The sequence below is a fragment of the Sceloporus occidentalis genome, unplaced genomic scaffold (genome assembly GCF_023333645.1).
Source record: "Sceloporus occidentalis isolate IW3139 unplaced genomic scaffold, rSceOcc1.0.p SCAF_3, whole genome shotgun sequence".
Classification (NCBI taxonomy): Eukaryota; Metazoa; Chordata; class Lepidosauria; order Squamata; family Phrynosomatidae; genus Sceloporus; species Sceloporus occidentalis.
The window spans coordinates 41,537,455-41,608,621 of NW_028316983.1; the positions used below are offsets into that span (position 1 = coordinate 41,537,455).

A 71,167-nucleotide genomic window follows, 5' to 3' on the forward strand; every position below is an offset into this window, starting at 1 on the left:
GAACCTTCAAAATTCTGGCAGGCATAACTGTTTTTGCTCACAGTAAAGGCTGGATGGAAGAGAAAGTAGAGGGAGCTCAGTGCTTCCATGACAGATTGCACGCTTGCCTTTCACCGGGGAATGGTTCCCTTTTTTATAAGAGTTAAAGTATAGTATTTACATCAACCTGTGACCTAGGTTTTTGGGGTCACTTTTCTGACTAAAATTTCTAGACTTATACATGAGTATATACAGTATCCCAGACATTTTGCCTGCAGCTGTGGCTGGTGTCTTCAGAGAATGCCAGCCACAGATGCAGGCGAAACGTGAAGAAGAAACTCTTTTAGAACATGGCTGCATAGCCCGAAAAACCCAGAAAAATCTATGGATGCCGGCCATGGAAGCCTTCGACTTCACAATAATGATAATGATAATAAAATGCAGAGGGATCTTGTGGCATCTCTGAGACTCACTGAACGAAAGAAGTTGGCAGCATGGGCTTTACTAGACCTAAATCTACTTCCTCAGATGCATTTGATCCAAATGCACCTGAGGAAATAGATTGAAGTCCAGGAAAGCTCATGCTGCCAACTTCTTTCTTCCAGTGAGTCTCAAAGGTGCCACAAGACCTCTCTTTCTCTATTATTGTTATTGTTATTATTATAGTCTAGGGAAGCTCATGCTGCCAGTGGGTCTCACAGGTGCTACAAGACTCTGAATTCTATCATCACCATTGGGCAAGCAGGCAGGCAGGCAGAGGCCCACTGCCAAAAAACTACATTTCCCATCAGCCTCCGGGGCGGACAGTGCTGGCGCGTGCTCCCGCCCCTCCCTCCCTCTCCCTCTCTCTCTCTCTCTCTCTCTCTCCCTCCCTCCCTCTCAGCCAATGAGGAGGCGCCCCTGCTCCGGCGTATGAGCGTCCGGGCCTGTAGGTGGCGCTGTGGCGCTGTCGGGGCGGCCTTGCTACAAAGCGGCGGAGCTTCCTGTTTGCGTCTGTTTGCCAGAGTCAGGAGCGGCAATGGCGGCGTTTGGAGGCGGCGGCGGCGGCGGCGGAGGGAAGGGGGCGACCCCGGCCCTGGCGATGGGGCTTGCTTCCCCTCCTCTCGCTCCCGGTCCGGGCCGGTGCGAGGCTCCTCGGGGAGGGACGCTGAACATCTTGACGCAGCTCCGGAGGGCGCAGCTGAGCGGCCGAGGCCTGACTCGAGGGCCGCAGGTAGCTCAGCTCCCAGAGCGTCCTCCATTTTGGGCACAACTAAAAAGCCTATTGATATCGGCGCTTTCGAGCCTTTGCTTTCTGCCCAGGAGGGATCCCAGGGCGCCCTCCATTTTGAGCAGGGCTAAGAAGCATGGGTTTCTACTTATGCGGCTCTCTTTGGGTTTTCTGCCCAGGAGGAATCCCCAAACACTCAAAGAAGCGTCTTTTTAGTTGTGCTCAAAATGGAGGGCGCTTTGGAACTCCTCCTGGACAGAAAACAAAAGCTCCAAACACTCATATCAGGATAAACTCATTCTGCTTAGCCCTGGCCCAGCGATTCTTAAACATTGGTCTTCAGGTGTTTTTGACTTCAGCTCCCAGAATCCCTGGCTGTTAGCCAAGCTGGATGGGGATTCTGGGAGCTGAAGTCCACAACAGTTTGGGAACTGCTGCTCCGGCTCACAGTGAGAGTGTCCCTCCTCTTGCACCCAGATTTTGTGCCTCTGTTTGCAAGTGGATGGATGGAGCCCTGAGCGCCATTTCTCTCCCCACAGCCCCAGAGGAGGCTTGATGCCCCTGGTCTTGATGCTTTCTCGGCTCCTGGGATGGCTTCTGGGGCCCTTTTTGTTTTCTGCTTGTGATTTGACAGCTTTTCCGTAACCAGGCAGTGCCTCAGTAGTTACTGAAGCTCCTCCACTCCTCCTCCTCTCTAGTAGTCAGGTATCGTGTACTTAGTTGGAAAGATGACTTCTTTCAGTGTCATCCCATAAACAAAGTATCCGTGGCAGGTCATATGTGATATCCGTGGCTCAGGATGTGACTTCATGCCCCTGGTCTTGCAATAGCAACAGCAAGTACGTTTATATACCACCTATCTGTGCGCTTAAGCACTCCCTGAGCCAGTGGTGGCAAACATTTTAGAGAACAAGGGCCCAAACTGCAACTCAAAACCCACTTATTTATCGCAAAGTGCCATATCTCTCTGGCTTTCTAGTAACAAACTTTGGCGAACTCTGTACTGGGACGATGGGGTGTGTGCCCACAGAAAGTAGTTAGGTATCATGTACTTACTTGGAAGGATGACTTCTCTCAGTGTCATCCCACAAACAAAGTATCCATGGCAGGTCATATGTGACATCCATGGCTCAGGATGTGACTGACATCTACAGTGGAATCCTGTTTTAAATCATGAGTTAACAGTTAACAGAGGTAACTTTTGTAAGCAGTCCTGATAAATGTGTGTGCAGTAATTACTTTGAGAGTTGTTGTTTGTACAATATCCTTGGTGTGTTCGATGTTTCATTATGTATGTTTATTAAGTTTTACTATGCACCTTAAAACTGTTGGCCTGTGACTAAAGTATGTAAGATGTTAACTATTATTCATTACTAATAATAGGTCCTTATAATTCCCATGTTCTTGTTACAGTTTCTGTCTAGTGCTTGAATGCTCTTTAAATGTTGAAATGATCCAATGCTAGTATTAATGTGGAGTAGGTTTTTCATGTTTTTTTAAGAATATGCCAGTCTACAGCTTTCTCTAAGGTAAATTTAAATTCTAGAAGTCTTAGATTTTGTTCTGAAATTCTGGCTTCATTATCAGAATAGTTTTAATTCCCATTCTTTTTTTTTATCATTGAGGGGAAAAGTACAGTATACAACAGTGTGCCATTTTTGTAATTTCTTATAAACACCAAAATAGTTTGACTGAAAGTGATGGTCCATAAATCAGTACTGATCCATGGTGAGTTTCCAGAGAAGAAGGAAAGCAAGCTGTGGCCAGTGGCCCCAAGTACGGTACCCTGGGTGCAGGGAAATTGCTGGTCTCACACATGAGAGGGAGAGGATCTCTGATATGATGCCTTGTCTGCTTCTTCTTCATACTGACCACAGCAGAAAAGGCAGTGTTCTTAAATTGTAATCAGGTTTCTTGAAATTGTAGTCGACTTTCTTGAACGGGTGTTGAAACTTACTCCATATGTATTTCGCCTGTATTCTTCTATTCTTTTTGGCACGATGGCTGGCAGCAGGTACGCCTGGAAACCTTTGCCGGTGCATGTGCAGACTTTTTTCTGTAAGCGGTGGAGCCACCATCTTGGTGTTACACCATCGAGATGTAACACCATCAAGATGTTACTTGAGGCCAGGGTGAGTGGATGATCATATGTGGTGTGTGCACAAATTCCATCCACAATGGGTTGAATTAAGACAGTTGCTTCCTGGCACACTATATATAACACTGGGTGCTCTTAAGCTGTTTAATGTATCTCCTTTCTGGTTCCCAGCCTGCATACACCACATTCGTCCGTCCAAGACCGTAGTTAAAACTGAATCTACCCACATGTTTTGCATTTCCATGGGTATTAAACAGTCTGTTAAGGTCCTTCCTGGGCATGAGTTCACTCCATGCATCTGAGGAAATAGACTGAATTGAGGCAAACTAATGTTACAACTTCTGGTGCTGCAAGATCCCTTTGCGTACTTATATTCCAGACTAGCACAGCTATGTCTCTCTATTCTTTATAGAGATCATTCTACTCATACTGCAGAGAGATGCCCACTGTAAATATGCCTGAATATAAACAATTAAACCAGTCAGGTATATTGTTGCCTGTCTTCTCTCTTTACTTTTATTTTAGTTGTATTTGTGAGTAGCTAGCTGTCATATCTGTAACCAGGTTTTAGGTTGCTGTAAAAGCAGATTCAATTTCCAGCTTGGCCATGAAACCCATTGGGTGACCTTGAGTAAGTCATTACCTCTAAACTTCAGAGGAAGGCAATGGAAAACCTCCTCTGAATAAATCTTGACAAGAAAACCCCATGCTTTAGGGTCAGGGTGTGTTGGAAATGACTTGCAGGCTCACAACAACAACAAAGTCATCCAAGTCTAATATAGAAATAGTCCCTGGTTCCCATAATCCTTCATTACTGGCTGTGCTATCTGGGCTGGTGAAAATTGGTTCTTTAGTCTCTGCTAGGATTCAGTTTTATTGTCTTTTTTTTTAATTGAAAAGCAAGTGAGAAAATGAGGGGTTTTATTTTGACTGCTCTTGATAATAGCTACACTGTTAGTCAGTTGAGGGAAATAGCTCAAAATGAGGGTTAGGGAAATATTTTCAATTTGTCTTACAGTTACCCTGTTCAGGAGTCTAGAACATTCAGTTATCAAAGGATTTACTTCAGTTGATCAAGATCACAGCAATTATTTTTTAACAGTTATTTCCAAAATGGAGTACTGGAATATACAATTATGAAGCATTATGGAGAATTTGAGCATAAGAAGGGAGAAAGGATGGATTTAGCAGCACCTTTGAGACTGATACATTTCAGCATCCCTCTTTTGTGTCCATTTCATCATTCCATGAAAACCTGTGCTGAAATGTCTCAGTCCTGTTTTCCTCCTGATGCTGAAACAGCTTAGCAAGATGTCTCCATGATGAGGTTGTCCAAGAGTTCTAGGGAATCTGAAGGTGACACATGCTAAGGATGGCTGCATCTAGTATAGCATGTGAAGTTAGCTGGAACCCCAGCCATTGCCCAGCTGATTCTCTGGGGAGAAAAAAATCTTGATCCATTTGTGCTGTTATCTGTAATAGGACAGCAGTCTACTGGGGATCATTGTGGGTTGGGAGAAGCTTTTGCCTCTCCCAAACCTCAGTGGTCCAGCTTTTGAGATTGCTGCTCAGTGGTCCAGCTTTTGAGATTGCTGTTTATTTGTGACTAATAGTCCTAGCAAAACAACACTCAGTGGTGATACCTGTGGAATGGGAAAGGCTTTTACCTCCATCATCCCTCTGCATTTCAGTGGATGAGGAGAGGAGGTTTAATACCCTCCCATTCCTGGTTACTGAGGGGAGCAGTCTTGTGTGTGCATGTATGACCCCTGCCATCACTACATGAAGATTGTGGGGCCAGAAAGGTTGCCCACCCCTGTGCTGTTTAAAGTATACCTATGTTTATGAGGTGAAGGCATAGAATAAGATCTAGCTTTGTTCTTTTTAAGCTGAACTGGAGGTAAGCTTTAATTCTGTTTTTAGAAGCTGGAAAAAAATATGTGACATAATTATATGTGTACAATCTGGCAACTTGGGATAGTAAATAAAGTATTGGTTGTATTGTATATGTGCCACAGCACAGGCTTGGCATGATAATTCTACAAGGCTTTAAATATCTGCTTTGGCATGAATAAGAACATTTGGTGCTCACAATGTTAATTACTTATAAATAAAAGTGAAAGTACTCTCATCACTAACAGCAAGCATACCTAAAGAAATACAGGCAAAAGTTATAATTGTCAACGCAGTAAAGACACTCTTTTCTTGTTAAGAGACTGAATAAATATCAGTGCCCCTCTTCTGTAAACCATTACAATCTGCTTGGCACTGAAGACCTGTTGTAATTAAGGTCACATGGTGTAGTCTGTCTCAGCATACAGAACCTTCTTTGTATTCAGATTTTCATAGGAATGACAACTACATTTTCAAATCTTGTTTTCTGTGAGAAATTTTCCATTCTTGTCAGTGCATTGTTAGTACCCTATCAAGTATATTTGTTATTCATAGACATCACTGATGTGGGGGGAACCCTTAAAAAGTATTAAAATATTTTGGGTTTTTTATTACATTGGTAATTCCAGACACCATTATTCAATGTCAGGTGATTCTACTAGTGGATGAGGCAACTGCCATTCTGATATTGAACTTTCCAGCTTGGATTAGAGAGAAGACAAAGTTTGGTATGAATGCAAAGAGTCAGAAGGCACAGCTGAAGCCATGGATGCTTTTTCCCTTGACTCTCCTGTACCTTTTTCCCTTTTCCCTCATCCTCCCAAAGTGTCTGCTACACCTTACCCTTTAACTTAGTCCCATACCATCATGGATGAGGGGAGCTGCTGGTACTGACATTAGTCAAACAAATGTCTGCATAAGCCATGCAATAGTACAGGCAAATGAAGACACTGGGTGCAGATGGCTCTGAGCGCCACAGTATGAAAAGTACTGCTAAAATGGGAATGTCTTAAAAGTACCTCAAAGATCTTTCTTAACCTACAACTAAGATAGTTTGAGAGGTTACGCATGGGAATATTAAAACCTGTAATGGATAAACGTGTCTCCTTCCAGCATAGTTCCTTTATGCCTTTTCCCAGCCCCACTCTTAACAAAAACAGAGACAGGCAGACAAAATTGTCCATGACTGATCAGGAAGGAAAGACGCTAATAGTTTCGAGACAAACTAGGGCTAAACTGTTTTCATATAGGAAACCGAAAATCCTCCATTTGGCAAATAGGAATGTAAGTATTTACATTTGAGAGTTAATCAGACTGGTTCTTCATTTGCATAGAAAACCTTCTTTGACTCAATATATTTGGAAAAGATTCATTCATGTTAGAACAGAGATGGGGATCTATGGCTCATGAACTACATAAAATTGGAGAACCTTTTGATACAGAATGGATTAAATAGAATATGAGCCATAGCTTTATCTGAAAAATTAGCACATAAAGTAATATTAAAGAGATGAGAAATAAAAGAAAATTTATTCAAGGCCATATGGAAACCATTTGTAAGTTACATGTGTCAGAGTAATAAATTTAAACCACTGTTAGATCAGGTGAGATTTTGGATAAATAACTAGTGGAAGATTAACATTAATGAAAACAGATAAATAAGTAGAGGTACTTTTCAAAGTAAGAGAATTGACAGAGGAGTGTTTTGTACAATTGTATAATGGATGGGAGGGAGGGTGGATGAGTTTAAAGGAAGCTTAGATTATGATTTGTTGTTGGGTTCTTAAACTGTGTGTATTGTAATTTTAGTTAATAAAAGTGTTTTGGGGGGGCCATTTCACAATCCTTTTAGAGAGAGTCCTGTAAGATCCCTGGGATATCTCTGGGGTACTCTCCCCAACTCCTCTCAAAAATTTCCAGACTAAAAAAAAACATTTTTGTTGTTCTTGTTAACCACCCTTGAGTCAATATCAACCCATGATGACCCTGTGGATGAGACATCTCCAAGACTCCCTGTCCTCCACTGCTCTGCTTCCCATAGTTCCTTCAAACTCATACACATGACCTTCCTAATAAAGCCCATCCGTCTAGCATGCAGCCTTCCTCTCTTTCTGCTTCCTTCCACCTTTCCTAGCATTATTGTTTTTTCCAATGAATCATGACTTCCCATGACATGTCCGAAGTACAACAGCCTCAGTTTTGTCATCTTGTCTTTCAGGGAAATATCTGGCCTGATCTCCTGTAGGATCCATTTGTTTGTCTTTTTGGCTGTCCATGGGATCCTCAGCACTCTTCTCCAACATCTCAGTTTAATTGATGTTTTTCCTATTTCTTTCTTAACTGTTCAGCTCTCACATCCATACATGGTAATAGGGAAGACAATGGCTTATCAAAAATTACACAAAAAAACCATCCTACTTGTTTGGGTCAAATTAGGCCATTCTAAGATGTTGGTGATGAAAAGCCCACTCTGAAATGGCTTTACTTTCTCCTAAACTATATTTACAGTGGGCCCTTGTTATCTGCTCTGGTTTAGTTCCACTCACCCACCCCCCACGTGGATAACAAAATCCATGGATGCTCAAGTCCCATTAAATATAATGGCACAACAAAATGGTGTCCCTTATATAAAATAGAAAATCAAGGTTTGTTATTTGGAACATATACTTTTTAAAAAAATATTTTCAAGCCGTGAATGCTCGATTCCATGGATAAAAAAATCTGTGAATAAGGAAGGCCGACTGTATGTATTTAATTTCTTTCCTGCCTTTCTCCCAGCACAGTCCATAATTTCTGGTCCACAAAAATGGCTCTTGCAACAGAGGTCTGTGCACCCTGCCTCCACCCCCCCCCCCTCCCAAAGAAGAGCTAGAAAAGTAATTGAAAACTGAAATAGTTTTCTAATGTACCAGGGATTGGTACCACATTTGTGATCATTGGTTGCACACCTTTCTTTTCAGTACATCCCAATAATTGAATTCCAATAGCTGATAATGGCTCAGGGACTGACAGTGGTTTGTTAACTATCACTCTGAATAGCACTGCTCTAAGCCAGTCTTATATTTAGAATAGAAACAGAAATATGACTTCAGTTTGTTTTTTTAAAATGTCTCTGTTTTAAAAATTATCACTGTTTTTGTCAACTCTCATTTTCAAGAACATCTTAAGAATATTAGAATGGTTATAAAAAAGAGAAACAACCTGGCATGTTCAGGGACAGCTGATGGATCCATTGCTGTAGGGGCAGCAAATTACCATCTCAGTTTTATGGCTCCCTCTCTTACAATTGTCCCAGGTTGTACAGGACTATATTTCTCCCACAAGATTGGCATTGAAGGGCCTTCCATACAGCCTGGAGCAGCTGTGGGAGGAATAGCCATAAACCGTGATTGAACTTCTTTCCCCCATGGCAACACATCCGCCAGCCATCCCTGAGCATGCTGTATCTCATGCTTAATATTTAATGACAATAATTTTGGTTAAAAATTGAAATATATATTTGTATTTTCCATATTAATATAATAATATATACATACCATCAGATAAAAAAGCTCTGTTTAAGAATATATTGACCAACTTAAAACCATTGTCAAGCATGGACAAGATGCAAATTCTTAGTTTTGAAAATGTATGTGTCCTCCCATGTTGTAGATTACAGAAGCTTTGTTAAAGGAAAGAGATAAACAAGCAAAATGGAATGGCATTCCGTTGCTCCTACAAAAGCTGTATGAAAATAGCCATCCCAACAGTGATTTTTCCCAGTGCCAAAGCATCTTAAAGGTAAGGTTTCTGATTGACAGGCAGAATGTTGTGTGAAGAAGGATGTGTTGTGTTCTATTTATTTTCATTTTCCTCAAATATTTTAAACCTGGGCCCTTAAGAATTGCACAAATTCACTGATTCTGAGGTGAGTGAAATATCCAGTTTGCTGTTCTCCCCCATGCTTTGCACAATTTTATTAGAGTACAGTGGGCCCTCCTGTCAGTGGGAATTCAGGTCCAGAGCGACACAGAGGCTAAAAAGCCACATATTATTGCATGGTGCTGATGTGAACATGCACGCTTCAGCATGTTAACTCAGGTCTCTGCTATTGAATAATATGGGGGTGGAAACCCACGGGAGGTCAGAATCACATATTGGAAGCCCGCCAATGGAGAGGGCTCACTATAAGAGAAAGTCCAAGCTAGTTCAGAAAAAAAGACACTAGGGAACATTTTGCAAACATCCCTTGGGAAATTAACTTGTGTACAGCAAAGCCATTGATTGTATAGATCTTGAGAAATTATGATTTGCTAGAAATGGGAATGTCACGACATGTGATTGTCCTGATATGTACATGACCTCTACATCTGTTTAATTTGTATGCAAAACATATACAGAAAGCAGGATTAGACTCAGAGAAAGGAGGTATTAATATTGGGAAAAGGAAAACCAGCAATTTAAGATATTCAGTATATAGAATATATATATATATAGTGTGTGTGTGTGTGTAAATAGCAGTATATTGAAAAGACTTTGAATGACAACTGATGAAAGTTGAGGAAGACTATGAAAAAACAGGGTTATAGATGAATATTAAGAAGACAGAATAATGACTACACATGATTTACATAACTTTAAAGTAGTTAACAAAGTGTTTGCAATAGTCAAAGGTTTCCTATACCTTCACTCAATTATTAATCAAAATGGAGACTGCGGTCAAGAAATCAGGAGACAACTAAGACTTAGGAAGGCCGCCATAAAGGAACTAGATGAGGTCCTCAAGTGTAAAGACATATTATTACCAAGTTGATAGGTAGAAAATCAACTCCTCTGAAATGTGCTGGAGAAGAATTCTACAGATAGGGTCATTCATACGGTGACCATTGTTGCAAATAACAATTTAATTTGTTTTCTAGGCCCCAAAGCTTTAGCCATTCTTTATAAGGAAGGTTCCCTTGGTCATTTTTGGTTTCCAATTTTTGTAGTAGAAATTACTGTAGAGTCAAAATTGGATATTGGCACAGAGACTGCTTATCTGACATTTCCCCCATAATCTTGCATATTTGGAAGCTTCACAAGTCTAGCTTGACTGGCAGCATATGTGGTTGAGACAAGACTCGATCATGCCTAAAGTAGACTGACTAAAATCAATGGCTGAATGTACATTTGTTGTTATGAAATCGTTTGTTGATACTAGTAGGTGTATGCTCCCAGTGTGACTTAGGTGGGGGGGAAAACACTGCAGAAATAATCCAATTTGAGGCCACTTTAACTGCCCTGGCTCAATGCTAGAGAATCCTGGAAATAGTAGTTTATTGTGGCACCAAGCTCTTTGACAGAGAAGGCTAAATAAATGTCTCACAAAACTACAGTTCCCAAAATTCCCTAGCATTGAGCCAGGGCAGTTAAAGCAGTCTGGAACCGGATTATTTCAGCAGTATATTTTGGACCTAAGTTGTGATCCAGTCTATTATGTAAACTTTTATTTCTGTTACCTTTACCTGATGCAGTTATTTAGTCTGCATTTGTTGATGAAATAGAGTATCTGATTATGTAAATTAGTGTTCTGAAAATGCCTTAAGTAACATTCACTCAGTAACATTTGCTTGTAACTTGACTTATTTTTTCTGATATGAAATGTAGCTGGGTGCTTGTAACTGTATTTTTATTTCCTGACAGGAGATTTCTCCCCTCCTTTCAATGGAAGCCATGGCATTTGTTACAGAAGAAAGAAAAACTGCTCAAGAATCCACTTTTCCAAATACATACACATTTGACTTGTTTGGAGGAGTTGATGTAAGTGATATATGGGTTCTGTTTTGCTCTTACCTCAGAAAGAATCAATGTGTGGCTTTTGCTCAAGTTTGAACTAATCTCTTTATTGGCTGTTAAGATGGTAGTTCCCAAAGATAGTTCAACCGTTGGGGAAGGAGAAGCTTGTTTCTCTCACACAGAGACTGCTTGGCAACCTATGAGCCCTAGTTGTCTTGTAAGAAGATGAAAGCCATGCATACCAACACAAGACCAAATCTTTAAACTTCACTAGAAAATTCCATCTTATCTGTCCACTGCATTTTAAGTGTGTCTTCTTCATTGGGGTACTCGGCATTATATTATGTATGGTAAAGTATTTGAAAAAAAGAATATAGAACACAGCTCCTCTAAAGTATTCACTCAAAATGTATTAGGGGAAAGAAACTACACATTTCTATTTCACAGTAAAACAGGAGTGGTGGATCTGTGGTTTCCCATGTGCAAATAACCCACTACTCTCATCATCCTTTACTATTGGCCATGCCAGCTAAAGCTAATGGAAATGGGGAACAACATCTGGAGAGCCACAGGCCCCCCTCTTCTACCTTACAGGTGTCCTCTAAATATTTGCGACCAACTGGTTTGGTTCCAGTTGGCCATCTGGTACGTAGTAACACAGAGATGGCACTTTACACTATTTTGGTCTCAGTTAATTCCATTGGGCCAATTGCAGTATGCAAATTCTGTTTCTAAGCTGGCCAGCCAGATCTTTCTTGAACTTCTGAAACATCTCCAAGACATCCTTTTTCTTAATGCTCAGAAGTGGCTCAGATCAGAAGTGGCATGGGATTCTTTGTAATGTCATACTTTGCAGGATCTAGCAGTGTATGTAATTTATAACTAGTCTCAGTCTGTACTGCAGTTCACTTTGTCCAAATACTGTTAAGTCTTGCACCTGCAAGATGCTATCAAATCTTAAATATTGCTTCATTTTAATGGAATGTTATGTCTCTGGCAGCTCATATGTATGTGTGTAAATATAGGATGCAATAAGATAAGATCTTAATAAATGTATCATGGGTAGACCCAAATAAAAATCATTTATAAATGAAATACAAGGTCAGAATTCCAGTTTTAAAAATAGCATGCATAACTTTTTAAAAGATCCAGTTAAAATGGCATCTTCATTTATTATCAGGAAATCTTCATAACTTTTGCTTAAATAGAGCTATCTATTACATCAAAATCTTATCCTTTTTCATTTTTACTCGAGAGTTATAATTTACCTGATTTGTGCGTAGACTGCGTGGGAAAATGCAACTTGTGCTCTGATTGTTTTCAGGCAAGCATTCTCTGAAGATGCCAGCCACAGATGCTGACGAAACATCAGGAAGAAACTCTTCTAGAACATGGCCACATAGCCTGAAAACCCCACAAAAAATTATGGATGCCGGCCATGAAAGCCTTTGACTCCACTGTGGGCTGATTGTGCCCACAGCCAGCCCCATTTTTGCAATCCCAAAGCCCCCTGAACTGTCCCAGTTTTTTTTTTAAAAAATTGGTGCACTTCTGAGTCAATTTTTGACTGAAAACAATGCCAAAACCCACCAAAATGCATAAAACCATTCTAAAAAATGTATAACACCACCTTCACGTGCCTTGAATCCTCCACTCCCAACAACACTTGTGTTATCGAACATATACTTTCCAAAATGGTAGTGGTAGTAATGTCACATCACTTTCAGTAGCCTTTTGGACTGTACAAAAGAAAAAGCAGATATTTTCACACATTATCAGGAGGTTGTAGCCTGCATGGAATTAGAGAAAATTCACCCCTGTCATTATGCAGTTGTTTACGCTGTGCTATAATATAATGAACACTAACCATAGTAGTAATCAGGACATAACAGGCAAATAAATATTTCTCCTGTGTCCATTCCCCGGGAGTATACAAGCCCAAGAGTTGTGTACAGAACACTAAGCTGTGGGTAAGCATTATTTTTGAACACATCCATTGTGTGTACCCACTCTTGAAATAGGGCTGCTATTATTTAGAGAAATTGGATTTTTGTGTGCTATGAAAAAGAGGTGTAGTGTCTTATTATTACTTAATACTTTTATTAAAACTGAAACAAACAGTTACTTTTAAAGTAATGGCTATACCACTTTTATGTAAATATATCTAATGTAATTGTATATTTCATTCATAGCTACTGGTAGAGATACTTATGAGGCCAACTCTTATTACACAGAAGAAAAAACAGAAAAGTAAGTAAATACATTTCTTTCATAAAGTGTTGTTTTGGTGCTTTGTTTTCCCCTTGTATCTTCAAAGAAGAATTAGCCACTTGTGCAGGCTTGGATGTACTTAACTGTGTACAAAAACATCAGTGTTAGGTTAGAATTAATATGATGGCTTCAGGGTGGTAAATTTTAGATTAAAGACATATTTTTCTGAAGCAATGAAGGTTAAATCCAAACTGTGCCAGCCTCACAATTTCTTACTTGACTGGCAATTTAATACATTTTTTTTTAAACCATTAGTTTCAAAATGAGAGTATGGCAAGATGACTGCATTCTGTGTCAGCTGTGGATAGATTTGACTTACAACACGAAAACCTTTAATGATATACCTCATACTAACTTGGTGATTTTGATCTGTAGGAATTGCCTACCTGCCATAATTGTTGGCTTCTCATCATTAGTGACATCTCTTCAGCTGTGATCGGATTTGTTTTTACTTATGTTTTTAAGTGTGGCCTTGTTTTTACTTACCGTATTTTCCGGCGTATAAGACGACCCCCAGCTTTTCCAAATAAAATATAGAGTTTGGGATATACTCGCCGTATAAGACTACCTCTCTTCCAATGCAAACCAAATAAAAATTTAAAAAATCAGATTTGATTTCAATGTGGTAATTTTAATTCAAATGCTTATGACATGCAGGTACTTGGCAGGAAAACTTGTTGTATGCAAAGCCTGCTTGAATTGGTCAGCTCTCCCTGCCTGCCCAGCCCTCCCTGTCTCCAAGATTTTATTCTACCGTACTTGTACAGCGCCTCCCTTCCTGCTTTCATATGGTCGCCACATATGGAGGGGATGCAGCCATGGCCATTTTGAGCTCGCCCCACCGTATGCAGCAACCACAGATTCTCCAGTCCAGCTCAGAAGTTTCAGCACCCATCCTATAAGACGATACCCGGCGTATAAGATGACCCCCGACATTTGAGAAGATTTTCCTGGGTTAAAAAGTAGTCCTATACGCCAGAAAATACAGTATTAAATTTTTTTAAAAAAATCTTTACAAGTGTTTCATTTAGATAATTTCATGGTGGTGCTTACAGAATTGAAAACAAACAAACAAAAACTTGGTTATAGTTTTGTTTTGCTTTTAAAATAAAACATTAGATGACAACAGCACAAAATGATAACCAAAATTAAGACAGCGCACTATAAAACTGCTCTAGGAAAGCGGTGTATAAAGCTCATAGGAGGAAGGACCAAGAATATAGTTCCACAGTTGGGGAGTGAGAGGGAGTACAAACCTGTATTGCCACATGCCTGCCTACATGTGCCTTACCCTTATTGGTCCATTAACTCTAAACCTGTTGAATTTTACCAGCTGATATGCTTGCTGTTTATATAATTCCTGTAGCTGTTGGGTGTGCACATGTTCTTGCATGAAAAACATGTCTATGAGAAAAATCTATTTTATGAAATTATACATATAAGTGTATGTTTCAGATTGGTAGTTCAGGAAGCATTAACTGGTGTTTTATCTCTTGCAGTAAGTGATGACCTCATCAAGGATTGTTTAAGCATATTGTACAACACTTGCATATGTGTAAGTCATAGACTATGAACTAAAGAGCACTTTTGCTTTATGATGTAGCCAGCCATAAAAGATTCTTGACATTACTGGATTAATCTGATGCACAGCAGTAATCCTGATACAAACTTTTTAGTAGTACAGTCATCCCTCCATATTTGTGGCTTTGATATTTGCGGAGTTGATTATTCACAGATTTCATTAATAGGTTCTCTCTGGGTCCTCCAGTGCAACTCTGTGGTCAACTTTAACTAAAAGTTACACTGAAAGACCATTTGTAGCAACTCCAGTGCCATTCTATGGTCAGTGTATGTTGGATATTGACCACAGAGTTGCCCTGGAGGACCTAGAGATTCCTAGAGAGGTGTCCTCTCAGGTAAAAACAGTGTTTTTGTTATTTGCGGTTTTTTCATATTCACAGGGGTCTTGTTCCCCTAACCCTAGTGAATATGGAGGGAAAACTGTATTTCATTTGTTGTAGTATAGTAGTAAAATTGTTACTACTACTTTTGTCCAGATTTCTGTAATGATTTCTTTGATGTTAATTGCTGAAATAAATACTGAGCGATACAGTGGGTGTCTGTGGGAATTTGATAGCTTTCACCAGGGATACAAAGATAAGGCATGCCTTACCTTGGCAATGTGAAAGTTTGATCATGTATGTCCCTTTTCTTATTTGTGTAGACTGAAGGAGTCACTAAACGATTGGCAGAAAGGAATGATTTTGTGTTGTTTTTGTTTACATTAATGACAAACAAAAAGACATTTCTGCAAACAGCCACTCTTATTGAAGACATCCTGGGAGTGAAAAAGGTTTGTCAATAATCCTTTATTATGTAATTAATCTTGAAAACATTTTGACTGTTAGAAAGTATGTCTAAAAAATTGAAGATATTTATCAGATATATGTTAGATATTTTTACCACAGCATTAATTGATAAACCTGCAGTGCCTACACATATGTAGTTTAAGACTGAAAACATTAATAAGAAAAAGAACTAGTTTTCTGTTTTCCTAGGGGAGAATTAGGGTTGCCACATTGTCAGCTGTATATTTCAGTTACTGGTCGAAGCTGAATGGAATAGATGTTTAATCAATTGAGGTTTGGAGGCCATACACAGCATTTTTAAAATGGAGGAAGAGGGCAACATGAACATGAACTTTCAGGGAGGGAAAGCAGAATGATGATTGGGGTCAACTCCATATAAGCAGAATTTCTGTACTGTTGGTATGACAATATACATAAATACATACAAAACATTATCAGTTTTTAAGCACCTCCATTATGGATTATAAATTGCACAGCAAAGAAAACTGTAAGTAAAATGTTCATTATAAATTTTGTATTCTCTTCTGGAGTATAGACTGTGATCTATCTGAATGTACAAGATTTTTAATAAGATTCATTAACAAACAATATGGCACTTGTCTCCTTTTAGGAAATGATTCAACTGGAGGATATTCCAAATCTCTCCAGTCTGGTTTCTAGCTTTGATCAACAGCAACTTGCAAATTTCTGCAGGATCCTTGCAGTTACAATTTCAGAGCTTGACACAGGCAGTGATGATAAACATACACTACTAGCAAAAAATGCTCAACAGAAGAAAAGCTTGGGTCCTTCTCGGGCTGAAATTAATCAAGGTAAAATGTCCCACATTGTGTGTTTCAAGTAAAGATGGATGGAGTAGGGAGGGACTGTATGCTTCCCTTAAGTCTACAGGGTAAGAATGTTAAAACATTTTATCCTCTGGAAATAAACAAATGACTCCAAAGGAAACAAAAATCTCTAACTATAGTCATTAATTAATTAAAATGCCTAGAATGTTTTGGAAAAGTTCCTAATTCCTGCAACAGGAGTAAACATTTAAAATATGCTCAATCATTTTCAGGATCCAAGTCTGTACTGGGCTTTTTAATTGATAAATCTAAGCACTTTAAAAACTTTGCTTCAGTATGCAAAGTAATGATAAACTGAAAAATCCTGAGACGGAAGTAAACTTTCTAACAGTTTAATATTTTAAAACAATACTGTTTGCTTCTTGTGATAGCTACACTTCTAAATATACCAGGCTTCATTGAACGATTGTGTAAACTAGCAACCAGAAAAGTTTCAGAAACAACAGGAACTTCCAGTTTTCTTCAAGAATTAGAAGAGTGGTACACCTGGCTAGATAATGCACTTGTCCTCGATGCACTAATGCGTGTGGCAGATGAAGAGACAGAGCAAAGCAGCACAGGTATCTACTTTGAATAACTCCTTAGCTTTATCACCTCCATCTGTGCACTATGTCTTGAGAAGAGGGTCAACTATATGTTTTTTTTAAATCTTTTATTAAGTGTTCATAAATCATATTGAGACAAAAGATAAAGGAGTTTAATAGCTTTTTGCCATTCAATAGTTATGTTTTATGACAATTTTTTTGGCAAATTAAAGTATGTTTTGGCAAATTAATACTGTCTTAAGTCTCTCACTATGTTTGCTTATCTCTCACTATGGTTGCATATTTCCCCCTGCAGAAATGAGCAACCACACTCCCTTGCATGTTTACAGTTTGCCCTGTCATGAGAGTCAAATCTGAGGTCTTGATCTCATTTGACCATGTCTACTGGTTCAAATATTTAAAGAATTATTGTGGGTCTTGCACACTAGAAATACTTTTAAGTATGTTTGATATACAAGTGTCTATCTCCCATCTTGAGGGAGAGAGAGGCAGGCTAGCTCCAACAGGCTTGCCTGGAAGAAAACAAGCCCTCCCTTCATCCACCATCTTGAGGAAGAGAGAGGCAGGCTAGCTCCACCAGGCCTGCCTGGAAGAAGAAAAGCCCTCCCTTCAGCCTCCATCTTGAGGGAGAGAGAGGCTGGCTAGCTCCATGAGGCCTGCCTGGAAGACGAGAAGCCCTCCTTTCATCCACCATCTTGAGGGGGAGAGAGGCAGGCTAGCTCCACCAGGTCTGCCTGGAAGAAGAAAAGCCCTCCGTTCATCCACTATCTTGAGGGAGAGAGAGGCAGGCTAGCTCCACCAGGCCTGCCTGGAAGAAGAAAAGCCCTCCCTTCAGCCTCCATCTTGAGGGAGAGAGAGGCTGGCTATCTCCACCAGGCCTGCCTGGAAGAAAACAAGCCCTCCCTTCATCCACCATCTTGAGGAAGAGAGACGCAGGCTAGCTCCATGAGGCCTGCCTGGAAGACGAGAAGCCCTCCTTTCATCCACCATCTTGAGGGGGAGAGAGGCAGGCTAGCTCCACCAGGTCTGCCTGGAAGAAGAAAAGCCCTCCGTTCATCCACTATCTTGAGGGAGAGAGAGGCAGGCTAGCTCCACCAGGCCTGCCTGGAAGAAGAAAAGCCCTCCCTTCAACCTCCATCTTGAGGGAGAGAGAGGCTGGCTATCTCCACCAGGCCTGCCTGGAAGAAAACAAGCCCTCCCTTCATCCACCATCTTGAGGAAGAGAGACGCAGGCTAGCTCCATGAGGCCTGCCTGGAAGACGAGAAGCCCTCCTTTCATCCACCATCTTGAGGGGGAGAGAGGCAGGCTAGCTCCACCAGGTCTGCCTGGAAGAAGAAAAGCCCTCCGTTCATCCACTATCTTGAGGGAGAGAGAGGCAGGCTAGCTCCACCAGGCCTGCCTGGAAGAAGAAAAGCCCTCCCTTCAGCCTCCATCTTGAGGGAGAGAGAGGTTGGCTATCTCCACCAGGCCTGCCTGGAAGAAAACAAGCCCTCCCTTCATCCACCATCTTGAGGAAGAGAGACGCAGGCTAGCTCCATGAGGCCTGCCTGGAAGACGAGAAGCCCTCCTTTCATCCACCATCTTGAGGGGGAGAGAGGCAGGCTAGCTCCACCAGGTCTGCCTGGAAGAAGAAAAGCCCTCCGTTCATCCACTATCTTGAGGGGGAGAGAGGCAGGCTAGCTCCACCAGGCCTGCCTGGAAGAAGAAAAGCCCTCCCTTCAGCCTCCATCTTGAGGGAGAGAGAGGCTGGCTATCTCCACCAGGCCTGCCTGGAAGAAAACAAGCCCTCCCTTCATCCACCATCTTGAGGAAGAGAGACGCAGGCTAGCTCCATGAGGCCTGCCTGGAAGACGAGAAGCCCTCCTTTCATCCACCATCTTGAGGGGGAGAGAGGCAGGCTAGCTCCACCAGGTCTGCCTGGAAGAAGAAAAGCCCTCCGTTCATCCACTATCTTGAGGGAGAGAGAGGCAGGCTAGCTCCAACAGGCCTGCCTGGAAGAAGACAAGCCCTCTCTTCATCCACCATCTTGAGGGAGAGAGAGGCAGGCTAGCTCCAACAGGCCTGCCTGGATGAAGATTAACCATCCATTAAGAAGCCAAGTCCTCCCTCCAGTCCATCTCCCTTGGTCCAGACCTCAGAGGTAGAGAAGAACTGCTGGACCTGATCCCCTTGCCCACCACCATTCCCTTCTCTTTTTGTGTCGTGTCTTTTTAGATTGTAAGCCTGAGGGCAGGGAACCGTCTAATTAAAAATATTGTATGTACAGTGCTGTGTAAATTTACAGTGCTTTCTAAAGGTTAATAATAATAATAATAATAATAATAATAATAATAAGTGTGTACCCATATGATTTGCTGTTCTAAACAGGAGAAATTAGACACCTCTGATATGGGGTTTTTCTGTATTCATGTGTTTTAATACTGGGATGGGGCATACACTTAACATGTGCAAGCAAACTCTCTAGGTACTATGATCCATTTCTACTTCATCAAATAAAACAACTTGTTTCTGTGTTCTACATTTTTAATGCATTGATAACTATTGCTTTTTGTAAATGCTGCCAAGCTGAACATTTCTGTGCCCTTTAGAATCTTCAGATGAGAGTGGATTTGCCAACCCCTCTACAAGGAATCAGCTTCCGCAATCTATGAAGATCATGCACGAGATCATGTATAAGCTGGAAGTTTTGTATGTTCTCTGTGTACTTTTAATGGGCAGACAAAGGAATCAGGTGAGAATCCATCCTTAAATATTCAAATACATGAAATGAAATGAAATGCATAATTTACCCAAAGCCAAATGGAAGTCTGACTATTCCAATGAGGCTTGAATATTGGCGTTTTTCATTTTTGTGTGTGTGGGGGGGTTCGGAACGAATCCCCTACAAAAACAGAGGGGTGACTGTATTTTAAGCAGACAATTATTTTCATATTTTATATTTATTCATGGTGGTGTGTCCAAGATAGATTATTTTGTGGAAAGGTGAAGGGAAGAGGTGTAAAGAACAATTTACTTTGAACATCTTCAAAGAGTTTACCTGCTGGTGAACCTTGATATCTTTCTTGTAAATGGGATCTATAAATGTATTGAAGTGCTTGATTTGATTTGAAGTTATTTTAATAAAACTATTAGATATTATATATATATATATGCGCGCAGGATTGTTTACTGTGTACTGATAGAAGATGCAGAGATGAGACATTGACTGAACATTCCTTCTGCCTAGGTTCACAAAATGATTGCGGAGTTCAGATTGATCCCTGGCCTTAACAATTTGTTTGATAAATTGATCTGGCGGAAACATTCAGCATCAGCTCTTGTTCTACATGGGCATAATCAAAACTGTGATTGTAGTCCAGTGAGTATTGGGCAAAGATCTATAACCTTTCTATACCTATGGCTACACTTTGAAATTTCAAGGGCATGCGGTAAACAGACTAAATAGGTCTTAATTTGATTCAGCACAGTGGTCCTCTGTTGCCCTCAATAGAAACAATGTATGTTTGGTATGGGAGGGTTGCATACTTCTGCCCTTCCACCCCATGTTGCTTTGCTTGAGCCTTATTAAACAGGTGCAGGGGAGCCATTTGGTTCTTACCCTCTGCAGGCAGTCATTTGACAGTCCTCAGAATGCATTGCCCAGATAGCAAGAGCCTTCAAAGCATCTCACTGGAAATACCAAGTATAAAGTAGCGTATATACTAATGTATAAGTTGACCTCATGTATAAGTCGAGGGCAGTTTTTGAGGCCAAAATCATGGATTTTGATATGACCCGTGGATAAGTTGAGGGCATGTTACAAAAGATCTAAAGGGGGAAACAAAGCACCTCTTCCCTCTCTACATCTCCCTCTTTGAACCTCTCTCAAAGGTCACAGTATCAGCATGGGGAAACAAGTCTGGGTGCATACACACACACACACACACACACACACCTCTTTGCATCAGCATTTCCAGACTCATGGCTTGCAAAAAAAGGGGCACCAGCCTTGCTTTCTCCCTGCCTTTAATCCCAGCATTTCCAGATCCATGACTTGCAAAAATGGGGGGGGGGGGGGCACCAGCCTTGCTTTCTCCCTGCCTTTGACCCTAGCATTTCCAGACGCATGGCTTGCAAAAAAAAAAGAGGACACCAGTCTTGCTTTCTCCCTGCCTTTAGCCCCAGCATTTCCAGGCTCATGGCTTGCAAAACGAGGCCCAAGCCTGGGTATGCTCCCTCTCTCTGCGTCCCTTCCCTCGGCAGCTGCTTGTTAGCTCCAGCTGTGAGGGAAGGCTGAAGGATCTCATGCGCGCGCACACACACACACACACACACACACACTCGTGGAGAGAGGAGAGGCTGCCGGCGCCGGGACTCAAACGGCGAGCTGTTTACCTGGCTACAGAGGAAGGTGGGCACTTTTTTATGAACTTTATCAGCAGTAGTAACCTATTGCCCTGTACATAAGTCGATCCTTGATTTTGGAGTCAATTTTGAGGCATAAATTTCTCGACTTATAGTCGAGTATATACGGTATGCCTTTGGAGATGGGCATTAACAGCTCAATTGTACAGTGCTATTATGATATATATAAAATATTGTTTTCTCCAATGGCTAAAGACAATTTCATTAGTCCCTGAATTCCATTCATATTTTCAAAAGATTGCTTTAAAGTGATTTGAGTTTATCACCAGGCCCGTAGTAATGATATTCTATAATAGTAGTTGTAAAAGAAATTGTCAACCTTTTTCTTTTTTAGGATATTACCCTGAAGATCCAGTTTTTGAGATTGCTTCAGAGTTTTAGTGATCATCATGAGTGAGTATAGAGGATGTTCACTAAACATTTTGATGTCCCTTCATATCTGAATTGTGTGAACATCAAACTTAATTTGGATATTCAGAACCGCCTTAAAGATATATAGATAAAAATAGTTGCTCATTGTTTCCCTGTTACACTTCAAGGAGTAAGTGCAAAGAAACTGAGCTATCTGGATTAATGTAGCATGTTTTTGGAGATTGTCTTGAGACAAAGGGACATGTGAAACCTAATACCTAGTAATAGCTGGATAACTAGTGTGTCTCAAATGTCAGTAGAGACCTGCAGTTACATCAAGATATGTGGGGAACCCCTTTTTGAGCACTGAATGCTTCTAGGGAGTAATTTCAAAAATGATCTACCGTTAACCATCTATCCTTTCTGTCTACATCTACTTACTCTCCCCCACCCCACCCCCACATGTCTTCTACTTCTAACAAAATGACCAAAGGGCCATGTTCAGAAATATCTGAAATGGTATGTACCAAGTATCTGTTTGGAGTACCATTGGTACTGCTGGGATTTTAAAGGGCATTAAGCCTGCTGAGCTCCCTCAATGAACCAATGTGGAGTTAGAATTAATTTCTTTCTACATTGACCTAATTTATTGAATTTTGCTTTAATACAAAAGCATACTTTAGTAGCCCTGTATTCTGTTCAGCACTTGGGTCAAACTTAGGGGTGAGCAAACAGTATATGGGTGTCAGCATGGGTGTGAGGAAGGAACCAAATAATTTGTCTGTTGGTTGAGGCCCTCCCTAAAAGCCAGCTGCTATTGGAAGCCACCATGTGCATAAAGCACTTTAACAGTTTGTCCCATGTTCAAAATCTAGGAACTTCTGTCATGGTGATAGTGTTGCCACCAGTGTGTTTCTCCTATGAAACTGATCAGCGATTTAAGACCAGGGGGAAATCTGATATTATTGTAGGTTATGTCAAAATAACAACAACAGCAACATAAAAAATTGAAAGTAAATGATGCATTAGTGATGAAAATAGATGTGCTCAGTCTGCCTGTTCTGATTTTTGTATTAGGAACAAATACTTGCTTTTAAACAGCCAAGAGCTAAATGAACTGAGTGCGATCTCTCTCAAAGCCAACATTCCTGAAGTAGAGGCAGTTGTGAACACAGACAGGTAAAAAGAATGGAATGTATGTTTGTGTACCAATTTATTGTTTCTGAAATTGTAATTGCCTATATTCCATTTTACCAGACCTGCCGTAGAGTTCTGTGATCTCTTACTAACTTAAATAGTATGCTGAACTCTTAAGACCCCATACCAGAACAAGCAGCTGCATCTGTCAGAGGTGTATATTGAATAAACAGATTGCTGTTTAAACCATTGGGTTGTTTATAATCCTCTATAATTTGTCCCTTGCTCCCATCACTGAAGTTTACCCTGATCCCTTATGTGGTAAAAGCTATAGAGTTATGAGGCATTCTAACCAAGGATTATAGTACACTGAAATACAAGAACTGTTTTTTGCTCTAGCTTTGCAAGAACGGACACAGTATATTTGATTTCTGTGCAAAACTGGGCACTGTGTTTAGATTAGAGTGAAACTGCTAGACATTTTCTTTGTAGCTTCCCAATACAATCAGTTGTGGTTTCCTTACTGTTACTTCTCTCTATATTTTAGAAGTTTAGTTTGTGATGGAAAAAGAGGCTTGCTAACCAGACTGCTTCAGGTAATGAAGAAGGAACCAGCAGAATCTTCATTTAGGTGAGTTTCCTTCCTGCTGCCGCCTTAAGGTAGAAGTTTTTAAAAGAGACCTCCAGAGATAAGATATTCCTGTTTTATGGAAAGAAGGGGTATTTTGTTGTCTTAATATATAGTTAACAAAATGACCTATTCCCAACAATAGCTTCTTTTATTTTCTGCTTTCCAGGTTTTGGCAAGCAAGGGCAGTTGAAAGCTTCTTACGAGGTGCTACTTCCTATGCCGACCAGATGTTCCTGCTAAAGAGAGGGCTCCTAGAGGTAATGTAATCCAATCAAGCCCTGGCCTCTTTATACAGTATGTACTTTATAATTTAGTGTGGGGTGGGAAAAAATTGGCAATCCAGATGTGTGACTATGGCATCCATCATCCCTGGTCATTGGCTTCATAGGCTGGGATTAATGGGAAGTTTTTGGGAGGGGGGAGAGGGGAGAAAAGCATATTATGAAATGTGAATTGTGTAATTTGAATTATGTACTGTGTAATAAAAATGAATTGGTTTTTAAAAAAAGAATGTTTGATTGCCAGCCTGTGAAAAAGCAAAATGTAAATTTTACATTTCAAATCATGAATTCATCTTGGTTCTTTGTCACATTTTTCTCTTTATCAGCATATTCTCTACTGCATTGTTGACAGCGAGTGCAAGTCACGAGATGTGCTTCAGAGTTACTTTGACCTACTGGGCGAACTGATGAAATTTAACATAGATGCTTTTAAGAGGTTCAATAAATACATTAATACAGATGAAAAGGTAAAATTAAAATTCCAGAATCCCACTTGTGAAATCTCAGCTTTGTATTAACTTTACATTCTGGACAGAGTCTAATGGACTCTTTTACTTTAGTTTCAGATATTTTTGAATCAGATCAACAGTTCACTGGTGGATTCCAACATGCTAGTTCGCTGTATTACTTTATCCCTAGATCGATTTGAGAGCCAATCAGATATTAAAGGTAATGGCATAATCATTTTTGAAGTGAAGAAAGATTTTTAAAAGTGTGAGCAAGTATGTTGTTAAAAGATTTCTTTGCACAGCCATGGAACTTATAACGAACATTGGAAAGCAACATTGGAAAGCCGAACCCCAAGGCTATGTATTTAGAGTCTTCCTGATATGTCATGCAGTACCTTCTGTCTGCCTTCTGTTTAACCTCTCCTGATGCAGAACTCTGATGTAAGGGAAGAATGCTGTGTACTGCAGTGCAAGAGTATTATCAGCAGTTTCCACGTGGCCAAGGGATGTGTGAAGTTTAATTATTAACATAATCATTTAGCATTTTTAGCGGTGTGGAAGCTTTTCTTCAAACTTCACAGCTGCAAAGTGTGTCTAGCATGTAATAGTAATTTAGGGAAGTACTCAAACTAATAATTGCATTGTCAGTGGAAACAAGACTGACAACCCCTTTACTTTGACACATGATAATCTGATTTTTATTTTATTTTATTTTTGGTTCAGCTCTTTAAAACCTAATTAATTATTTATTTCCTGCAGTTGCAGAAGTCTTGTCCGAGTGCCGCCTGTTATCATATATGTCACAGATGTCCATGAGGATGTCCTTCCTTTTTCGGCTCATTAATATTATTCATGTACAGACACTCACACAGGTAAAGACGGGGCACTAAGGTCCCATGGATACATATGAATAGATTTCTAGTATGCTATTTTCCATTAAGTTAATATCCTATAGAGTCTTGAGTCAAAATCCCAGACGTTCCTGTTAATGCAGCCTTTTATCTGTTCTTTCAAGGTTTAACTTTACTTTTATTCTTATTTTATTTTTAATTTAGGAAAATGTAAGTTGTCTGAACACAAGTCTAGTTATCTTAATGCTGGCCCGAAGGAAAGACAAGTTGCCATTCTATCTGCGTACGCTCCAAGAGATGGAATACACAAAGAAATATCCTGGCTTCATCCTGAATAATTTTCACAGTCTTCTGCGATTCTGGCAACAGCATTACCTCAATAAGGACAAGGATAGCACCTGCTTAGAAAATGTATGTCTGAAATCCAATTGCTTTGTCATAATCTCTCTTTGTTTTGTGATTGTGACCCAGTAGAAGAGAAAATGTTTTTGAGGCCAGTGCAGTTTGGCAGCACATTAGTTTGTCAGGCTGTATCGTACAATGGGATAAGTAAGAATTTTAAATGGTTGTGTTTCAGCTCTCAGAAACATAGAAGCATTGTGTAGCATTTAATTTTTTCCCTTCAGAGTCAGCACAGACACTGTACTGCACAGAAACATTAGTGCTTTGTCCAGCCTGAAAATTTGTACTGGTGTAGACTACTTTCAGTTATAATCTGCTGCATTGACCAGGTGGGAAGTTTGTATTAAATGTAGGTAGGTCTAAATGAACTCAAAGTACCTATGTGATTAATTCATGCTTTTTAGAGCAACACCCTGTTGTTTTATTAAGTGGCAAATACTTTATCATGCAATAGCTTTCAAAATACCCTTTGATTAGCATGGAAGATGCCTTATGCTGCATGACAAATTGTGGCATAACACTTTTCCATGAAAATTTATTTAAAGAACATTTAAGTTAACTTTGAGAGCACACAGCTACCACAAGACAGCTTACAAACCCATAAGATAAATAAAAATACAATTATAGGGTGGTTTTGTAATTTCTTTTGGTGGAGGAAAATATAGAAGGCATTATCATTGTGGGCTTCATAGTTTCAAGGATTGGATGATTGAATTATTGGATAAAGAATCTGTGGATATCGAAGTCATCTGTTCTAAATGGACATTCTGGTATCTTATGAGTATTCTTGTGAACAGTAAACATAGTGATACTGAATTTCTGCACCTGAGAAGCTTTGCTTTCATTTCAAAATAGAAAGCTGGTTAGGCTTAAATAGTATGTTTGAGCAGTCTTTGAAATCCCTAAAGGGAGAAAAATTCTCTTGTATTTTCAATGGACAGAGAAATGAGCCTGCTTAAGCAGGAGAAATTAGATGAAATTTACTGTATACAGGGAGCAAATCAGCTTTTTTTGGTACTCAAATTATTATTTTTCTGTTGTATGTATATTATGCTAACCAGTATGTTAGCCTAGAATGTGTTATGCTGCTGTATAACAAAAAAAAGTCTAGATACATGTCTTTGAAACATTACCTGAGTTGACATGAAACCACGCTGAACCTAATTCTGTGACGGAAGGAGCAGACATACAGTATGTGGGATAAAGCTTCCAAGTTGCTCAGAGTTGTGTTAAACATTGCTGTTCTCTTCTTTCCTGCCAGTACACTTGTCACAGTTATTTCAGTCCTACATTTCTGTATTAGAACCAGTTCTCAAACAGTTCCTGTGCTAGTGTGCAACATGCTTACAAAAGCAGAATTAGATAGGATATGCATGCAGGTACTCTGATCTTAACTCAGTGGAACATTTAGGTTTGTCAGTACTTGATTAAAGGTGGGGATAGGATTTGGTGTCTGTTCAGAGATCTTGGTGTTATTTTTCTATGGCTCTTTATGTTTTACTATAGCCTAAACTTTGTCCTTTCCTTCCACAGAGTTCATGTATTAGTTTTTCCTACTGGAAAGAGACTGTATCTATACTGCTTAGCCCAGACCGGACATCACCTTGTGCCATAGTTAGCTACATTGATGAGGCATACATGGACATTGACAGAGACTTCACTGAGGAGTGATTCTTCAGTTTCTGACTTCCAGTGGACTGTGCTTCAGAGGGAATCTTGCAGACAATGGATTTTCAGGGATATGCTATGTGCACAAGCTTAGACATATGGGGTGTCACCATGTTAAAAGTTTTTTCTCCACTCCATCCCCCACCCCAGCTCTGTTTGGAAGAGCAGGACTTCACAAACTTCCAGGGCAACATATTCAGGGACACTCATGTGCTGTGAGAAATTGTCTGCAAAAAAAAAAAAAAAAGTCCAGCTTTTTTTCCTGCTCGTAATGGCTAGAACTCCGTGAGCCTGATAGATGGGATCCATCAGATGTGCAGTGATTAGCTGTGGCTTTCCTGCCTGATTACCAGAATAAGATGTTAAAAGTACAAACAGTTTTCTGGACAATTCAGACAAGCCAGTTTTGTGGTATGATACATACCAAGTGCACACCAGCTGTATTTAAGCCATCTTGAAAGTTTTTTTCCATTCTTCTTCCTTTGCATTGGATTTTGAGCTGCTTGTTTATGGGTTTTGTTTTAAACTTCATGATGGAAGTGGCTGTCTGAGCCTCAGCATACTACTTTGGAATTGTTTCTTTCCTACAAAACTGTACCCAAACAGCCTTTTTTACTGTACTATGGTACTGCATACAGAAGTACCTCTCTCTCTCCAATGGAATTTTTTTTGTTTCCAGTTGAGTTTACAGTAGAGTGGGCATACATTATGGTGATAGTTTTAATCTAAAAGCCTAGCTTTGACTAGGTACTAACAAACTGAAACTTAACTTTTTCTAAATGCTGCAGCCTGACCATTTTGTCAATAAAGAATCTATAGAAATGTAAACCTTCCTACCAAATTCCTGCTTTAATGGAACATAAAATCTGCTCTTGAACAGTCATGCTAATCTTCAGTCTGGGGACCTAGTAACACAGCCTACAATTATTAAATTAACACCTTTATTCTGATGAATGTATTTTATGTTCCTGAAGCATAATAGTTACTGGAACTTTCCATACTTCTCCTATTGATACCTGTATTAGATACTGCATGTTGTACTTTATATGGGATGAGGTATTCAGCAAAACCTGAGCTGATTTTTGAAGTCAGAAACTTTCTGGAATGAACATTTCATTGCAATACTGTGCTAAAACACTTTATAGGGTTTATGAAACATTATTAATTCTGTCTTCCCCTGTTTTGAATTATTCTGATCATCCCTTAATCTGTACATAATGTGTAGTTCTGGAACATATTATATACTGCAGAATATATCCCTGTAAAGCCTTGTGTTAGAATGGTAAGTCCTTGTGGTATTTTTCTTCTGACACAAAGCATTTCTCTAAATTAAAATTAAGTGGCAGAATCACTTCTTAGTTACATCAGCAATTTCCAGGCATCCACATGAAGCTAGCAGTGTCTGGGACTGAAGATTACTTGACTTGCTATTTTGCCTCGTCTTGCATTCTTTCCGACATCTTATTTAGGGTATAGCTTTTGGTGGAGAAACATGGTTGTTCAGCCACAGATATTGTCTTCATTACTGGAGTATTTACTGGGGGTGGGGGGAACAAAGGCTCTCACTTCCAATATAAATTATATAGTAGTATTCCCTATCACACAGGTCTAGTTGCTCTTTCATTTAAAGAGTACAACTAGCTATGCATTTATTAGTAGAACAAGACTGCACTTTATTAAGACTAAGTCCATATCTTTTTTTTTTTCCTTTTTGAAAATTAAAGTGGAATCCTGGGAGCAAATCATGTATCTGCTGTATAGTAGTAGACAGCTGCATGCTTGAAAAAATCTCAATGATACATTGATGTTTTCTTCTTCAGAGGCGCTTTGTTTTTATTATACTGCCTTTTCAATTCCACATGCTCTTGTAGATGTTACTCAAGAGTCAAAATGTTGGAACAACTAAATACATGTGTCTCCCTCTTGTGCTGATTCTGTGACAGCAATACCCATGCACTTCAAAGTAAATTGTGCATTAAAAAAGAAATTAATTTGGACTTTTTTATTAATAGCAATTATTACAGCTAAATAGCACTGCCACAAATTTGCAGTCTACATCAGTATGTCTTTCTTTGCCATTGAATGGTCAGGCTGCTTTTTTCCTTTATAAATCTGGCTTGAGTGAGACTGATCTCACTAGTGAAAATTCTTCAGCAGCTCCTGGGACAGCTTGGGGGTTTCAGCCATCATGGTCTTTGTTTCCGAATTACTGGTGTAGGCAATTCTGAGGGGTTGAGTTGAATTTTTGACTCTGTCTACATTCTTTGCCTTCAGGTTCCTGTGAGGGAATCAGTTCACCTAAGCTTTCCTGCTACAGCAGAAACTTCTCTACAGATGTTTAGAGACTGCGGGGAGGGGCTTGTACAAAACACCTATTGGTTCAGGATTTGTACCAATGATTTATACTTGCCTGTAGCTTAAAAAATTGAAGAGGTCACTAGTGGCTGTGTGTTGGAGTTGGCTTGGATTTGTAATCACTAAAGCAATGGGACTATGTGTGACAAAAGGTGGAGCATACCAGGCCAGCAAATGTTCCTGGAATTTTTAAGTATTTTAGATGAATTAATGTTCATGCTGCCCAGATTAATGCTGATTTACTAACAGCACATAAATGTATTAAATGGAACCTATTAAAAGAATTTTATTTTAAAAGAATATGCCTGGAAACATGTTTTCTTTACTCCTGACAACAATGCAGATAGCAGGTGAGCTCTTGTACTTCATGTGGAGAATGTAAGTTGGTTTTAAGTATTAGTGGTATAAAATTAATCAAGTGAACTTGTCAGGGCTTCTTGCTGATATATGTTGATGTAACCTGTAGTGACATGGGTATAGTTACTTGGGGTTTGGAACCCAAAGTATCAAATAATCTCTTCAGCAATGGACTCATTCAGATCTGCTGTAGCAGCTAGTGGACTCTTCACTGAAGCTTCGACTTCACCCACTCCAGTCATGGATCAGCAGTGGAGGTACACCTAGAACATTCATCCAGGAAATAAGCAGCATCCTTACACAGAGGTGGCTCTTTCATCAGGTGTGCAAAGGTACTGGACAACGCTTAAACATACCCCTGGAACCAATTACTGGCCAGGAGGATAAAGCTGCACTGGTGAGACAATCTCTTCAGAGGAAAAGGAGAAGTATTGGCAGTAGAGGAGGACTCTTGTATGATGGGCAACTCCAGCTATGCTGGTGGAGAGCTGTACTCTGCCAGTTGGATCTTAACTATGGAATGCAGCCCACTTCAGCTACTTCAGAAAAAGTGGATTGCTTATCCGTGAAAGGTTGTGCCAAATAAAATTGACTAGTCTTTAAAGTGCCATAGAACTGTTTTTTGTGCTGCAACAGATGAACATAGCTATTCCAGGCAACCTGATTGCAATTTTTTTCCTTTAACGGAGCAAGACATGCAAGTTCACCCTGGTTGGGGATGATACTTCCTTTTTTTATGGGCTCTTTTCTCCTTAGTGTCTTAGCCATCAATTCCACTTTTCCTTGGTAGTTTTATATATGCATACACCATTACTGCTTATACTTCCATTTTTAACTGGAACCAGTTTCCACTGCTCTAGAACTTGAGAAAGCAAGGCTTTGGCTGTTGTGTGCCTTCAAGGCATTTCTGACTTCTGGCAACCCTAAGGGGAACATATCATGGGGGGTTCTTAGCAAGATTTGTTCAGAAGAGGTTTGCCATTGCCTTCACCTAAGACTGAGCCCATGTGACTTGCTCACCTATGAAAGTGACCCTTGTACATGTGTATAGGAGCAGATACCTCTGTCCTAGAAAAACATAGGACTTTAAATAGAAAGCTGGGGTTTTAAAAATCCATTAAAAAAGGTTTTCAGTATGAAAGAAGTATTACAATTTTCTGAAGTACTTAAAAATGAATCTGAGCCTTCCCATCATGAACACTAAGCTTTATTTACTACAAAAACTGCAATGGCTGTTGCAGCCATTTACATCTATACAAGTGCAGACATGACAGTCATAGAGCGGTTGAGCTGTAGCGTCTTACTCTTCATGCTGTAAATGAGGAAGAAAAGGTTTTTTTTCCAAAGTGGATCCTAGAATCCCGTTTCCCCTGTGAAACTCCTTCCACAATGTGTTGTCTCAGATGGAGAGGGGTGGGCCTGCCATCAGTATGCAGCCCCCAACAATTATCCCTGGGGGAATTCAACCCACAGAGTCGCTGCCCCTACCCTAGAGCAGCTCTTACCTTCAGAGTCACAACTTCTCTAGTGCGAGCTCGCAGCTTGTTGACTTGTGTCTCTGCAATATCAGCCCTCTCTTCAGCATCATCAAGCTCATGCTGTACCTTACGGTATTTCACCAGGTTAGAGTTGGCTTGTTGCTCCTAAGCATGGATAGATGGAATTTTATGTAGGTGGGAGAGAGAGTTAATAGTGCTCCTTGTTTGCTGTCATAGTTGGATGTACCAATCATGGTTTGTTAATCAGGTGAAAGATTTGTTGTTGGGAAATGGTGAAAATCTTTGTGCCCCAGACTGGGAATGGATTATGCAGCAGCCGTGGAGGCTGACTTGCTTAAAAGAAATTACCTGAATACTGTAGAAGTAGCATGCTAACCTGTTTGGATTACCAAAGAGTCATATTGGATTATGGTTCTTGGTTGGAATTATTGTGATGGCAGAGTGGTTAAACAGAAATATATAGTGTATTAATGGTTCCCCTAGGTCGGATATGGGGCAATGGATGAAGACATCTAGTTTCTGCTGCCTTTGCAGGGATGCCTTTACTTACAGCCTCCTCAAACTGGCGCTTGTAGCTCTTGACTTTGCTCTGCAGTTTGTCAATCAGCTCCTGCATCCGTGCTAGGTTCTTCCTGTCTTCTTCAGTCTGGAAAGCAATGGTCAGACATGAGCTGGCTCGGCTTCTGCCAGTGTATGTCTCCCATACTGTGGTTTAGATTTTCCTTTTTCTAGCACCTCCATCTTCTGTAGTGTACACTTGCTCATTGCTGGTCTCCAGCAGCTCTCTAAATCTCTACTGGTTTGTAAACCCAAAGTTTCTATTTCCCTTTTCTTCTCTTTCCCTGGTCTATGTAGATACTTGTTCAATGTGGTCCGCGTTAATCATTCCCAAACTGGTCTTCCAGGAGTTTTGAACTTCAGCTCCCAGAAGCCTCAACCATCTTGGCTAATGGTCTGGGAGCTGAAGTCCAAAACACCTGGAAGATCAGAGTTCGGAAATCACTGCCTTAGAGAAAGGTTGCCTCTTATAGCTATGTCTCCCAGTACTACCCCACCCACCCACCTTTTAAGTGATGCAGTCACCACAGCACAACCATTTCTATGTTGTTGGAGAGCAGAGGGATCAGCAGAGATGCAGCTATTTTTCCATACCTGGATGTGCTGTAAGGATGGCATCTGCAAGGTCCTCCAAAAGACCCCTGGAGGCATCCACAGAAGCTGTTGCAATGCATGCAGCTACAAGAAAAAATTTGGATGCATATCCTCTGATTATCTTGCTCTCCAATGACAGGATGGCTGCCATGTGGGAGCTGCCTAGCTTAAAAGGTGGGCTTGGGAGGGTATTTTGGTTGTTGCATAGTCAGTAGAGAACCTTTGTAACAATGGAAAAAGTGAGTTGTGGTGGTGTATGCCTGACTTACTCCATCATAATTCACCATCAGCATTCTAGACATACTATTTATTAGCTCTAAGCTGATGTTTGTGTGCAGTCATCTTCAGTGTGAAAAGGGGAGCTCCAACCTTTTGCCTCCTTTTGCTCCTGTTTACTGCTCTGTCAGCTGCTTTGAGGGTAGCGCTTGCATGTTGTGGTGCAACCAACATGGGATCATATAGCCAGTGTGATGACACCACGCCACCAAACTGCCATTCAAAATTGGGGGGGGGGGGGTGTTGACATTACAAACTCTGTTTGGAGTGAGCACAAATACTTTCTCCTCTGTCTAAATAGTAAATATTTAGAAATACTTTCTATAGAAAGTATTTTACTATAGGCTTGTTAACTTTCAACTATATTAAATATTGTTCTAGTCCCACAGAATCAAGTGAAACGAGGGGTCCAAGCTCACCCACTTCCTGGCCCTGGTCTGACACTATTTCCTCTTACATGTCAGCTTTCAGATACTATAATACTGGAGGCTATGTATCAGATACTGTATAATCCCGAAATCCACAAGGCATCTGTTCCCATTGTAACCATGGATAAGTGATTACCATGGTTAACAGCAATGGCTATACTTTTGGCAGAAAGAGTGATGCTGGAGGACCTTCAGATGCATAGAGAGATTTTTCCCCCAGACTTGGGTAGTAAAACTGTGATTAGCAGTCCCATGGATATGGGAGGGACAAACTGTACTGTTAACTGTCATAGTCTGCAAAATGCTGGTACTATTAATTTTTAATTAATATTAAAATATTAATTTAATATTAATTATTTGCTATCAAAATATACTTTTTTGGCATATCTTCCTCCTATAGGACACATTTTGGTTAAGCTTGATTTTTAAGGGCTATGAGTCTGTATAAATTGGTATGAAGTTTGTACCTGGTAAGTCAGTTCTTTAATCTTGCGCTCATACTTCCGAATACCCTTCTGAGTCTCTGCATTCTTCTTCTGTTCTACATCCAACTCACCCTCCAATTCTCTCACCTGGAAAGAATAAATTGTATTTAAAGTTTTGTTCACATCTGGCTGCTTCCTTTAGAGCCCTAGAATTATTTAATGGTCATATGGAGGAAGACTGGGAATTCCTGTGTACCCCACCACATCACAAACTGTGTAGTCTCCTGTTAGAGTCTTGCAGTGGAGATTTTGTGTGCCCTGAAGCCTGGATACAGTAGTTGCACCTTCCCTCAGAGTAGTGAATTCCACTTTTACTTTTCAGAAACAGAGACTTATTTATGCCATTTATGCCAGTTTTATCTTTAGTCAACTCCTGTTGAGTAAGACCAGGCTCCCTTTTAGGGTTATTGATGAGGACTGTATTATATTAAGTGTCAAGGTAACCCAAATCCTATAACTAGAATGAATTGTGCAAGGTAAGCACATATGGGCAGATTTCATTTTCTATATAGGCTTCTATGCCATTTTCTATTGTTCTCTCTGATGTCTAGGCCTGATAGACACTGCAGAAGGATGGCTGCTGCAAGGGAAGAATATGTTTACGTAGTATTTACCCTAGCCTCCAGTTTCTGGATCTGCTTCTTGCCCCCTTTGAGGGCAATCTGCTCAGCTTCATCTAGTCGCATCTGTAGATCCTTGATAGTTTGTTCCATATTCTTTTTCATCCGTTCCAGGTGGGCGCTAGTATCTTGCTCCTTCTTCAGTTCCTCTGCCATCATGGCTGCCTGGTGAGACAAAGGTCAAATGAATTATGCCACATTGTTTAGGCCCTGCAAAGAGTTGTGTGCCAGTATGACTTGCATTTTCCTAGCTGTGCTTGAGATTCAACTATTTATCCAACCAAAAACCTAGATATTTTTACTCACTAGGAACAATTTTATAGTGGCACCATAATCATTATATTAAGCCCCTACTTCCAAGTCTCTTTGGTTTAGTGTCTCATCAAGTTCTCCACAGTGAAGATGGTACAAGTGAGCTAGCTATCATCTATTCCTAAGATATTAGTCCTTTATGTGGTGTCACTTTATCTAAACTTTATCTGAACTCCTTGCCTGTCTTGTTCTGCCTCAGAGATCCGGGGGTGAGCATTTGAGTAAGCCAGGAATGGGATTATGCAGCCCTCACCTAGATAGCCAATGGTGGGGAATGTTTGCAGTAGATATTGAATAATATCTGGAAGGCTACATAATCCCCACTCAGCCTTACTATTGCCTGTTTTCCTCCTTATGACATCCCTATGATAATTGCTAAACCTTTGCATGAAACTGATGGTATAAGTCTATTCTATCCATCCAAGCAGCAAATTATGATGATGCTCTGGCAGCCACCAATAACAAAGAGGCAGTGCCAACCCTGTCCAGTTGTTAGAAAAATGGGAGTGGGGGTAATCCAGTGAACATGTAACAGTGAAACTTCAAGCTCTCTCCTGGTAAATCTGATATATTTCAAGAATATTTAGTTAATCCCCAGATCTGAAACTTATTTTTATAGGAGGATGTTGTCACCACTCAAATTTTCTATTCAACTTATGCAATTTATTGTCGATACCAGAAATAGAACCTAAACTCCTTTTTCTATGTTTCCTCCTTAATGCAGTCTATGAAATGCTGTTTTAAGTCAGAAATTGTTAGTCCATAGCTGCCTCTGGAGGCGAGTTGCGCAATTCTCTAAACCATCCAGCAATCAACCCTTTATAACAGGAGTGGGGAACATTTTAGTACAAAGGAACACCTCAGCCCCCAAACCTGGGAGTCTGTGCTTTGAGAAGTTACTGTAGGGAGTGGCAAGCTACAACTCCCAGAATTTGTCAGCCAGCATGACTAGTACCAGTGTTCACGTTGGCTGCGGGACTTTACCCTTCCCCAAAAATACCCTTTCAAAACTCTCCATACAAATATTCTCCATGCCCCTTACATCAGTAATGGCTTTCTTGGCTTTTTCTTCTGCATTCCGACACTCCTGCACTGCATCCTCTACTTCCGTGCTCAGCTGGGAAATGTCTGCCTCCATCTTCTTCTTCTGGTTGATCAGGCCTGTGTTCTGGGAAGGAAAAGCAACCACTGAAATTTAACTCACCGGGGCATAGGAAAACGATTTGTACACTTAACCAAATATTTTCTACATCAGACTCTTTGTATATCCTGACTGGTAAAAGAAGTTTTCTGACGTCTTAGGCAGAGAAAGATGTTTTGAGTCATTCTGTTCACACAAAGATGTTAGGAGCTGAACCTGTGACCTTCTATATACAAAGAGGTGCCTTATTATTGAGCTAGTATTCAAAGAGAGAATCTATTTTATAAAAAGACATAAAAGAATCCAGTAGGACCTTGGGATTAAATAAAAAGAAGAAATTTTTAGCACAAGCTTTTATGGACACTGCCATTTCTTCAGATGCTAAGCCTGTGTCCATGAAACCTTATGCTCTCAGGGGTACTACTACATTCATTTATATCTTTTTATCGTTGAGCTATTATCCTACCAGAGTAATATATCAGAGGTGGGAAGGGTCATGGTGGTGTGGTGCTTTGATAACTAGAGATAGTGAAAAGTGTCCAGAGAAAGTGAAAAGCAGGTGCAAAAATGGTGTATAAACACACACACACACACACACACACCCCAACCAGTCCTGGGTGCTCTGGTGTGCAATCTATAAAGTTGTTTACATAATTTCAGTGCAACAAAACAAGACAAAATTACTTCGTGTTGCCTGATAGTTACCATTTAGCTCTGCTTGTTTTCTTTCATTGAGATCCAGGATGCATTTAAAAACTATACTGTGATTTGGAGAAATCAAATAAAATTAATAATAACAGCATATAAAAATCACATGCTTTTATTCAAGTTCAGTTATTCTGGGAAAACTTATTTTTGAGGTTTTGCAGACACAACTACATACAGTATATAAACATACAAGTCACTCATGAAAAGAGCTCAGAAATATTACTTTTTGAACTACAGTTCCCGGAATCCCCAACCCAGCATAGTCAAGGTAGGTTATAGTCCAAAATAGTAACATCTCCGATCTTTATTCATGAAGAATAAATTAAAACCAGGGAGGGGGGATTGGCTTCTACAAACTCACACACACGCACATATCCCAAAACAAAGTTTCTTTATACATCTGTGAATTGAACCCTTCTGTCTCACCTGGGAGTGCAACAAATTGACTCTTTCTGTTGCCTCCAAGAGCTCCTGCTCAGCCAGCTTCCTTCCACGCTCAGCCTGTTCCAGGGCTGCACGCAGTTCCTCCACCTCAGCCATCAACAAGTTGTTGCGCCTTTCCAGGGCAGCGGCCTGTTCCTTCAGATCATCATTATAGCGCAAAGTGTCATCCAGCTCTATCTGCAAGTCCTGTCAACCACAACAAAGGAAGAGTGTGAAACAAACAAGTTAGAAGCCTGTTGCTGAATGAAAGAGTGCAGAGAAATTTAAAGGAGAGCTTGGGAACGTTACTTCTTTGGAAAAACAACTCCCAGAACCCCCCACTACAATTAAATAGTAATCCCCTAAAGTAACATTTTGAAGCTCTGCCTTCAAGGATCCTCAGACAGCAGGCTCAAACAAGGGAAGCATCTCACACCATTCACAGATGGTCAAGTATGACCTCTTCTTACAGAGAAAATTGTTTAGTACTGAAGGTGGCAGCCATGGAGAAAGTCAGAAAGCTCGTCTAGCAGATTCAGCAAGAGCATTTACCCAACTGAATAAAAGGCATGGCTGACCTTCATTTGGGCCTGGAGCTGCCGCACCAATTTCTGAGATTCAGCAGCCTGGCGATTTGCATGGCTCAGCTGGATCTCCATCTCATTCAGATCTCCCTCCATCTTCTTTCGTAACCTGACGGCCTCATTTCTGGCTTTGGCTTCTGCATCCAGTGAGGCTTGCATGGAATCCATGGCTCTCTGGTGGTTACGCCTGTAAGCCCAAAAGAGGCAGTTGACTCAAAAATACAGTTAATGTGAGCAATCATCCTGGTGTGAGGGATGCAGTGACTTAGTGGTTAAGACACCAATTCTTAAGGCCCAAGTGCTGCATGATGGGGTGAGCTCCTGTCACTAGTCCCAGCTTCTGCCAACCTAGCAGTTCAAAAGCATGCACATGCAAGTAAATAAATAGGTACCAATTCAGTGGGAAGGTAACAGCATTTGGTGCGGTCACGCTGGCCACCTGACCACCAGGGCAGTTCTCAGAGAATGTTGGCTCTTCTGCTTAGTAACAGAGATGAGTACCATTCCCTATAGTCAGTTATGACTAAACATCATGTCAAGGGACTACCTTAGCTTTTTAATCATCCTGGTATTTTTTTTCTCAACAGTGTCTCAGGGGAAGATTTACTATGTTTGTTATAAAGGCCTCAGGAGGCATAAAGCTGTGACATTCATTACTAGCAAATCCAGAGGCATTTGATATGACCGGCTTTGCAAAACCTGCCAAAATTCCTACCTCAAGTTTTCAAACTCTTCATCCTTCTCAGCCAGTTTCCTATCAACATCTGCTTTGATCTGGGACAATTCCAACTGAATGCGCAGAGTCTTGCTCTCCTCATGCTCCAGGGCTCCCTAAAGGCAGCAAGATAAATAAGATCTTAATGACAGGCATCATTTATTTCAATTGGGTTTCTTTGTGAAATGGCTTCAGTGTTTCTGAGTAGCCAAAAATTCATGACTATTTATCGCACCGGGGTTAAAACGTTCCCCGGTGCGTTCTAACGGGGGCATGCACGGAGCGTGACAGGAATGCGATGGGGCCCAGAATGCCAGTTTACTGCACACCGGAACGCCGCCTCTGCCGCCGGACATTCCCATCGCATTCCCATTGAGTTCCAGGGGACGCCATTTCTGGGAACTGTTTCAAAGCATTCCCAGGAATGGCGTCCCCTGGAACTCAATGGGAATGTGATGGGAACGCCCGGCGGCAAAGGCGGCATTCCAGTGTGCTGTAAACTGGCGTTCTGGGCCCCATCACATTCCCGTCATGCTCCATGTGCGCCCCCACGCGGGCACGTTAGAACGTACCAGGGAATGTTTTAACCCCAGTGTGATTATCTTCTATATCTTGCATTTAGGAAAGGTGCTTCAAGCACAGGCATGAAATCTACTTTTCTGACCACTAGATGTCACCAAGGGTCTGGTTGGATGGCCTTCTTTTACTCTAACTGTTTCACCTGCTAGGCGACAGCCAGAAAAAACAACAGAAACAAGTGATAAAGATGTTGGCAGGTAAAGGTGGAGGGGAAAATGAAAAAAAGCATTGTCAAAGATTTGCATGTTTTCAAAGATGCTGTAGCTAAACAGTTTAGCGTCACCATTCACTGGTCTTCATAATATCTTTCACAAGCATAATGTCAGATACAGTGAGCCCTTGGTATCTGCTAGGGTTTGATTCCAGTATGCCTCGGTGGATACCAAAATCTATGGATGCTCAAGTCCCATTAAATACAATGGCATAGCAAAATGGTGTCCCTTATATAAAATCGGGAAATCAAGGTTTATTATTTGAAACGTGTAAATATATATATATACTGTATTTTCTGGCGTATAAGACTACTTTTTAACCCAGGAAAATCTTCTCAAAAGTCGGGGGTCGTCTTATACACCGGGTGTCATCTTATAGGGCAGGTGCTGAAACTTCCGAGCTGGACTGGACAATCTGCAGTCGCCACATATGTAACTGAAGGGCAGAGCAAGCTGCAGATGTCCGGAATGCCCGGAGTATGGAAAAAAGAGCCGTGTTTGCAATACCACTCTGATAGTCTTGGAGACAGTGAGGGCTGGGCAGGCAGGGAGAGCTGACCAATCCAAGCAGGCTTTGTATACAACAAGTTTTCCTGCTAAGTACCTGCATGTCATAAGCATTTGAATTAAAATTACCATATTGAAATCAAATCTGATGGTTTTTTTAAAATTTTTATTTGGTTTGCATTGGAAGAGGGGTAGTCTTATACAGCGAGTATATCCCAAACTCTGTATTTTAACTGGAAAAGTTGGGGGTCATCTTATACGCCCGATCATCTTATATGCTGGAAAATACAGTGTGTGTGTGTGTGTGTGTGTGTGTGTGTGTGTGTATTTTCAAGCCGTGGATGCTTGAATCCATGTATTAAAAAATCCGTGGATAAAGAGGGCCAACTGTATATACAATGGTGTAATAAAATGGTGTCCTTTATATAAAATGGCAAAATCAAGGTTTGTTGGCGGCGGGGGGGGGGGGGGGGTTATATATTTTAAAAATATTTTCAAACCATGGAAGCTTGAATCCATTGATTTAAAAAAGATAGGGAGAACTGACTGTATATTTTCTCATTCATGCACACATCCAGATAAATCTCTCCACAGGGCTGGCCTGACCATTAGGAAAGAATGAGATGCCATGGGCCACAGATTTAATTTTACATTATTTTATTTGTTATCTTGCAAGGGTAGCACATAGCGTGTTAATTTGCTCTAACCACACTGTTTACTACCAAGTACAGGGACAGACCCTTGTGGGACTTTCTATCTTTATGTCACAATAACTTGCCTGGCTATGGGTGAATGGGGAATGCCATTTGCCACTCTACCTCAAGCCAGTCCTGTCCTTCAAATTATGCCATTCATTTTGCTCCTATCGACTCTCTGTGGCCTCCTCTTTGGTTGGGATGCAATTTGGATTCCCTTCCCATTGAAACAGCCCACACTTTAGATTTCTCCCTCCCCTCCTCACACACTAGGACCTTACCTCAGCCTCCTCCAGGGCAGCCTGGATGTCATTCTTCTCACTCTCCAGGCCTTTCTTCAGCTTCTCCAGCTCATGAATGGTTTTGCCACTCATGCTAATCTGATCAGTCAGGTCAGTAATCTCCTCTGGATAGGAAGAGACAGAGGCAGAATTACAAACTTGTTTGCAGTCTGCATACACATTTGCTTGTTCTACTTAATGGATTCTGTTTCATTTAGTGAAGTGGAGGGCAAAAGGTGTAGTCCAAAGCTCTCCTCTCACTTTGAATATTGAACTTTTTGTCAATTTCTACATTGCTCTACATTCCATATTGTTCCCACCTCTACATTGCTCCAAGATTTGTATGTACCTCTTGCAACCATCAGGTCTAGAAAGTTGCTTTTCAAGAAAGTGAAAGAAAGGACAAAGAAGGGAGGATGAGGAAGAGAAGGAACATCTGTGGAGATACTCCAACTCCTGCAACTGTAGGACACATAGAGCCCAGAGCCTGGAAAATTTACTATTGGAATTTGAAATTTCAAACCATTTGAAATACCATATCTCCCCATATGAACCTGCCAGAAACCCTAAGATCTACAAGGGAAGGTTTTCTCTTTTACAGGCTCACTTGGTGAGGACACGAGAGAGAGTCTTCTCAGTGGCTACTCCACTTTGCTGCGATACCCTCCTGTGAGAGGGCAGGCTGGCCTCCTCCCTGCTCTCCATTCATCAGCAGGCAAAAACTTTTCTCTTCAGGCTTTTGATATGTAACTTTACCCAGAGAGGATTCTTATTGGGGTGTTTGCTTTTGTATGTTTAATTTTTTTATCTTAGTATGTTTTTAATGATTTTATCTTTTAAAATTGTTATATTAATGTGATGTTTTTAATGTGAAGTCGAAGGCTTTCATGGCCGGCATCCATAGTTTTTTGTGGGTTTTTTGGGCTATGTGGCCATGTTCTAGAAGATTATCTTCCTGACGTTTCACCAGCATCTGTGGCTGGCATCTTCAGAGAATGAAGATGCTGGAGAAACATCAGGAAGAAAATGTTCTAGAACATGGCCACATAGCCCAAAAAACCCACAAAAAGCTATGATGTTTTTAAGTCTGTTTTAAAACTTGTTCTATTTTTAAGCCTCTTTTGTGAGCCACCTTTGGTCCAATTTAGGAGCCAATTTAAGCAGCATACTAAATAAATACATAAATAATACATCTCCCAGAATAATGTTGGCTGGGGGCTTCTGGAAATTCAAAAAATAGTGTTTTCCAACCTCTGCCAATAGTCCTGATTATGATACCTTGGAGGTTCTTGTTTTCCCGTTTAAGAGTCTCTAGATTCTCCAACGACTCTTCATAGGCATTCTTGAGCTTGAAGAGCTCTGTGCTTAAGCTACGAGACTCCTTCTGAGAAGACTCCAGCTCTGACTGTGTCTCCTCATATTTCTGCTTCCACTCAGAAATGATCCTGTCAAAATTACGCTGCTTTTTGTCCAAAGCAGCAGCTGCTGAATTGGCTCTCTCCAAGTCAATTGAGAGATCCTCTATCTCTGTCTGCAGACGGTGCTTGGTCTTCTCCAGAGAGGAGCACTTGGCATGTGCGGCTTCCACAGCCTCCTCTGCCTCCTGCAGACGGATGGCCAGCTTCTTCCTACAAATGGTGTGAGTTAATTAGAAAAGTAGCAACTGATATGCACACACAGAATAGGAGGCTTCAGAAACACAAGTAATGCCACCCATCTCCTCAAATACTTTTCACTATTACACTGGAAAAGCAATCTTCAAAGGAAAAATGAAATGACTAGTTGAAAGTGAAACTAGAAGAAACAACCAGAACATTTGATATACTCCCTCTCTTTCCCCATAATGCTATCTTGCAACATACCCCTTTTTTGTTACTCTGCATTACAAATATATCTTGACACCAGTGTAATGTGTCCTGATGCTAAAGAAAGAATTTCACCTGGCTGCATGTTGCTTCCACTTACTTGGCTTCCTCCAGCTCCTCTGTCCTCTGGATGGCATCTGTCTCATATTTGGTCCTCCATTGGGCCACTTCAGCATTGGCCTTGGATAAGGACCGCTGTAGTTCTCCTTTAGCCTCTACCTCTTCTTCATACTGCTCCCGCAGAAGATCACAGTCATGACGGGAAGCTTGCAAAGCATGAGCCAGTGCATTTTTGGACTGGAAGGTTGAAAGTCATATGGATTACAATTAAAATGATCACTTGCTTGAGTTAATGTAATCACAAATGAATACTGATTTCATCCAGTGTCAAATAAAGGCAGGCATCAAATTCATCCTCACAAATACATTGTAGAAAACTTTTTTTACAGGAACAGGGCTATTGCTGACAGTGAAAAGTGTATCCTTCTTTGCAAGGAATATGCACATGCTGCAGATCAAAGGTTGGGGGGGGGGTCGCCTTTTTGGACTATAGTTCCCAAAATCCCCTAGCAAGTGGTTACAGGCATCTGTCCAAGTGGCACTATGGAACTTCAAAATAGATTTCAAACATCCATTTCTCAAAACTTGAGTAAGTTACTTTTTTGTGCTACCACTCCTAGAATCTCCCAGCCAGCAGTACCATGAAACATATCCCACTGGCCATGCTGGGTGGGGGATTCTGGGAGCAATCATTCAGAATAGTAACTTGCCCAATGTCTCCTAATTCCAGATAGGGATCACTCAGTTTAAAATTAATATACTGTTTTAGTTTAAACTGTCCTATAATTAGTACAGGGCTTCTTCAAAGATGAACTGGAATTCATGGCTTTCATTATTAAGACCTTTCAGAGTCTGGAGAAGAATCATGGCTAATGTCAGCTCATTTTTTAAAAAAAGAACATAGTTCACATAAGAGATTTTTGCTGTCTTAAAAATATGATTGTCGCTATTTGTACTTTTATTATCCAAATCACTCTTCCACTGGAGATGTGGAGCAGTAGAGGTTAAAACTGGTTGTGTTTTAATCATCCTCCACTTGTATACAGTGGTCCCAGTTGTAACTGCCTATGCCTATTTGAAAGGAAGGAAGGAAGGAAGGAAGGAAGGAAGGAAGGAAGGAAGGAAGGAAGAGGCTGGAATAATATGGCAGAAGCTGGGCATTTCTGTCCAAGGTAAAACGTCACATTCAGTTTAAGGTCATGGAAACAGGGTTGCACTTTTGGTTGTACAACACTGGTATTTAACACAGGGATTGCACTGCATAATCAATGCACACCTCTGTATGTGCAGATTTACTCTACCCAATCCAGAGGTAGGGTCTGGGCCAGGGATCTGTACATGTACCCTTTGCATTTCATATTAATGCTGACTTTTGGTTTCCATATTAATGGAGTGGTAAATCTGCTCTGGACGTTGAAGGAGCTAACCCAGGTTCTGAACTCTGTCCACAAAATAAGTTCAGCTCTTTTCACATTCTGAATTCATTCTGAAGGCTGGAGTGGATTCACCACCCATTGACATGGAAAACACCAGCTTCCATTGTTTAATACAGCAAGTAGTTTGGCCTCTTAGAAAACTACAAGACAAATCTTCCTGCATGCTATGCCTTGTTCTCAGAAGGCCATGAATATAAATCCTAAGGTGTGTAGAGAGAAACTGTGGTAATTTCACTGGTGGAGTGAAAGCAGTCTCAACCTTCTTGGGACTTTTTTTTAAACTATTGCTGCACTTATTCCAGAATTGACCTGGATACTGAGAAATGGTATCAGGCTGAGCCCAAGTGAGCCTCTGGAGAAATTAAGTCCTATTCCCTCTAACAGCATCTATTTACTTCAATGTAATTTCTGTCATATAAATGTTCACCTTGGTCTCTTCTTCTAGCTGTCTCTTGAGTTCTTCAATTGTCTGCGTAAACGAAGTCTTGCCCCGACTCAGCTGGTTTATAAGTGACTCCTTCTCTTCAAGCAGCCGACTCAGTTCTCCTAATTTTGTTTTTTAAAAAACCCAATCCCAAATGTTTCACATAAATTGTTCACTTGGAAACTCACATTTTAATATTACTTTAGCATCCAAATAACCATGTCAGCTTTCAGGACTGATCTTGATTATCCTACTTCAACTCAGAATGTATCTTAAGCCACAATCAATCAGTGGCACTTGCTGGTGAAACATCCAGAGTTCAGATGACTTGCAGCTTTGACCAACCAAACTGTACTTATTAGCTGTCAAAGCACAGACCAATAATCCAGTAATGGACAGAAAACCTCTCCTTATTCATGAGACATGAATTAGCTACACACCAAAGATCACAGAAATTTACTAATAGGCAGTATAGCAATCCAATTCCAAACTCAATGTCTAGCTGCACTAGTAAAACCAGTGGTGCACCTTTTAAAGCATTGTGGGGCAAGGGAATAAAAACCCAGTTGTTTTCCCCCATGGGCTTTAAACGTTATGGAGATTTTTACATAGCTGTTTGCACCTAGGTACTCTATCTGGATATTCTGCAGGTGTTTTATGGATATTCTACAGGAAAGCTTGCTATAGGCAAATGATTGGCCACTTTGTGAACAGAATGTTGGACTACTTATTCATCGACAACTGTGTCAGTATGTCTGGACACCATATCTTATCAAACATCAGATAAATAATGCATAATCTTTAACTCTCAAGGCTGCTTTGCTGAACTAATCTCTTGTAGGGTTTCAATGTGCAATCAATCAAGAGACAGAAATCTATAGATTAGGAGGACTAGGCTTCTATCAGCAACTTTTTGCAAAGCATTTTGTTCAACGCACCACTTTCAGTCTGCAGTCTCCCACGCTGAGTGCTCACTTCAGCCAGCTGACGTTGGAGCTCATCTACCTTTGATTTGGCTTCACTCAGCTGATCCTCATATGTTCGGCAGAGTTTTTCAGCATTTGCCTGCAACAGCAATGAAAGCTCTGTCCACTCCAAGCAAAGACTAGTGCTCAGTTAAGAGTTCCAGCATCCTAATGTGCTGCTTCATATTTAAACTCAGGGAGTACATCCAGATTGTGGTGCACAATTGGAAATATATTAAATAATTCCACAAAAGATAGATACTCCTCTCTTCACCAACCCAGAGGCACGATTATCCATATGCACAGTGGTGGTGGTTCTTGTCATGTGAGTAAACCAGCAAGTCATTAGTCAACATCTAGAGAATGGGAACTGGAAAAGTTGAAAGCACCAAAATCTTCCAACTTGGTCTGGAAATTTACAGCAGGGGCGGCCTCCAACATGGAGCAGCAAAGATCACGTCTCTCCATTCCTGCACCCAGACTGGAAGCCACCTCAACCCAGCGTGGAAATTGTATTTCTGACCCACTGTGTTAAAGCCATGTGATGTTTTTGACGAAACGAAAAACGGAAATGTTCTGTATTTCTAAAGAAAGGTTCATACTGATTGTGACAATCTCATGCTAGTCCAAGCAACAAATAAAAAATTAGCTGGATCCACCTAAATGGCACCGAAGCAACAACTGTTGTGCAAAAATACTCCATCAATTGGTAACATCCACAAGGTTCTTTCTCCTTCTCCACAATTCTAATTTATTTACAGCATTTTAACTAGATCCAGAAAAACTAAATGCTTTCACTCATTAACAATGCTACCCTGTATTTGTAAACATACTCCTACATCTTCCTAGTAGCAGCTGGTAGTTTCCATATCAGTGGGATGGTGAATCCAGTCCAGGTTTTGATCTGGGTTTAAAGGGAGTTATCCAAGGTACTAAAACCTCAACAGGTTCAACACCTTGGATAACTCCTTAAAAGCTATTCAAAATCGGGAATGGAATCACCACCACACTGACATGGGACCAGCAACCAGTGCATCTTCCTCTCCTTCCAACACACTGGTGCATAAGAAGAATACACATATTGCAAAACACAACCATTCACCTTATTTTTGGTGAGGTAATCAATGTTGGAGGACAGGTCATCCACTTCCATCTTCAGTTCACTCTTCTCCTTCTCCAGCTTCTGCTTGACCCGCTGCAGGTTATCAATCTGTTCCCCCAATTCAGCCACAGAGTCTGCATGCTTCTTGCGCAGGGCTGCAGCAGTTGACTCATGCTGCAGTGTGGCCTCTTCCAGATCCCTCCGCAGCTTCAAGAACTCTGCTTCCCGTTTCTTGTTCAGTTCTATCTGACAAGCTGTGGCACCGCCTGCCTCTTCCAGACGTTCACTCAGTTCCTCCAGCTCATGTGCCACCTCTGCCCGCTGCTTCTCCACCTTGGCTCTTGCAGCTCGTTCTGCTTCAAGCTCTTCTTCCAGTTCTTCAATGCGGGCCTGCAAGTAGATAAATAAAAAAACAAAATTAGATAAAGGATGGTAGGAACTACCAGTTACCTCTGTCCTGAATAGTTACCTACTGATTCTGTTTGGAGCAGAATCATAAAGTTGAAAGTGATCACAAGGGCCATCTAATCCAACCTCTCACTATGCAGAAATACACAACTAAAGCACTCCCAAAAGATAACCATCCAATCTATGTTCAAAGAGTTCCAAAGAAGGAGTGTCCACCACCCTCTGACGCAATCTATTCCACTGTCAAGCAGTTCATTCAATCCTAATGTTTTGGCGAAATCTCTTTTCTTGTAATGGGAATCTATCAGTTTGTATCCTAGTCTCTGGAGCAGCAGAAAACAAGCTCACTCTATCCCTTCAGGAATTTAAATATGACTCTCAGTTTTCTCTTCTTCACGTTAAACATAGCGAGTGACTCATAACTGCTTCTATCTGAGGCTCCATCTACTAAGTGGACTATCTCAATATGACATGACTAAGAACATCTGCACTGTGATAGACTGCTGTACATTTCTCAAGAGTTGCCCTGAACCTTTGACCATTTTGTTTTCAGGTATAAAAGAAATGCTTAGATGGCTCCCCAAATTTTATTCACCCCCTGATGTGAATATTTATAGTTTTTATAGTTTTTGGTGCCTGTTATTCGGTCTATTCCCAGCACTGCCTTCCCAATTAGTGTCTTTCCCATACATTCTGTGATTGAATAGTGAATGTTATGATGCCACAGCAATCAGGTTTGGCTATGTGATATAACTGAGTGAAACTAAGATGACAGAGTGAAGCTAATGCTTCCTGCTTGAGCTGGTTGTATGACTGATTTCAATTTATCATCTTACTTGGTCTCTCTCTGAGGCAGGTCCAGAAAAAAAGAAACACTTTGGTGTGACCTTTCAGCAAAGGAGGTCTTTTTCAAAGCTGCTGAAGAAGTTTGCAAAGCACTACCATGATGGCTCACAATCAAAAGGGCAAAGACCACCCAAAGTCATGTCCAGACAATATACTGATAGAGGCAAATATGTAGTTGGGGAATGGAGCAAATTTAGGGCACTGCCCCCAAATAATAATTCTGCCGTATCAAATATTTTTTCTTCAGACCCCAAGTTTCTAGCATTACAGAGCACGACACATCGAAAATTGCTCAGACTTAGAACTCATGTTTGCTATGTTCACATTCCCTTGAGCTCTTTGCTTGCCCCTTTTCTTTGGATACTTAACGCTATTTCTAAATGCTGAACTGATGTTTCAAGTTACTGCAATGGTAGACATTTGGAAACTGAAGGAAAATTTAATTCAGGGATGCAGAATCCCTTGTAGCTAAACTCCTGGCTGGGTGCTAAGAAAACTCCATTCTTCAGCAATGTACTTCCTTCTGAGAATTCCTTATACTGGGTTTATTCAACTCTTAGCCTGAATTCTAGACAATAGTTCCGCTGTGGCCTTGAAAGTCCTCAGAGTTTTACCTGCAGTTCTTTAATTTTCTTCTGCAGTTGAGTTGCAAGGACTTGCTCGTCTTCAATTCTTGAATTTAATTGGTTCATTTCAAAATCTTTCCTATGAAAGAAAATACAAACCACTTATAATGACTGTGACTGGGATTCACTGGATTCTCTGTATTTTCCATTGTGAGGAAAATGAGGAAGGAATAAAGGATTTTTCCTGGTTCAGATTACTTCCTTGTTGAACATATCCTAGTAACCACTTGGTTAGAGGGCTGGGGGATCTCAGGAAAAAACAGATTCACTCCTTAATACTGTTTTCCTTTTCTAGATGGCAGAATTCTGAATTAAGCTCCTAAGTGTCTTTCCTGCATAACTTCTTCTCTTATCCTTTTTCCATACCTCTTACTTGACCCAGTAACTGAAGGTTCCTTTCAGATGTGGAGAAAATCCTAGGCAAGACGGGCATGTCCTAATTCTCCATTCTTGAGCCATCTCTGCTATTAGCATATTATCAAGCAGAGGTGCAGCCTATTCAACCCACTATTTTATTGTAAGGAATAGGTTTCATAAAATGCAGTTCTTACTTTTTGAGTTTCTCCTCTAGTTGCTGCTTGTCATTCTCCAGATCCATCACAGATTCCTGAGTCAGCTTCAAGTCACCTTCTAGCTTGCGCTTTGCTCTTTCCAGGTCCATTCGTATCTTCTTCTCTTGCTCTAAGGCACTTTCAAGCTTCAGAGCAAAAAGGATAGGTGACGGAGAGTGAAATAAAAAATCCACATGACTGGTTTTGCTCAACCCATTCCATTTGTCTCTTCCTCCCTTTCACATTGTATCCAACTACAAAGATGCACCTTCTTATAAGGAGGCTCCTGGTTTAGAAACTCATCCTTGTCAGCATCCAGCTAGAAAGTTTGTGGGGGGGGGGGATGTGAAGGCTTCCCCCAGATGTGATTGGGTGGCAGCTCCTAGCATTCTTCACCATAGGTTATGCTGGCTAGGACTACTGAGATTTTCAGTTTGACCACATCTACAAGTTGTATGGGTCTTATCCCTGGCTTACAAAATCACCCACCCTCAGTATGTTATTTAAATAAAGGAACATATATAAGATAGAGCACACATTGCAAGGCACTCAACAACCAGCTATTGTTTAAGCATCTGATGATGATCATAATGATCACGATTTTACTAACACAGCATTGCTAACTAAACTCCTGCATTCATCTACTCTCTAGCAAGGCTCTAGCAAGATCTCCTTCATATAGATGAGGGACAGATCTCTTTCCAGATACTTTGTACTAAAAACCCCATAATCCTAGACTATTTGCTATTCTGGCTGGAGCCTATGAAAGGTATAATAAAAAAAATGTCTAGGACACAAATTTCTCCACTCTAATTATATACCAATATACAGATATAGTGTAGATTCAGAATATTCTTCTGTCAGCATAGGAGTTTGCACTGACATCACAGAATTTTACATTCATCAACTCACATCATCCACTTGCTGCTCCAGCTTGACTTTGGCCTTGGTCAGAGTGTTGACTTTGTCCTCCTCAGCCTGAAGGTCATCCAGAGCTTGCTGGTGGGCCTCCTGCAGTGCCTTCTTTTCCTTGGTCAGCTTAGCAATGACCTCATCCAAAGCAGCCATTTCTTCAATCAGGTTTTTCACCTAGGATGATGGATATATGGATAATATGGTAAAGTGGACACCAGTAAACATCTGGCCTTTGACAAATCATAGCAATAATAATGTCAATCACAGAAGATGGAAACATTCTTTTTTAAAAAAATCCCCACCAAATAAGATAAAAAGAGGAGGAAATAATGCTACTTTGCTGCCCCATACATCCCAGTTGTTCTACAGAACTGATGAACTGAACTGAACTGAAGATGGTGATGATTTCTCTCCTTGTAATAGTGTTTGATTCTTCTGAATTATTTTTTAAAAACTGCAGGTGACCAGTGTTTCTTAGGAAACTACCCTAGTTGCTGCTGAGCCCCTGTATCTGCCATTCTTATAAGTACGTAAATGTGGCAAGCAGCTTAAATTGGTGCAAATTCCTAGGGCACATACACAGGGGGATAAAGATATTGTTATCTTTATCTGGTCTGCAGAATTACCCCACTAAAACTGCTTGTCTATTTGCAGATGTATTTTTACCTTGTTTTCTGTGGCATGCTTTTCCTTTTCCACCTTGGCCAATGTGATCTCTAGGTCATCAATATCTTTCTTTAGCTCAGCACACTCATCCTCCAGCTTTCGCTTCTTAGAGGTCAGGTCTGAATTCATCTCCTCCTCATCCTCAAGACGTTCCATCAGTTCCTTCACCTTAGCTTCCAGCTGGATCTTGGTCTTGATCAAGAGATCACAGCGTTCTTCAGCATCAGCCAAGTTGTCTTGCTCCTGTGAAGAATGTCCAGCACCAGTACTTTACCATGACAGTCAATTGGCTGCTACACTCATGAGATGCATATATAAAATATATTTAGGGATGTAAGCTTTCATAAATTTTGTTCTTGCAGGCAAAACCAAATAGATTTACCATCTTTCGCCTCGTTGTAAGAAAGTCATTGAAAACTGTGGAGTTTCTAAAGACTAGTCACAGTTCGTGACTCACTGTGTACAAAAACTGTGTATGCTTTTTTTTGCACACAAAATATTTTCTCCACAAAAATGTTATTTACTGGACAGAAAATACTAGTATCGAACTGTGAAGATTTTTACTTGTCTAGTATTCTTGTTATGAGGGTTTGCCGGCAGAAGAGAGATTCATTTTTCAATCATTTCCCCAATGTTTTTGAATATTCTTTTCATCACTAAATGTATGTGGTGGGTAAGGTACAGTATAAAGATAATACTTATCTATACCTTTGGAAGTTAAAAGTAGAGTCTCACTGCACTTGACTACTTCCTATTCTCCATCTTCCACTTTAAATAACAAACCATGCAAACTTGAAGACCGAGGAAAGGAGATTCCAAGTATAATGCCAAGACATAATGAGTAGGATTGTGGTACTTTGCATCAGTAATCATCCCTTTTCCTTGGCAGCTATTTTCTGTCTGATGATTACTAATCTCTACTGTACTATAATATCCCTGTTCCTTTAACTATCCTATCCTATGACAAGTATATATTTCTGAAGACTTGCTTCTGAATAATTATTAATCCCAAAGCTGGAGAACATTTGGAGAATAGAAGAAGTAGATAAAAGCTGTGAAGGAAATTTCTTGCTTCTAGACACATTTCTGAAATGCAATGGTGTCCTGTCTTTTCCAATTCCAACACCCTTTTTTAGCTTGGCCAGCAATACCAGGGACATACAAGTATAAAGATAATTTGAATGGCAAAGCAAATCAGTGTCTGTGACACTGCTTTCTGTCCCGTCCATTTGTAAGCATGCGTGCATAAGATAAACTGGGACTAATTCATGTTCGTGATGTATATTACAGTCCATTCATCTATCCATCTCTTTATACCCTGCCTTTTCTCTCAAACTGGGATTCATGGTGGCTTATCGTTAAACATTTTGAGACAACATAAAAGCTACTTATTTGATTTTACTGTATGTTATTGTAATGCAAGTTTGAGCCAACAAGTCTTCAGTGGCTCTTATAACATCTAGTCTCTGTCTTTATTACTCATTTTTGATGCCTGCTGTTTAAAGTAAAGATGGGAATCATGTGTCTCACCAGATATTATTGGGCTTCAACTCCTACCATGCCTCACCACTAAGGATAAAGCTGGTAGGTATTGCTGTCCAACAACACATGGAGGACCAAATGTTTCTGATACCCAATTTAAAGGATTTCAGTGGAAAACATCAAGGCTAGATATATAATTTCAACATACAGCAGTATCTATGCCACATTTGGAGGAATTAATGATATAGATTACTCACTGCTTGAAGCTGCAGTGACAGATCATTCTTCTCCTGGATAATGCTGACTTGCTTCTCTTCCAGCTCTTTCCGTTTAGCCTCCGACTTCTCCAGAGCCTCCTTGAGCTTCTGGAACTCCTCTTTGAGAGTGGCCATTTCTTTCTCTGTCTGAGCTGACTTTAGGAGAGGCTTTATCTTGAAGAAAAGCTTCATCCAGGTCCAGTTCTTCACGGCATTGAAAGCACGGATATTCCACTGGATGGTATAGAGGGCATCCCTAAGGAAATGAACAAAGCACATTGGGAACTATGTTCTGCTATCTGGTGGACACCCCTACTGTCGTCACTACCCATATCAAACCAGGTAGATTCATTTTCCTACCTGCAGCTCTGGTCAGTTAGCTGAAGACTCCCACAAAAAAGAGATACTGTATACAGACAACCTCAATATAATAGGCTGTAGCTTTCGTACAAATTATTTCTGATAAACAGATCCTTAGCACTGGATTTTTTTCATCCTGAAACTTAAAACTAATGAACTAAGGACTTTTTTTTCTTTTCTAAATCAGTGTGGCCAACAAATTGCCATGGTCACTCACAGATCCCCCAAGGCTGTTTTAGTAGTACATGAGCCCACCCAGAAAACAATGCTGCTGAAATGACAAAATGTACCTCTGAAATTTAGCAGCAAACTGGGAAAAGACATTGAAAGCAACCAAGCCCTCACCCAAAAGTTGATTATAGGCCTTTGCTGTTTGCAGCCAAATTTTGGTGCCCAACTGTAAAAAGTTCTGCCATTAGTGGGCTTTAAAAAGTTTTTCTGGTGGAACAATTTTGGCAGTGCAACAGCAACAAGTGGTGTGACCTGCAACATGTTCTATGAAAGTAAAATTGTGCACCCTGGATCTACTGAACTTGTGCACCACTGTTGTAAATTAATGACCAAGATCAGACATAGGACATCCCTCAACATCTGTGGTGAACCAGACACTGGAAATAGTGCATTTGGAGAGAGCCTGTGGAAAGGTTTGCCTGTTGCCATACCTTCTACCAATAATCCAGCCATATTCAATTCTCATCAGACGTCCCCGCATCCTAGCCTGCAGCAAGGTGATAATCTTGGCCAGACGTTCATCTCTCATCTCCTCCAAAGTACCCAGCATGCCAGCTTTGAAAAACACCTGAAAAGAAGGAAAATTTGTGAAAGTGACTAGATATGGTTTGGGGTATTAAATTTTCTGTTTCCTGATCCTAATTTCTAGCCTATGTTGTGATTAATTATGTTCCCAGATTAAAGGGCACTAGAAACTATCTTATCCTTATAGGAAAATCATAAGCATCTCTTCTCAGAAGTACATTTTGCTATTTTCAATAGGACTTATACTCAAGTAAGCATATAGCATTGCAAATAGTTAGTTACCTGCAAGTAGTAATTACCTTCCCAATATAATTTTGTTAAGATATCTAAAAAGTGCTTACATTCCCACTGTGTGTGTGTGTGTGTGTGTGTGTGTGTGTGAGAGAGAGAGAGAGAGAGAGAGAGAGAGAGAACACTGTTATAGCACTATTATTCCATTTTAACTACTATAGCTGCCTCCTGTAGAATTCTGGGACTTTGTAGTTTAGTAAGGCCTAAGAACTCTCTGGCTGAGCATTCTAAATATCCCCCATCCAAAGCATAAATCCCAGGATGCTACAGAAGGTAGCCATAGCAGTTAAAGTGGAATAATAGCATTGCAACAGTGTAGTGTGATATTCAGCATTTGGCCCAGTGGGTGACTAAACCTAAGGAACAGACTGTACTTGCTAGGTGAGTTGAAAAGGAAGAGGAGAACTGGAGAGGACCAGCAGTTGCCAGGACTAAAGAGTAGTTCCATTTCTGTTTGAGTAAGGTAGTGATATTTTCAGTTGTGCATTTAGGAGATAAAAAAAAAAAGAGTAAAAGCTTAGCTGTATAATTTCTATATTGCATTTGATTCTATTTTGTACTATTTTTTTTTAATTTAGTGCATTAAGACTGCACCAAATATTGCAGAAATAATAAGCAGCATAGGCAGAAGAGTCCTGTAATCAAGTCCTGTATTGGCACCTAACTGGATGCATGGAACTTTTGAGACAGTGTATATGTGTCAATTTCAATATATAATTTTTATTGTTGTTTAAAATGTATACTGAGATTTAAAGTGCAATTCTGTTTGCAATATTCAATTACAGTTGGCCCCATAGAACCCCAAAAGAGGTATATGACTGAATACCACCCTCAGCAAAATTCCTCAGACTCGTTTACAGAATCAAAATAAACAAATTTAAGGTAGCAACTATAGATAGAGTAATGCAATACAAACTTATACTGTATTAAAGCAAATTAAGACCAAAGCCATTCAAATTCTCATAGCAAAACACAAGAAATTTGCTTTGGAGAACAATCACTGACTTTTGTGAAAATTTATTGTAGATAAATGACCATGTTGTACATATTGAACAAGAAATGTGAAACAGGATAACACTGGAGAGCGGAAACTTATCACATGCCAAAAGAATGCCAAGAGAGAGAGAGAAGTGGCTTCCCCCTTGCTTCTCTGCATGCCATGGAAATACATTCATTCTACTTCGAGAGGGAGATGGTCGTAAAAGCATGCCTTTTGCAGAATAGACTTTTCCAGCATGGCAAAAGACACACTTTTATGACTGTTTCCCTTAGGAAGAGAATGGAAGTGCTTCAATTGCATGTGGAGAGGCAAGAAGAAAGCCGCTTCTCTCTTGAAGCCTTTCAGCTTTCTTTTGTTATGAGATAAGTCTCTAAAGCAGAGCTGCTGTAAAGGGAAGCATTTATAAACTTAGGTTTATGCATACATATTATTTCCATTTGTGGCTTTCATTTCCTGTCACAGCAAGATAGTCAACTCATAAAATTCTATTTGCACACCGCATACCTTAGTGTGCCCAAATTTGTACTGTGTAGGGTCAAGCTCCAAGGAATTCAATAGCTTCTCAGTGGCTTTCCTGCTATCCACGAACTTGTCATCAGGAATGGCAGCAGGGTTCAGGATACGGTAGCTATAAAGATACAGGACACTAATACATCCAGGAGGAAATGTGGAGAATCAAAAGTCTTTCCTTCTTTAAAAACTAACTTCTGAGCCTACGGCCATACCACCCTGAACACGCTCGATCTCGTCTGATCTTGGAAGCTAAGCAGGGTTGGGCCTGGTTAGTACCTGGATGGGAGACCGCCTGGGAATACTGGGTGCTGTAGGCTTAAAAAAACAACTAACTTTGTAGCTCTTTTGGGAGAATAGAATCAGTAGTGTCTTGAAAAGGCAAAGAATTGCTATTTAATTTCTCATGATTCTATCTTTAGTGCTGGTGGGGAAACGATGCTTGTGATATCCTCTGCCTCAGGTTGACTTTGGCTACTACGCATCTTGATTTGAAGGGCATGTATTCACTGTTGTGCCTCGATCACAAAATTTCTTTGCTAGCCTTACCTGTGTGACTGATATGGCTATGGTACCAAACCAAGATGAGTTAGAAAAGAAATGTGAAAACCCAAACTATTAAGGTAAGCACTCAGATTTGTCTGACTGAACAGATTTGTGAACTTCAGTTCAAGTTTGGTTTGGTTTGGTTTGGTTTGGGTTTTTGTTTTGTTTTACTTTTTATTCAACTCCTTTCAATCCTGAATAAAAAGAACGTCACAAATTTTGGAAAAATCATTTTTAAAAAACAGTCAAAATCAAATTGCCATCCATTCTTATTGGAAATATAAAATAAAACAGAGATAGCTTTAGAAATTCTAACCTAAAGGAGTAGACACAAAGAATGAAAATAATTTATGTAAGTGTTGACTTAACATTCGGTAGTTCATGGCTCTAGCAGGGACTAGTAATTGGTTTTAGGCCATTAATGAAAACAACAATACTCCCTACTGGGTTACCCAAATCCCCCAAAAAAATCCTTTCAAAGAAATCCTTTCAGATCTCAACCCAACTTCTTTTGTTCAACTGAAAACTACCAGTGACATTTGAGATGAGTCTCCCTTAAACATATCATGCAGTGGTATTTTAATGAAGCTAAGGATGGCAGTAGAATGAAATGCATAAATTATAACCAATATACATTTGGATGCATACTCATGATATGTTCGCAAGGAGGGCCTTGCTTGCCCTGTTAAATGGCACTTGAAGCTCCCCTTTCTAATGGACCTAGTGGGATACAGGAGGCTTTAGGAATCTAGAAGCTGGAGAGCCTATCTGTAGGGGATGATCCATCTCTGGATTTCCTGCATGAGGAAGAAGATTGTAAAAGGTGGCCTGCATGGCCCTCTCCAACTCTATGAGTCTATTCCTAAATGTCTAGTCTTGTTACTTGGCAGGTTGTTTAAAGTATTTTTCCAGAAATGTCTTTGTCTTCTTATCTCAGGAAAAGGCAGCATACAAAAGGCAGCCCCCCCCCCCCAAGATCTCCAGTTTTTCCCCCAAAAAACCATGAAGGGTACAAACTTTCTGTAAAATAGAATACAAGCTTTAAATTATGTAATAATCATTCTGTTTTCTCACAAGACCCTGGAAACTCAAGTTACCAGGGTAACTTGAAAACTCAGACTTGTGACAGAATTCTTGGCACTTCTCCCTACAGTTCCTATAATTCCGTCTGAAGAAACTAGAGCAGTTAAACTGAAATGAAATGACATACATTTGTACCACAGATCCACCTCAGTGGGTCATATTCTGTGGCAGAAACCAAGTTCCAGAACAGTACACCAGGCTTGCAGACATGCATACAGCAACCCTGATTCTCTTGCTGGGGACAATTACCAGTGCCCATCACAGGTGAGAGGAAAAATGACTTACCGCTGCTTGAAGTCAGCATAGAGGATTCTGTTTGGAAACCCTTTCCTACAGATACGGATACCTTCTAACACACCATTACATCGTAGCTGATGCAGGACTAAGAAGGGGTCCATGGCGCCTGCAGAGAACAGAAAGAAAGGATGCCTCCTGACACTTCTCACCAACTTTCAGTTTACTTTAAAAATAATATCAACAACAATTTCAGAAGCATTTTTTGAAGTGTTTGCACCTATTTAAATCTAAAAAAATAAAATAAAAAATAATACACATATACAGAATAAAATGTATTAATTTCATTGATGGAATGCAAAATGGTGGGAAGGGGGAAATATGGCAAGTGAGCCTGATTCTAAACACATTTTTATTTAGGTCTGAATTCTAGAATAGATCCTCATATCAATTGTTGATTGTGAGCAGATTCAATGGATCTATTCTGGGTGGAACTAACAACAAGATTCAGGCCTAAGTCTCACTGTAATTAGGATCCACTAAAGTTGCCAGATAGGATCAAGATGGGGTTCCTGTAACTATAATTCTTAACAGATCTTGGAGCAGGATGAAATATGGTAAAAGGCAATTAGCAGGATGAAGGTAGTTGTCTATCACTTTCAAACCCCAACTTTCAGCCACATTTATCCCTCTAATAAGCTGTGGCTTCACTGGTAGAAGCAGGAGGAGGAACGTACAGGAACACTGAGTTCTGCTCTTGTCGTCAAAGGTTCCTCCAGCATGGCAATATCCATGTTGGGAGGAGGTGGCTACAGCTGAAACATGGGAAGGACACAGACCTTCATCCTGCTTGATGGAGCTTTACAGGATCTCGTCCTACTCCAAGATCTTTTAAGGATTAAAGTTATAAGAGCCCCAGCCTGGATACAGTCTGACAAGCCTGGTCTAGCCTCAGTAATGATAAGCCATTTCACATGTTGGTCACAACAAAAAAGCTTCTAAGAGATAACGAATGAACAGCATCTTGCATATAGACTGTTTCCTGGCCAAACTAGCCTTCATATTCTTTGTAAGTGTGTACCTGGAGTCTTTGTTTCATTTGGGATGATGCAGCGGACAAAATGGGGCTGGGTGGCACGCAAATTGGTCATCAGTTTGTTCAGGTTTTCCTGTAAGGCAGACATCAAGGATTGAATAGCTTTCCCTGGTTATAAGTCCATTTCTGAAGTCACTTCCAATCTTGATTTTAACCTTTCAACCTCTATATAGCATGAGTGTCTGGGCAACCTGCTAATAACTTGCCTCGTTATTACAGTCTTCATCCATGGTCCTCCTTAGGATATCACTGCAGTCAGAAATCAGTCAGACTGAGGAAAGGGCCTTTTCAACTATGGTACCCCCACCCCTTACAGAGTTCTCATCCCAGGGAGGCCCACACAATGCCACATTTATTAATGGTCTTTAGGAACTAGATGGAGACTATTTTATTCTTAGCTCCTTTTTTCATGCATGCTATGATGTTTCTATTTTATTTTTCATATTGCATTTTCAATTGTTTCTTAACTGGATGTCATAACCTGTTAGCTTCCCTGGAAGCTTTTAAGTGAAAGGCGGGAGATAACTATTTCAAATATGCTTTTTTTCAGCCCTCAAGATTTCCAGTGGCTGTGTGGTCCAGCTTCCACTGAGTTACATCTCTAGAATAAATCAATAATGACATTCTAATAAGTCAGGAGGAAAAAAGTAGCAGCCTCTTTTATCTCTCCAACACATATTGTTGGATGAAAGAGGGACACAATTGTGGTAGTTATTTTATGCTAGATCTTCTTCCCCAATCACTTTGTGTGTGCAGGGGTACTTTTTAGAAGAAAGGGAGTGGATGGGGACTGCAGCTTATTCCCACCTCATTCCATGGGGAGAGGAGGGTAAGAAATACATATCATCATCACCATCATCATAGAATCATAGAGTTGGAAGAGACCGCAAGGGCCATCCAGTCCAACCCCCTGCCATGCAGGAAATCTAAATCAAAGCATCCCTGACAGATGGCTATCCAGCCTCTGTTTAAAGACCTCCAAGGAAGGAGACTCCACTACACTCTGAGGGAGTGTGTTCCACTGTCAAACAGCCCTTACTGTCAGGAAGTTCCTCCTAATGTTGAGGTGGAATCTCTTTTCCTGTAGCTTGCATCCATTGCTCTGGAGCAGCAGAGAACAAGCTAGCTCCCTCCTCAAGTATTTAAACAGGGCTATCATATCACCTCTTAAGCTTCTCTTCTCCAGGCTAAACATCCCCAGCTCCCTAAGTCATTCCTCATAGGACATGGTTTCCAGACCCTTCACCATTTTGGTCACCCTCCTTTGGACACGCTCCAGTTTCTCCACATCCTTTTTAAATTGTGGTGCCCAGAACTGGTCACAATATTCCAGGTGGGGACTGACCAGAGCAGAATAGAGTGGGACTATTACTTCCCTTGATCTAGACACTATACTTCTATTGATGCAGCCTAAAATCACATTGGCCTTGCTAGCTGCCACATCGCACTCATGTTCAATTTGCAGTCTACTTGGACTCCTAGATCCCTTTCACATGTAGTCTCGTTCAGCATCATCTCCAACTCCTCACAGTCTCTTCCCCTGAGTGCTTTTCTTTTCAGTCACATTTTGATACCACTAGGTATCAAATGCTTGGGAAGGAAAAGGCTAAAGTAGAATCAAGCAAATGCAGGAACTCCAGGGGCCATTTTTTTGGCCACCAGAACTCAGTAGTGGCTCCTCTAGCTGCAGAAAATGCCAACTTAAAAAAAAAATGACTGGATGTCTCCTTCTAGTTTGGGTTGGGTTGGGTTGAATTGCTTTTCTTATTCAGGAAAAACAACATCTGGGGTTGGTGGCATGCTGTAGCCAGTTTAATGCAAAATTGCTACTATTGGAAGTTTCCAGGAGTGGAGATTTCACTTGTTAGCTGAAGGATGTGTGTACACACACACGTGTGTGTATCATACATGTTCACACATTCAAGTCCCCACTCTGGACTAAGGAAAGAAAACACAAGGATATCTGAAGCTCCCATACACTGACCCAGCTCACTAGTGAGCTACATCCATCAACAGATAATGGATGCTGAATCTGGAATCTTCTACATGTAAAGCTTGTGCCGCAACCTGAGCAAAGGAACCTCCCCATAGACAAGGAAGTGCATGGTACTTTTGCTCTAAAATCTGGATCTTCCCATCCAAGAGGGGGAAAGAGAGAAAGAAAGAAAGAAAGAAAGAGAGAGAGAGAGAAGTAATTGGGGCAGAAATATTTTAAGCTAACATATCACTGGCTGTATGTAGGTTAGCCAATCTACAAATTGCTACTTTCCCTTCAGTGGTTTTAGATCAGGGGTAGGCAACCTACGGCCCGTGGGCCGGATCCGGCCCGGTGAGGCCTTGGGACCGGCCCCAGCCCGGTCCTGCCACCGATTGCCGCCAGGGCCTTTTGCCTCTTGCGGGAGGGCGTGGAGCCTTTGGCCTCTCGTGGGAGGGCGCGGGGCCTTTGGCCTCTCGCCTGAGGCCTTTGGCCTATCAGGAGGAGGTGGGCAAGGGGGAGCAAGTGGGGGCAAGTGGCGGGCAAGGGGGGCAAGTGGGGCAAGCGGGGGCAATTGTCTATAGAAGCCTCAGAAACATGCATTTACATTAACATTTTTTTTAAAATCAGCAAATTTTTTCGCATGTCCTCCACTTTTAAAAAAAAGTGTCCTCCATTTGAAAATTTTGCCCTAAATTTGTCCCAATATATATATATATATATATATATATATATATATATAATTATTTATTTTATTTTTTGGCTTCAGCCCCCCAGTTGTCTGAGGGACAGCAACCCGGCCCCTGGCTCAAAAAGGTTGCCTACCCCTGTTTTAGATAATAACTTTTTTACTCTCTGCATGTCCCCTTTATTGGACTATCCCAAATGTAGCTGTCTTTTTGGAGCAGAATGTGTAGTGGCAGCAGGGCAGGGGGAGTCTGAAATGTTATTCTGAATTGTGAAAGCTTGATTGTTCATCTAAGAAACACAAGAAAGAGATGGGTGCTTCTAAGTGGTCCAACGGGAGACAAGTTACATCCTGCTAATTCTCTCCTAAGAACTGAAAGGCAGAGGGCCATTTGCTGTCAGCCATGTGAAATCCACACTGGTTTTCTTCTTGCCAAAGATTGTCCTTCCCGCAGTCATGATGAAGAAAGAAGTAGCACAGACTTAAAGTGATGTTCATGTAATAAATTCTCTAAACATCACTGCAAGTCTTAACTGCCTCTCCCTCAGTAACAGAGAAGCAGCAGGAACCATGTAGCAACGTTATCATCATAGATGAAATAAGCATTCTCATAGAGAACCAGATTCTTCTCCAGGGGAGTTTCCTTTCTCATCCAGTTCCTGAGCATTAAACAATAATGATCTCCAGGAGATGCCCATTTCTGATTTTCCCATTTGTAAATTTTGCAATGCTTGGTAAATTCTGCTCAAAAAGAAACAAAACATTTGCCCATATCTAGAGGATGAACAAATCTGTCAAGTTTACTATCTCCCTTATTTTGATTGTTTCAGATACTGGTACATTCTGACTAAAACAAACTGAAATTAAATTCTCACCCATCTACAAAAGGAGTGACTACAGATGTGAATTTCTGAATAATCCCATTCTTAAGAAAAGAGAACACCCTGGATCACCTGAGAAGAAAAGCCAAGCCCTTAATTTCTGTCTGGATTCAACACTTTATAGTTGAGTCAAGTTTAGAATATTGCCTAAAAGAGCTGTCATGTCTTTATATACAAACAAAATCCTAAATGGAATTCTGTAGGATTTAGCACATTATTCTCTTAGAGAGGAGGAGAAACTCACCTTATGTAGCTGGGACACTGTTTGGAATGAAGCTGCCTTCTTACGTTTCTCTTTCCCACCTGTCTTTATTCCATCATCTGACAAATGAAATGACAATTCATTACCTTGATGCTAGCCATTTATTTCAAGGGCTCATTTTCAGGAACTAGGAGACCAGCTCTCTTGCTTGAACAAGCAAGAATGGAGGAATAACTTTATTTCCTATCCATAAATCTTCAAGTACCTCTAAAAACCATCTGAAACTACTCTTTAAACCTCCACCTTAGATGAAAAACAGGGAATCTAGGCCGCTTAAGGCTGGATATGTTCTGTACACCACTGAAGGCCAAATGTGGCAATATTACATAGCAGTGGAGTGGGACCAGGGCTATAAGGGTCGAAGTGCCATGCTTGTTTGTTTGTTGGCTAGCAGAGATTGTTACATGATCTGCCATCCCCTCAGACCTCACTATTCCTTCTGAGAATAGCTGCATTCTTGACAGCATGGGGGAGCTATCTCTGCTGTATTTCAGGGTGGCTTGGTCTTCAATAGGCTATACAGATCCATTAGATTTAGAAATAATGTATAGGAGATGGAGATGAAACGTGTTAGACCTGATTTGTTGACTTGGAAATAACTGCTTTTGGCAAAAGAAACTCTTGGAAAATCTTGTGCTTTATGCTGTTTGTAGGTCTGTTGTGGGTACTTCTTTCCCATTCTCATGCAATCTGAGGACTTTCCAACCAAATCTGAATGCTACTCACTGCCCTCCTTTTTGCCAGTTCACTATTCCTGTACTGTCAGCTGTCCCTAAATACATAGTGTATTATGCCATGAACTGCTGTTCTTTGGTGTGTGTGCGTATATAAAGATACAAAGATATGGATCAACACAACTACTTGCATTTTTGAACTCTGGCTGGGGGCATGACTATCAGCATTTTAAACTATATCAACAAAAGTTTTGATGACTGCAAGAAAAAATGGTGATCCACAGAAGCAATCTGTTGCACATTACTTCAAGAGGTCTCAACAAGGCTTTGCTGACCAGAGTGGAACCATTTGCATCCTGCATATTTGTCTTTTATGCTCAGTAGCCCCTAACATCCAATTGTTATCTCCTTGCCCTTACTTATATCCCCCATCTGTTTGCAACTGTACAGTCTTGCAAGGTTGCCAGGTCAAATAGTGGACAGGACTCCTGTTCCTTTAATAGTTGTGTAGAGGCCAGAATTTCAGCAGGTGTTCCTTTCATGACAAGCTCCTGAAATTTCCTCTTCTAACAACCATTAAAGGGCCAGGGCCCCTTCTCTTAGTTTACCTAGTTTGGCAAGCCAATATTATGCCAAAATATTTCAGTTTTTGTTTTTCAAAAAATAGTCATCACTATGTTCTAAGAACAGAATTTGCTTTGCTCTGCTTTTATTTCCTTACATATGGCATCTCCACTGATAAGAAAATTAATAGAATCTTAAAATTGGAAGGGATTCAACAGTCATCTTATCCAGACAGTTGATGATAAAAAAAACCCTCAGCTACAGCATCCCTAAGATGAAGTCTGCTTAAAAAATTCCAAACAGGAAAGAATCCATTGCCTCCTAAAGCAATCTGTTCCACTGCCTAACAGCTTAAGTCATCAGGAAGTTCTTAATATTTAGTAGAAATCCTCTTTCTTGTAATTTGGAACCACTGATTCTAATCCTTCCCACTGGAGTGGTAGAAATTTGTTCTGTCTTCTATGTGACAGTTCTTCAGATGTCAGAATACATTAATCTTATCACCTCTTAATAATTCATTATCCAGATTAAACATAAACAACTCCTTCAGTCTTTTCTCATAGAATTTGATCTCCAGACCTATCTCTATCTTTGTTGCTATTATTTTAAGTGATGGCTGGTTATTTCTCCAGTCTTCAAAGCAGTGCTGTACTGTCTTAATTCTGGTCCTGATAATAATTCCTGTCTTTTAATCTAAAGTAGCTCCCTATTTACCCACTAGTCAGGTGCATATATTTAGGGTCATCTACACTGTAGAAATGCTATAGCTCCACCCTAGCACTTGTAGTTTTGCAAGGTCTTTGCTGGTACCTTACAAAACAACAAATCCCAGGATTTTATAGAGTAGATTTTGTAGGATGACAGTTAAAGTGGTGTCAACTTGCATTATTTTTACAGTATAGATGCACCCTAGGTCTTCTTTGTCACTTCAGTCACCAAAGTTCCACAGCACAGTTATGTTACTATCTGGTTCATCACATATTCTATCTAAGGGACAGCTGTCTATTCAAGATCAGAAATGTTTGAAATATGTTGGAAATGATGGTATATACTACCATACAAAGCTTTTATATCACTTAATAATACCAAAGAAAGATGGATGAGATATACCCTTTCCTGGAAGTATCTAACCAGTCATGATTAGAAACAAGAGGAAAACTCCACCCTTGGTCTAATGCAGCAGATTTGTTCTTATGTTCTAATGGAACACCTAGTGCCATCCTGGTGTGTTGAACTAGAGTTACCCAGCTTGTACTGGCCAAACTACATGAGGATAATGGGAATCATAGTCTGAAGTATATGGTGAAAGCTGTTCTTCTGCACACTGTATTCAGCAACATATAGAATGTGTACAGCTGAGAATATGCCTCACCTGAAGAGCTCACATAGTTTTCGTATAAAGTAGCCAGTAGCTTGTTTTGTGATTTTTGGAAGATGGTTACCACCGTCTCATTCAAGGGGTCTTTATTCTTATCTAGCCAACCAACAATGTTATAGGGCACCTGTCAAAGAGCAAAAGGAACAGGTAACAGTAGCACAACGTAGAAAAAAATGATACTCAAAAAGAATCTGGAAACTGGGAAACAAGACATACCACTCCTGCATAGTGCACCAACTCAAAGTGGGCCTCATATTTGCGCTTCTTATCTGGTCGGGGCTTTTGGAAGTTGGGTGATTTCCCAATGTGGTTGTCATATAGTTTGGCCTTGAATGACATATCAGAGGCTTTGGGAAACATACACTCTTCCTCCAAAATTGAGAGGATTCCTAATGGCTGTAAAGAAAGGATATTGATCAAGAGACTGTAATTAATGTGTTAATTTTGTCTTGTGTGACCAGGGTTAAATAACCTAATATCCTTGAGCTCTTTCAGACAACAGTTCCTATTAGGTCAAGTCAGCATGCCCAAAAGTTAGGCTCTCTGGGCAGAAGGCACCAGTTTGCCAGTCTTGAAATAGTCACCACTTTCATTTGGGACAAATGGTTACCAGTCTTTAACAACGTTTGCCCTCCTCCAGTCTGCTGGGATCTCTCCTGTTCTCCAGGAGTTTTCAAAGATTATTGCCAATGGCTCCGATATTACATTTGCCAGTTCTTTTAATACCCTTGGATGGAGTTCATCTGGTCCCGGAGACTTAAATTCATTTAGATTAATAAGGTGTTCCTCTACTATCTCTTTACTTATTCTGTGCTGAAATTCCCCTATTCTGTCCTCTGCTCCATTATCCTCAGGTTGAGCACCCTTTGCCTTTTCTGAGAAGACCGAGGCAAAGAAGGTGTTGAGTAATTCTGCCTTTTCTCTATCTCCTGTTAGCATTTTGCCATCTTCTCCATGCAGTGGCCCTACCGTTTCCTTCTTCTTCCTCTTGCTGTGGACATATCCAAAAAAGCCCTTTTTATTGTTCTTAACCTCTCTAGCAAGCCTGAGTTCATTCTGCGCTTTAGCTTTTCTGACTTTACCCCTACACATGCCTGCTATTTCTTTGAATTCCTTTTTTGTGATTTCCCCCTTTTTCCATTTCTTATACATGTTCCGTTTCAAACTTAGCTCAGTTGAAAGTTCCTTAGTCATCCATCCTGGTTTCTTGAGACACCTCCCGTTTTTCTTTCTCACTGGAACTGTTTGAAATTGTGCCTTCAGTATCTCTCTTTTGAGAAGCTCCCATCCATCCTGAACTCCTTTATCTTTTAGTATTTCTGACCATGGAATTGCCCTCAATACTTCTCTAAGTTTACTGAAATTCGCTCTCCTAAAGTCTAGGATGCGTGTCTGACTATGCCTGGCTTCTCCTTTCCACTGTATTACAAACTCCAGGAGAACATGGTCACTTCCACCTAATGATCCCACCACTTGCACCCCATTAACCAAGTCATCCTTGTTGGTTAGGATCAGATCTAAAATAGCTGACCCCCTTGTTGCCTCTTCCACCTTTTGGACCATGAAATTGTCTTCCAGGCAAGTGAGGAATTTGCTAGGCCTTGAGGATTTTGCTGAGTTTGACTTCCAGCAAATATCAGGATAGTTGAAGTCGCCCATCACTACTACATCTCTCTTTTCTGACTGTGTGGTCATCTGTTCTAGAAAGATATCATCCAATTCCTCAGTCTGACTTGGGGGTCTGTAGTAGACTCCCACCGTAACACCCTTGTTGTTTCCCTCCCCTTTGATTCTTATCCAGATGCTCTCCACCTGGCTTCCATGATTGATGTCCTGGATCTCTTCACTGGTGTAAATATCTCTGACATATAGTGCTATTCCTCCTCCTTTCCTGTTTGGCCTATTTCTCTTAATAAGGTTATACCCCTCTATTTCTTCTCCCCAACAGCATCGGGGGACTGAAGAAAATCAAAAATATTTTTCAAGGGGTACAGCTCTCTAAGGATCCCTAGAGAACCAATGCAGACCCTAAACCCTGAGAGTTCCCCACCTCTGCCATACACAAAGGTGTACTTATTGTCCCATCATATATCCCTAGTACTTTACCTTTTCAATCAGATCAATACAAGCCTGCAGGTCCAGCCCAAAGTCAATGAAGACCCATTCAATCCCTTCTTTCTTATATTCTTCTTGCTCCAGGACAAACATATGATGGTTGAAAAACTGTTGCAGCTTTTCATTTGTGAAGTTGATGCATAATTGTTCAAAGCTGTTATACTGGAGACAGAAAATAAAACAAAGGCTTAAGTGCTTGTTCACTGTTTAATGGTAGATAGACTTTTTTTTAAAGTCTCACCATTTAACTCTAAATACATGCATCTTGGAAAAGTATTGAAACATCTCATTAATGTCATTTGTTGTGTGTAGGCATAGAAATAATATTTTTAAATATTTGAACAATGGTTGAAAAACATGCTTCTTTCTTTCATCATATAGTACAACAAGCCAAGGTTTCATACCAAGATGTTCCTGTGGGCCTGGCTGGAAACTCACCTCAAAGATCTCAAAGCCAGCAATATCCAGAACTCCAATGAAGAACTGCCTGGCTAGTTTAGTATCCAGGGTTTTGTTGATACGAAATACTAACCATTTAAACATGCGATCATAGGTAGCTTTGGCTAAAGCTCCCACTGCATAAACCACCTGCGAATGGCAATATATGAACAATTTGTCAGATTAAATGTTTATTCCTTATTTATTAGATGAGATGGGAAACTGGACAGTTATTTATAACATTGAAATAATATAAGATTAAGAATCTCAATTTCAGTGATAGTCTTGGGGTATATGGCACTTGGGAAACTACATAAACAGAGAACTATATATTAAAGTGTTGTCTGTGTGTATCTGTGTCTGTGTTTGTTCTGTGTACAATGTACTGTTTCTTGTACCTCTGGGGCTGTAGTTCCTGTTCCCAGTTTTAAAGCTGTGCAACATTTAAAATAGTACAACTTTAAAGTTGTGCAACATATAAAACTATGCAATTGGGGGGGGGGGCTTTCCATCTATTTGGAAAGCTACATAGCTTTTGAAGCTGTGCATCATTCTGTTTTGTACTCTCCCCCTCCCCCCTTTCCAGGTTGAGCAACTTTTAAAAATGTGTAACATTTACAGTTGTGCATCATTCCTTTATGCTTTTTTCTCTATTTTACAGAGAAAACATCTTTTAAAGCTGTATGTTGTACAACATTTAATGTTTTGCAATTCCATTTTGTGCTTTCCCCCCATCCTCCATCTTTTTGGAACATTCTGGAGCTTTCATGGGGAAGCTGCACAGTTTTCCAGAAAACTATGCTGCTTTGGGGGAAGCTCCATAGCTTTCATTAGAAAGTTATTCAGTTTCCCATCATTGCAGGGGAGAAAGTTCCTGAGTGTCTCAACAGTACAGGAAGAAAAATGGATTGCTTTTTCCTGACATCTCTCAAGAATGGAAAAATCTACAACTTACATCCCTATTGTGGAACTGCCATAGGAGCGTGACCAAGTCATAGAGTCCCAAATGCTTACCTGATCAACAGTCTGACCTTTGGTCACATATTCATTTCCAACTTTCACCCTCGGATGGAGCAGCCCCTTGATGAGATCACCTGAGCTGATCCCCATGAGGTAAGAGGCTTTATCAGCACCTGCAGTATAATAATCAATGATAAATTGGAAGTACTTCCATATGCATTTATTAATTAGAATTATGTACTGGTGGTTTGCTTTATTTGGATTTCTTCTTTTCACCCATAACTGGAATTCAATGTAGCTTATAATTAAATCAAATGCAATATGGTTTAAAACCATACAACACATCATCATTATTCTCACTATCATTAAAATATAATTTAACCTGTCAAAACATTTAAAATAATAATAATCTCAAGAATACATTTTCAAAAATTAAACAGTTGGCTATCTGACCAATATCCTTGGGCAATTGACAAGTACTCTGTGTGTGTGTGTGTGTGTGTGTGTGTGTGTGTGTGTGTGTGTGTGTGCGCAACCCTACAAGGTCTCCTGGGGTGCTAATGTGGCCCCATAGCCTTCCACAGTTGCCCAACGCAACTTAGAATTTGAGTTGACTACTGGGAAATTGTGAGGGAGATATTATGGAATGGCTTGTTCCACACTAGCTGCCATGTTTTTCTCGTGAGCCTAATTTTCCCCATAATGCCACAGACATTTCTTTGGAAGGTTTCATGCTAACACATTTAGCCCACCTGTGTGCTAAGTATTGGGAAGAGTGGCTCTGGCACCACCAAAAGTATTGCAACCAACCATTCCCACCATCAAAGGGAGTGTTTTTAATGGGGAGGAGACTTTCCTCACCTCAAACATCTCAGAAGATTAGGTCATTTATGAGGCATTGTTGAAAAGCTGAGGATCTGGTAACTATATTTTGAAATGGGTGAAGGGGAAGAAGCAGACATTTGTAGTAGGGCCTGAAGGGGCCCTGGCATCTGGTTGTTCTGCAATGCCACAAGGCCCAATGTTTTTTTGCAAACTAATACAGGTGCCTTATTTATATCTGTTCCTAGTAGAGACCACAGGAGACAACCTCCTTACTTTCAGTGCCTTCAGCTTCTGCCTGTTCCTCACGCTGCTTCTGCTTGAACTTCATGTTGCCAAAATGCATGATGGCACCTACTATTTTATAGCAGCCATATTTCTCCTCAGGGCTGAAGCCCAGGATGTCCATTGCATGCTATAAAAGAAGCCAAACATAACTTATGTCATATGAAACAACACTGACATCACTTCACAAGCAAAAAATGAAAGGAAGAACCAAGCATATGCTAGCACAGATCCAGAAGGAATTTTGCACCATTAGGTGCAAATGAGTCAAATACATGCCGATAAATGTCAGACTAATACCATTGATTTAAAACTTTTAAAATTTATTTTTAAAAATTTAAATTGATTTTAAATCAATTCACCTGTTAACTTACCAATGTTTATCAATATATTTTGCTTCTACTCATCATGTTGATCATAGTATACTCTTAATCCCCTATTAAAAGTTTCTTTATAGCCTGCAGACTGTGCCCCCCCCCCAAAAAAAAAGATAAATCCAATAAGCCAGTGGTTCCCAAGTTTTTGTCCTCCAGATGTTTTGGACTTCTCTCAGAATTTCTGACTATTGTTCAAGCTGGCTGGGGCTTCTAGGAGATGCAGTCCACAGCACTTGGAGGACCACAGTTTGGGAATCACTGCAATAGCCCAGAAACTTAGCAGGTTAACTAAATGTTATGTTTTCAGTCCAGTAAGTGGAGCTGTTATTACACTGTGACACCTTTAAAATCAATAATCAACAAGTAGGGAATGCACATTTCCCATTGGAATCAGTTGTGTCCAGCCTTCTTGTTAATAGGGCTGGATAACATAGGTATCCCAACATAACTGTTTCTATCAGTGGAACTATTGAGGAGAAGTGCATTCCCCATCCCCATTGCAGCCCCAAAACCTTCTTCATAGGGCAGGGAAACCCACCAACTTCATTTTGAATGTTGTAGAGCATTGTAGTGGGGAAAGATAGCCAAGAATGTCCAGTCACACAAATCAAACTAATGGTCAGGTGCTAACGCAATGTTACATTTAGATCAGATTCACGAAATCTATGATCAATTACAATTGTGCTATTGAAATAATATTTTAATGTTTTTAACATAAACCATGTTGGCTGGGAGATTCTGGGATCTGAAATCCAAACAAGTAATTTCTTCAAGCTTTGAGATAGATATGTAACACACCACTCTTTATCCTTGGATTTCTATCATGTTGGCTATTAGTATGGAAAAAACAAACTTCAGCCAAATTTTAAGTACTTTTATTAATTTCAGCAGGAAAGCACAAACTATTTTCCCATTGAAATTATTGGGGGTTATAATTATTTATATAGCTAGATTCTGCCTTCCCACCCTTGCTGGATTTTACAGTGGGTAACTACATACATCTGTAGCCAAGAGTTCTTCCCCGTCGTCCAAGTTGTCCACGGTTGTTACGCCTTGTGAGCAGAAGTGATAGTCATATGGATTGGAAGACAGCAGAAGCATATCTGAAAAGAAGAGATTGGAACTGAAGTCTTGTGTTTTTATTAGTTATATGTATCCTGCCTTTCCAATGAACTCCAGGCCAAATACATGGTTTCTCTGTTTTCCACTTTATTGTCACAACAACACTGTATTGTAGGTCAGGCTGAGAATTAGTGATATGTGCAAGGTTTCATGACTCATTGTGGATTAGAAACTGGATCTCCAAAGTCCCAGTACAATGTTATGTGTCTCTTTGTCTATTATGTCTCTTGTTATATTGAAGGCATAAATCCAGTTTGAACTGTGAGCTTGAAAGAAAAGAAGTATGCAACAATGGATTTAAATTTATCCTTACCACAAAAGTAAAATCTACCTACCATATATACTCAACTATAAGTCAACCTCATATATAAGTTGAGGGCAGGTTTTGGGGCCAAAATTATGGATTTTGATATGACCCATGGATAAGTTGAGGGTAAAACTTAGGGGCATGTAATGAAAGATGTAAAGGTTGAAGCAAATGAAAACAATGCTAAAGAATTTACAAAATTGCAGCAGGCATAACTATTTGTACTCATACTCAAGGCTGAATGAATGAAAGAGTAGAAAAGGGTCAATGCTTCTAGGAAAGTTTTTTTGTGGGTTTTTTGGGCTATGTGGCCATGTTCTAGCAGAGTTTCTTTCTGACGTTTCGCCAGCATCTGTGGCTGGCATCTTA

General features: G+C 40.4%; 2 protein-coding genes and 1 non-coding gene across 6 annotated transcripts in view; 2 read left to right on the forward strand and 1 right to left on the reverse strand.

Moving 5' to 3' along the window:
• Positions 1–963: 963 nt before the first annotated feature.
• Positions 964–29,797, forward strand: LOC149315798 (short transient receptor potential channel 4-associated protein). Of its 3 annotated transcripts, none has more exons than XM_089514115.1 (19): positions 964–1,192; positions 8,832–8,960; positions 10,842–10,958; positions 13,127–13,184; positions 14,705–14,760; positions 15,430–15,558; positions 16,185–16,386; positions 16,794–16,982; positions 19,557–19,699; positions 20,195–20,326; positions 21,707–21,765; positions 22,801–22,902; positions 23,408–23,491; positions 23,658–23,748; positions 24,099–24,239; positions 24,333–24,441; positions 24,981–25,093; positions 25,277–25,483; positions 27,008–29,797. In XM_089514115.1, the coding sequence occupies exons 1-19, from the start codon at positions 998–1,000 to the stop codon at positions 27,143–27,145; spliced, it is 2,394 nt and encodes a 797-aa protein (XP_089370241.1). In that variant the 5' UTR covers positions 964–997; the 3' UTR covers positions 27,146–29,797. The 3 variants fall into 3 exon arrangements, with proteins under 3 accessions (XP_089370241.1, XP_089370242.1, XP_089370243.1); XM_089514116.1 differs by having other exon boundaries at positions 16,815–16,982; XM_089514117.1 differs by lacking the exon at positions 964–1,192 and adding an exon at positions 1,214–2,383.
• A 1,256-nt stretch (positions 29,798–31,053) lies between these two features.
• The window catches only part of LOC149315799 (myosin-7B-like), a 74,582-nt gene continuing 34,468 nt past the window's right edge, over positions 31,054–71,167 (reverse strand). For both annotated transcript variants that reach the window (XM_089514112.1, XM_089514113.1), the window contains exons 12-43: positions 70,369–70,472; positions 68,984–69,122; positions 67,940–68,058; positions 66,926–67,075; positions 66,479–66,649; positions 64,589–64,768; positions 64,367–64,496; positions 61,739–61,815; positions 57,936–58,023; positions 56,906–57,023; positions 54,986–55,109; positions 53,097–53,233; positions 52,075–52,330; positions 50,336–50,578; positions 49,667–49,843; positions 48,755–48,900; positions 48,192–48,282; positions 46,324–46,713; positions 45,195–45,321; positions 44,260–44,378; positions 42,437–42,633; positions 41,750–42,099; positions 40,472–40,596; positions 38,198–38,313; positions 37,477–37,669; positions 36,902–37,105; positions 35,669–35,794; positions 34,309–34,479; positions 33,677–33,781; positions 31,904–31,999; positions 31,360–31,497; positions 31,054–31,166 (exon numbers count right to left, since the gene is read on the reverse strand). In XM_089514112.1, coding sequence (XP_089370238.1) covers positions 31,155–31,166; positions 31,360–31,497; positions 31,904–31,999; positions 33,677–33,781; positions 34,309–34,479; positions 35,669–35,794; positions 36,902–37,105; positions 37,477–37,669; positions 38,198–38,313; positions 40,472–40,596; positions 41,750–42,099; positions 42,437–42,633; positions 44,260–44,378; positions 45,195–45,321; positions 46,324–46,713; positions 48,192–48,282; positions 48,755–48,900; positions 49,667–49,843; positions 50,336–50,578; positions 52,075–52,330; positions 53,097–53,233; positions 54,986–55,109; positions 56,906–57,023; positions 57,936–58,023; positions 61,739–61,815; positions 64,367–64,496; positions 64,589–64,768; positions 66,479–66,649; positions 66,926–67,075; positions 67,940–68,058; positions 68,984–69,122; positions 70,369–70,472 — 4,919 coding nt within the window. In that variant the 3' untranslated portion in view covers positions 31,054–31,154. The remainder of the gene's footprint in view (positions 31,167–31,359; positions 31,498–31,903; positions 32,000–33,676; positions 33,782–34,308; positions 34,480–35,668; positions 35,795–36,901; positions 37,106–37,476; positions 37,670–38,197; positions 38,314–40,471; positions 40,597–41,749; positions 42,100–42,436; positions 42,634–44,259; positions 44,379–45,194; positions 45,322–46,323; positions 46,714–48,191; positions 48,283–48,754; positions 48,901–49,666; positions 49,844–50,335; positions 50,579–52,074; positions 52,331–53,096; positions 53,234–54,985; positions 55,110–56,905; positions 57,024–57,935; positions 58,024–61,738; positions 61,816–64,366; positions 64,497–64,588; positions 64,769–66,478; positions 66,650–66,925; positions 67,076–67,939; positions 68,059–68,983; positions 69,123–70,368; positions 70,473–71,167) is intronic.
• LOC149315800 (5S ribosomal RNA) lies at positions 55,193–55,311 on the forward strand. The gene has a single exon (XR_016280817.1). It is a non-coding gene; the product is annotated as a 5S ribosomal RNA (ribosomal RNA).

What these genes read in the sequence shown, in the direction of transcription:
- LOC149315798 (XM_089514115.1), top strand. Translation starts at nt 998, where the DNA reads ATGGCGGCGTTTGGAGGCGGCGGCGGCGGCGGCGGAGGGAAGGGGGCG. An exon ending in GCCTGACTCGAGGGCCGCAG is followed by an intron (nt 1,193 to 8,831) that starts GTAGCTCAGCTC and finishes CCCATGTTGTAG; the next exon opens with ATTACAGAAGCTTTGTTAAA. An exon ending in ACTTGTTTGGAGGAGTTGAT is followed by an intron (nt 10,959 to 13,126) that starts GTAAGTGATATA and finishes TTTCATTCATAG; the next exon opens with CTACTGGTAGAGATACTTAT.